The following is a 72,089-nucleotide window of genomic DNA, read 5'->3' on the forward strand; positions in this document are numbered from 1 at the left end:
CAGTACGCACACTGCTAGAACTTTTTCTACTGGATGGTTTACTTGACCCTCGTGAGGAAATGTTTGAAACACTATCATTTGGTTGAATGTCATCTTGACAAGCATTGCCATCGACACCGGAACATGAAACTTGACTTCCAGTACTCAACCATTTTTGAACATCATCTCTAAACCCATTGTAAATTAACATCTTTCCATTGAACCATCTTTGTTGCTTTTCCTTTTCGGCATTGGGCAAAATAACCATCACAGAATTGTGCATTTCTCTTGCTTCATCACACAGTCTTATGAATTTCCCAAAGGAACATTGCACTTCCTTTTCATACTCTCGGTTAAGCATAAAATCTTTTATAATAGCCATCAAGTTGTTTGCTTTATTGACTTTAGTCTTTCTTGTTTTCTGCAATGCTTCCAATTTTTCTAGTAATGCCTTTGGAGTAAGTTTGATACACCGTTTTTCTTTCACAGACTCCATCTCAATCTTTTCAACCAGCACACTTGTCTCTGTTTGTTTACCAGCAACCGTAAAATCTTCAACACCATTATTCACACTCATTTTCACCAAGTGTTAAGTTCATTTCCCTTGTAACTATAACTTAAGCAACCAAAGCATTGGATTTACTCTATTAAAGGTGTACACACAAGAGTCCTTCATAGGTAGCGCTACACATACCTTGAATCCATTAGCTCGCTTCGTCACAACTGGTCCTTGAATCATACGTCCAATTAATCCAAAACCACATCGGAATCCGTAGAAAGTTCAAAAAAGTTCCAAAGCGATGCGTGATAATCCACAAAGAAGCAATTTTTGACAAATGTAGCGACGAATAACCATCTTGTCACTCAGAGGTGTTTGTAGGGATATCTGACGCGTGGCTCCAAAACAAACGCACTTCGGTCAAGTACTGCATTTACACTCTTTATTGGGTTTCAGCTCGGATGCTCAAACAGATTGCCATCACCAGTTAGTATGTCCTCTTTTGTTCTTGACACGGTCAAAAATGGTTTGCTTCCCTCATTCATTACACCTGGTGTCTCTTACTCATTGGCTACCTTTATACCAAATGAAACCCATACTCCACCCAGTGTTCACCAGTGAAACTACAATAGACATTAAGTGAGCATAATGGCTCTTACATATATATTAAAAATATAAATTGTGACAAGACAGGCTGTCGGTCTGTGTGTTCGTGTTGGTGGGTATTTCTCACCGATTTCAGTGCAGTCACATTGTTACGTCAGTAGGAAGCGGCAATGGACTGTTACGAGTGAGTCAGTCAGCAGACTATTCAACCACTTCAGTCAAAAAGGCTGCTTTATTCAGGAACAAACAGTGCTATGGTTATCAATATGTCAATCACTGATATTTCAAGAGTGAATCCCGCATTTATACGCGGATGTTATTCCTGAAAATTTGCAGCGTGTATGTGGCCGTTGGTCCTTAGACCGCTCCCTTTATAATCACTAAAAAGCTGTCACTCATCTTCATCGCGATCTCTAGCACCCCGTAGAACCAGGTCCCAGATCCCCCCCTAATATCCGAAGTGCAATTTTTGTTTTGGGTTACGCATGTTAGACGCTTTATTCAAATTCCTAACCTTAATTTTTGAGCTATAGCCTAGTAGAAGCAATTATTGCCTTATCAAGCAACACTAATAAACAGAAAAGTGGTAAGCATAATTTGTATTCATAATTTTATATGATCTGTGAACAGTTCATGTTGTTTTGACTGAACCAAAACGAATGTTTGACATACAGTGATGAGTCAAAGTACATTGCTTCTTAATCGAGATAAGGTGTTGACTACTTTGTAAACAGTCATACAAGGCAGACTTGTGAGTCGTTATTAGAACATCATGACTAAAAACCATGAATCACAGTTCGGTTTCTCAGATGTCAAGCCTCAAGCAATGCTCAATAATGAAACTTCTAATGAAGATCAATGCCTGATGCTGCATATTGTACATTTTAAAACCTCCAATATTACATTCCTTCTTTTTCGTAATAAATTATTGAGGTTAATTCTATCATAAATGTAAGAAGCAGCCCATGGTTATTAGAATTTTATGATTATTTCTTGAAGAGTATAAACAGAAACAATAATGTCTCCATGATGTAAGTTCAGTAGCTGAATTGTATTTTGCAAAGAGTGGGATAAAATCTGGGTTTTGTTTAATTTAAACTAGGGCATAAATAAAAGATTCTTCAATATTTCTTGCTCACTCATCAAACAGGTGACACTGACCATGCAAACTCGTTTGTACAAAAGGTCAGAATTCCTTGCTTCTGTTGAAGATGCAATTTTTTTGAAAAATGTGAAATCATGTTGGATAACACGGACGTTTGGTTTTGCACAAACTTGTGGAACCAGTATCAGCTCAAATGCATGCTATCATTACAGCAAAAAGTGGATATAAAGTGGAAATACAAAGACATTTATAATTGTTTAATTAAACGCTTCCACTGCATTTGCCAAAATAAGTTGTAGGACATGACATTTTCACTTCTCACAGTGTCATAAACATTAGATTTTCTTGAATGGGACACTGAGGTATTGCTAAGCCCCAAGAGGCCCATGTCGAGGGAAATGGAAGTCAGTTTTGCAACTAAGGTTCAACGAGGGACAGGACAGCTGGTTGTGGGAACTGAACAGTCAAGTCCATGGGAAAGGGGAGGATTTTGAGTGTCTCCATTGTTCCTGTTGCTTATTGGAATCTTGCTAGCGAACAATTATGCTAACAGCCTGTGCACAGCCTGACTGAATGAGTAAGAGAGGGTGGCAGGCGTCACTCCTTCCAGTCACTCAGGAACAATTGGGCTGTTTGTTCTCAGGACCAAACTAGCACCTTTCCAGCACCAAACAATCAGTCTCCTACCTGGTTAGACACAAACAATCCAGTCATCACATCCTTTCCCTCAAACCTACTGGATGGACGGGAATGGAAGTACTACAAATACAGTAGGGCCTGATGGCTCAACGTTGCGTACACACAAAATGGACATTGAAATGTGCGTAAGCAATTTCCCACGAACATATCATGGTTTATAAAAAATAAACTTGGAAATAAAAATAAAATATGTGTGCACCATCCGGACACTCGTGCGTACACACTCTTTTCTGGTGTGTGTGAATTGGCGATTCCAGCTGGACAAATAATGAACTGAACAGACTGATTATAAACCCAAATCCAGGTGTGCAAAGCTTGTTGCATCATACCCAAAAATACTTGAGGCTGTAATCGCAGCCAAAGGTGCTTCAACTAAGTACTGAGATAAGGGTATGAATACTTATAGCAATGTGACTTTCAGTTTTTTATCAAAGTTATCAAAAATTAATTTTGACTTGCCAATCCTTATCTTTCTAAATATATAGTTTCTAGTGAAACACACAATGGAAGTAAATGGGGCCAAACCACAAAATTAAAATACTCACTGTTTTAAAAGTATAGCCATAAGATATAAACAATATTCATGTTAACATGATTTTAGTGTATTCAAATCCCTTACTAAACTTTTCTAAATAAAGTTTCTGCCAATATTACAACTTCATTGCCATGACGATGTAATGTCAACAAACTGTAAAACAGATTTTAACAACTTTTTAGTTCAAATAATACAAGAGTTTTAACAGAATTATTGCAAGTGCTTTTATAAAATTATAAGCTTCACATTTATGTCATTAAACCCTCTAAATATTGGCCCTATTCACTTTCATTGTGTCTCACGGTAACTTTGATTTTTGCTATTTTTAAAGAAAACAAATCGAAAGAGTCTACATTATTATTATTTGTTTTTGTGTGTGTATGCATGATAATCAACATTATACACATGCTTTCAATTGAGCTTACCTTGTTTTGAACACAGAATATTTATTTATGACCAATTTGATGGCAATGTTTCACTTTCAACTGCAGCAAACATAAACTTTTAGAGAAACCGGTTTTAGCCAGGCAAGTCGATGGTGGTTGGTTTCTGCATTTATGCACTTTGTTGATATAAATCTAATGAAGTTTTCCTAGCTTTTTGGCAGCAGTGAAGCAAAACTTACTGGAAAAATGTAAAGGTTACATCTATTATGTTTGCTCTGGGGATTTTTGAAATCTTGCTCTTTACTGGTTTCTATTAATTAAGCTGCATGCTGCAGGAGGGAAAATTTTGTGGCACAGACATGCAGAAAATATTGCATTCAAAGGTCATAGAAATAAACACACACACACACACACACACACACACTAATGTGTTTTATGACTAGAATTAACTATTTCACCTGCTAAACAGAGCATCATGAGTAAATTGTGTCATTAAACACATTAATTCCATGTGATTACATTATATTTCAGTTCAGTGATACACTGCAGTGGCAAACCAAAGTATTCAGACTGACATTCAAGGTGAAAAACAAAGCAATTTTCAACAACCCTCCCTAACACTTTAGCACAAAAGAGATTTTTTGCAATTATCAGCTACTTCTAGCTGTGATGATGCGTTAGAAACCAGGGGCCGGTTGCACCAGATGTGCGTAAATTCAAATTTAGAATAGTTGAGTAATTGGGCACTAACTCACAATTTACACACTACTAAATATTTGAGCGTTCTACCATTAAACTTACGTAGGACGTAACCCTACGTATAAACAAAACATTTACGGCAGCTTTAGCCCGTGAATAACGAATAGATGTAATGATCATGGCAGCCAGATTAGAGTACATTGATGAGATTATCATTGATAATGAACCGCAAATTCGTCGACGAGTTTTACGAGACGATCGTCCTTTGGATATTTATGATGATGTGAACATATGCTCGTTTGAGGTTTAAAAGAGAGAGAGAATAATGCGGATAACTGATTTGATATCGACTTATATCCAACATGAAACAGACCGAAACGGCGCACTCTCTCCAAGCCTCCAAGCGTATTGGAGTTGCGTATTTTGCCACTGAATCAATGCAAAATGTTATAGGCGACAGCATACATATTTCTTTTGTCCATGTGTAGGCTATGAAAGACATTTTAAATTAAACGTGTTAATGTAACTTTTTAGATTTCACATCTTTGTTTGACAGTTCACACAAGACAGCAGCTTGAAATGATGCGCGCGGTTCCGGTTTACAAATTTGAAGGCTGCTGATTGGATTACAAAAAATATATGTCATTCTGTGCGACTACGCATCACTTTATGGAGAGTTTGACCTACTAGTTAAGTTCTGCCTAAAAAAAAAAAAAAAAAAAATAGTGAAGTTCTGCCTTAAGAACAGGTGGTGCAACCGAATTAAGCACTGACTTAGTTATAAACTAACTAGTAGTTACTAAGCCCTTAGTATGAGAATTTACGCATAGCTGGTGCAACCTTACCCAGTCACTACATGTGTAGACAGATGCCATATTGTTTTGAAATATAGGCTAAATCTTTCTGTCAACACAACTGAAGTCAGTTATAATATGAAAAGATAAACACGGAGGCAAAATGAGGCATCCAACATTCCTACCTATTCACTGTGTTTATTATTACTAATAAGCAGATTACACTAATAACGAGGGACCTTTTCTGATGTCCTGAACACTGTTAATCTCTTTATCAATACAGTTCAAACTTCTTAAACATTTACAAGTCCCACTCACACTCAAGTATTGCCTTGCATAGATGGACTTTTATTCAAATACACACAAACTTAACAAATGAGGTCTTACTTTCAGCTTCAGTCTCATGAGCATTAATCATGAAGCACAAATGGAAATCTTATCAAAGCTTTCTAAGTTAGGGCCTGGGCAATGTAGTCATGCGTCTGTGGGCCTGGGCAATGTAGTCATGTGTCTGTGTGCCTAGGGGCACAAGATGCATATTAAGAAGTCTCAAAGAATGAACGTTTGAAAAATTCTCTCAGCAGTCAAGTTCCACTAGCTGGTGTGGTGAATATTACAATACAAAAAGTCTCCATGTAATTAGGCAGAATGATGTGGTATATGCTTGGACATGAAATCCCACAAATTCAGTTTGATCTTACGCTTCCCAAGTTCCCATCTCTGGGAACATGTTGTAAGACAAGGTGAGACCAACGTTGGTTTGAGTAGGCCAGATCACACATCGTCACATGGGATCTTGTAGAACTTCACAACACCTGTTAAAACTTAACTCTTTTCTGATCGGTTTTTATCCAGTACTGCCCTTGGGGAGAATTCCAGCTTGTCCTTCAGGCTGAGGACCTGTGTGCCATCTCGACCTGCCAGTTCCTCTAATTTTCTATCCTCTCGTAGTTCTGCAATACCCCGCTCTTCTCCTGGGGCATTAGGAGTGCCCCTGATAAACCACTCAAGGTGGTATCCAACAGCTCCCACCACAAAGGCCACTGGGAAGGTCACATAGGGTGCATAGGTGCGCATGGCAGTGTAGATCACTGGCCACATTGCTGCAAACTCAGAAGTACAACTGAAAAAAAAGAAAAAGATCGGGGGAAATTATATATATATTTTTATTAGGTTAATATCACTTTGGAAAGCTGAGAAATATTATCATTGCTCAGTTATTACCAGTGCCACATTTACGTCAAAAACACTTTAAAGCTTCCACATAATCAATATAACAGAAATATAATTTCAATAGGGTATAAAATGTGACAACAGCGGGTCTACAAGGAAATACATTTGACATCATGTTAACGTGTTTCACTAAACCAGTTTATGTAACTTCACGAAATCATTGAGGAGTCATGTAGCCTAACTGTTACAAGGGTATCGTCGTCAAAGTATAAACTGTGAACTGGCATGATAAAACAATGTTCCTGATATTTCTCAAAAACCACAATGACAAAAACGCTGACGACTTAATGTGTATTAGTTCTAACATTGTCTACATTTATTCACGCTAGTGTTTATAATATATCATAGACCAACCTCTTTCTCTAGGCAATTCCACTTCCTACCTCCTTGCGTCATTCCGTACAGAAAACTGACTGGCTAAATCTCAACGTCAGAATGACGTTGACAAATTTCATTCGTTTGGATGTTTTTTTTTTTTTTTTTTTTTACGAGACAGGCTATCCATTTAAAGCAATGCTCAAGTGTCCACAAGAAATCCTTACCTTAATCTTAAACATATTGAATCGGGTGCATTCAGGTCTATTTAATCAAAACTGTCAATAAACTGTACAGGTCATATGTTGCCCCACAGTCATTTTTATATATATATATATATATATATATATATATATATATATATATATATGTATATATATATATATATATATATATATATATGTACATACATGTACATGCATACAGGGTTGGGAGTAACGGAATACATGTAACGAGATGATGTATAAATATAAAATACAAGTAACTGTATTCCACTACAGTTACAATTTAAATAATTGGTAATTAGCATACAGATACATTCAAAAATTATTTTGATTACTGAAGAGATTACTTTGCATTTTCTTGTCATTTGTTTCATTTAATATTTAGCCCTTTCAGATGGAAAACAAATACATCCAAAGTGCATTTAAGCAGCGGTGAATCACTTTCTTATGATGTGTTACATTCATACGAGCAGACAGAGAAGTAAGTTTGAAGTAAGTTTGGAGCAGAAGAAATAGAAATAAACCTTGTGTAAATTGTCAGCTTTACGCTAAGCTAAAATGCTATTTCTAGCTATTTTACATGCACTGTTACCAGACACAATCATATTTTTTTATCAAGAAAATTCATTTTGGATCATAATTTATTTTTTTCCTAGTAAGACCTTTGATATGAGGGCAAAAATCATATTCTTGATAATATTTTTGTGTTTTCCAGTAAAAATATCTAAAAATCTTTAAAACGACACTGCATCAGATATTTAGGTTTTTCAGAGAATGTATTTTTAACATGTGTATTTTGTCTTACTGTACTGGCAGAGTTTTTTACAGAAATACTCAAACCAGATTTAAGTATCGCATGAATGAGTAAGTGTCCTGCTATTCCTAATAAAGTGCTCAGTGAGTGTATATACAGTGGGTACGGAAATTTTCACTCTTTGTTATATTGCAGCCATTTGCTAAAATCATTTAAGTTCATTTTTTTTCCTCATTATTGTACACACAGCACCCATATTGACAGAAAAACACAGAATTGTTGACATTTTTGCACATTTATTAAAAAAGAAAAACTGAAATATCACATGATCCTAAGTATTCAGACTCTTTGCTGTGACACTCATATATTTAACTCAGGTGCTGTCCATTTCTTCTGATCATCCTTGAGATGGTTCTACACCTTCAATTGAGTCCAGCTGTGTTTGATTATACTGATTGGACTTGATTAGGAAAGCCACACACCTGTCTATAAGACCTTACAGCTCACAGTGCATGTCAGAGCAAATGAGAATCATGAGGTCAAAGGAACTGCCTGAAGAGCTCAGAGACAGAATTGTGGCAAGGCACAGATCTGGCCAAGGTTACAAAACAATTTCTGCTGCCCTTAAGGTTCATAAGAGCACAGTGGCCTCCATAATCCTTAAATGGAAGACGTTTGGGACAACCAGAACCCTTCCTAGAGCTGGCCGTCCGGCCAAACTGAGCTATCGGGGGAGAAGAGCCCAAAGATCACTGTGGCTGAGCTCCAGAGATGCAGTTGGGAGATGGGAGAAAGTTGTAGTAAGTCAACCATCACTGCAGCCATCCACCAGTCGGGGCTTTATGGCAGAGTGGCCCGACGGAAGCCTCTCCTCGGTGCAAGACACATGAAAGCCTGCATGGAGTTTGCTAATAAAACACCTGAAGGACTCCAAGATGGTGATAAATAAGATTCTCTGGTCTGATGAGACCAAGATAGAACTTTTTGGCCTTAATTCTAAGCGGTATGTGTGGAGAAAACCAGGCACTGCTCATCACCTGTCCAATACAGTCTCAACAGTGAAGCATGGTGGTGGCAGCATCGTGCTGTGGGGGTGTTTTTCAGCTGCAGGGACAGGACGACTGGTTGCAATCGAGGGAAAGATGAATGCGGCCAAGTACAGGGATGTCCTGGATGAAAACCTTCTCCAGAGTGCTCTGGACCTCAGACTGGGCCGAAGGTTCACCTTCCAACAAGATAATGACCCTAAGCACACCGCTAAAATAACGGAGTGGCTTCACAACAACTCCGTGACTGTTCTTGAATGGCCCAGCCAGAGCCCTGACTTAAACCCAATTGAGCATCTCTGGAGAGACCTGAAAATGGCTGTCCACCAACGTTTACCATCCAACCTGACAGAACTGGAGAGGATCTGCAAGGAGGAATGGCAGAGGATACCCAAATCCAGATGTGAAAAACTTGTTGCATCTTTCCCAAAAAGACTCATGGCTGTATTAGATCAAAAGGGTGCTTCTACTAAATACTGATCACATGGTCCTAAGTATTCAGACCCTTTGTTATTTCAGTTTTTCTTTTTTTAATAAATGTGCAAAAATGTCAACAATTCGTGTTTTTCTGTCAATATGGGGTGCTGTGTGTACAATGAGGAAAAAAAAATGAACTTAAATGATTTTAGCAAATGGCTGCAATATAACAGAGTGAAAAATGTAAGGGGGTCTGAATACTTTCCGTACCCACTGTATGTGTGTGTACTTAAATGTCACAATGAACAAAAAGAAGGACCAACAAATCAGCTTAATTTTCTTTATGTAAAATATAATTAAAAAAAATTTGCATCATGAGATTCATCCAGTTGATTTGCCAGCATGATCAGCATCAAAGTATACATTTATTCCACTAAGACATTGTATCTTAAAAAGAAACATTTTAAAAAATGAGAATTTTGTAAATGGTTTAAAATGAAACAAATAAAACAAATTAGTTTCTTTTAAATAAGGTTGTTTAATTGTAAACAAATCGGCAATAGTAATAAATCAATATTCACCTATTATTTTATTTGAAATAAAAAAGTTAGCGAAAGCATACATATTATCATACAAACTTAAGTATAAAGCAATAGCTTTGGGGAAAAAACGGCTAAATAATAATTTGCATTACAAATATTCCAAATTTCTACTCATATTCAAAAAGTAAAGAATTGTTCATTTGTAAATATTTGTCATACTCATATGAAATAGTAAATAGTGCTTCCTACATGGCTAATATCATGTACCATTGATATTTTTTGGCATTAGTTTAGTCTTGGATATTATACTGTGTGTCAATCTAAAGCAGACAAGCATATCATAGATCGTCTTTAGTGATAGGCTACATGCTATATTTTTGGCATACTGGCAATGCTTAATGAATACAGAGGCTTTGCAGCTCAATGTGGTGAAATCAAGGTAACCTGCAGTGGAAGGATTACTGAAAGGGTTAATTGGCATGTCACATGTTTTCCATCAACAGGCAATGAGGTCCTCCTCCTTGATTACTCAAACAGTACTTTACATCAGTCTAGTAACGGCACAAGACAGAAAATCTTCGTAACTCATCCGCACATTTCCAGTCATGGCGGTGTCTTTCTCGCGGAATGCTTGGGTCATGCTCTGGAGCTGAGTGCACACCTGAATGAAGCTGTCCAGTTGGAGTACACCATTTACACCACTGCGGGCAGAGAAACGATTCACCAGCTCCTGAATGAACTGTGGGCTCAGTCTGTAGCCCATCTGAGATAATGCTGGAGGATGAGAAACAGAGATAAATAAAAACATAAAATGCACATAATATTTACATGAATTGGAGAATACTTCCACATCCTGTGAGATTTGTGAAGCCTACTATTACTAACCACTGGACTGGTTGGATAGAATTATTTTAGTAGTGCATTCGACAATGTAAATCAAATGTGTTTAATTTAAAAGCTCCAATCATATTCCATCAGTGGTCCATAAATCTGTGTTGGGGGAAATAATTAATTATTTAGCTCTTGACATGCTTTTTATGCATGAAACAAGTCGGCAACAAAGAGTATATGAGTAGGGGTAATTAGCAATGCTAGAAGGACTTCTCTCTAATGAAGTCTCCAAAGTTCCCTAAATGCCCTATTTTCTCTCCATAGAGCCCATTAAACCATTCTACCATTGTTTTTGTATCCTCACGGTTCCCATGTTTTCTCCACTCTGTCCCTCACCCATAATCATCCATGCACTTTCACAACTTGATGATAGCTACAACTATCACGGCAGATGAAAAATTGCTCTAGCAGTCATGAATGGCCTTGTTCATACAAAATCAGTGAATATAAAAGAGACTGCAAGATGATGGGAAACCATTATTGGGGTTATTTTAAAAGCAATTTCTCATGATGCCTCAACAATGAAATCCCCCTTACAAATAATGCTGCGTTCAGCTGCACAGGATTAATAGATGGAACATCAGTTTACAGCAGAGAATACAGGACCAACAGCTGTCTTTTCCTTTCAAATGTTCAACAGTTAATGCTACTTGTGTATGTGTGTGATTCAGATCTAAATTATAGATATATTCCTGGAAATTTGACAAATCCGAGCAGTTGTGGTGGTTCTTTTGCCCTTTGTGCTTCTTGGAACTGTAATCCATAGGCTGATAACAATGTAATCTTGTTGCAAATGCCACAAATAAGTATTATGCTTTTTCAAATCACTTAATGCACATTGAAATACCAACTTTAACAGTTTAGAGGACAGAATTAGTGGAAACGTCTTGTGTTTAGGGTAATGTTTAGGTATAAACATTAACCAAGCTTTGTTATAGCACATCATAGTAAGAGAAAACTATGCTTATAAACTATGATTATTGTCATTGCAGTGTTATCATGCTGCCTTTATTCAACTAACTGCAAAAACTTTATCTTGGGTCCTATTCCATGATCTCAAATTCAATCACCCTGGTGCATCTCATTGCTGTTAATTGAACCGGATCGGTCCCGGTCGAACTGCTGGAACAATGCCCTCCACTGCTGCAGAAAGGTCCAGAGTGCAGAGAAACCAAATACGTCTATACGTCCGGTTTTAGTCTTGTCAAACATATCTGGAAATAATGACAAAGCACAAACTCCTTTAGTCCTTTAGCACTAGAGATGTTTTCAAATGACCATTTTTAGTCTTTTAATTGACATTGCAGTGTTCTGAATTTACATTTTTGGCAATTTAGTAATCCATTAAACAATTGGACTCATTTTAGGATATAATGAACTTGCAATTATGTTAACAAAAGTTACTCACTGAGCATCATAATGCAGGTTTCGTCATTGAAGGTAGAGTTGTTGGAATTGATGAGGGATTGCTTCAACTCCTTCTGGTTAATGTAACCACTACGATCCGTGTCCACAGATGAGAACCACTGATAAGCCTCAGGGTTCACCCCAGGAGGAATGTTACCTACAACATGAAAACAACCATGTTAGGGTCCATTCAGACTAAAAGCATTTTGCACTAAAAAATCTAGATGAATCGCAACAAATAAAAACGCAGGTGTATCGATGCACATTTTTAAAAGTGGAAGTTATTTTTAACTTGACACGGCACCTAAATAAAAGTTGGTGCTCCTGCATGAGCCGTGGTGAAATGCTAAAAACGTCTGTCTGGTTTAGCGCATGTTTACATGACAATGAATTCTGTGAGTCATGACTAATTAGGACTCAAAGGCCCCAATTTACTAAGATCTCAAATAATGATTGATAATTTGCTTGTGCAATCTGCACTGCCTGACCACAAAAAAGATGCATGCTCTAATATTTTTTTGGACCTTAGCTTTTAGCTTTAATTACGGTGTGCATTCGTTGTGTCATTGTTTCGACAAACTTATGCAACACCACAACATTTATTTCTGTCAAGAGTTGCATTCAATTTTGGATGAGATCTTGAATTGATGACGGGAGAGTCAAACCACTCCGTAAAGTCTTCTCCAGCACATTCCAAACACTTTCAATGGGGTTAAGGTCAGGACTCTGTGGTGGCCAATTCACGTGTGAAAATTATTTATCATGCTTCCTGAACCAATCTTTCAGAATTTGAGTCTGATGAATCTTGGCAATCCTGCAATATGCCCATGCCATCAGGGAAGAAAAAAAACACTGATGGGATAACCTGGTCTTTTGGTACATTCAGGTAGTCAGCTGACTTAATTTTATTGCCGCATAATGTTGCTGAGCCTAGACCTGACCAATTGAAGCAACCCCAGATCATATCACTTGTACATTGGGCACTATGCATGATGGGTGAAAAGCTTCATGCACATCCCTTCTTACCTTGATGCGCCTATCTCTTTGAAATGCAGAAAATCTGGACTCATCAGACCACATGACCTTTTTCCATTGCTCCACAGTCCAATCTTTATGCTCCCAAGCAAATTGAAGTTGTTTTCTCCAATTAGCCTCACTAACAAGTGGCTTTCTTGTGGCCACACAGCTGTTTAGTCCAAATCCTGTAATTTCTCGTCGCATTGTGCATGTGGAAATGCTCTTACTTTCACTATTAAACAGAACAGTGAGTTCTACTGTGAATTTTTACCATGTGACTTCAAGCCTTATAGTGACCTCCAATCACGATCATTCAAGATTTTTTTCCGACCACATTCCTTCCATGAAGCTGACGGTTCACCACTATCTATCCAGGTTTGATAATACACTGGACAGTTCTTAACCCAATTCCAGTAAAATCTCATAAGTTGTTTTTTGCTTGATGCAGGCCAATAATTTGCTCCTTTTGAAACACAGTAACTTCTGTCCCACAACCACGGGATACGTCTTCTGACATGGTTGCTAAAGAAATGAGAAGCTACACACTGCATCAGTTAAAAGAATTATTGTCAGCTGAAACATATTATCCAATCATAGGCTCTCAAGTGTCTGCTTATTTAAATCCAAACAGCAACTATTTTTTGGCCAGGCAGTGCATGAAATTGTGTGTGTGCATTGTGGACGTTTTGCGGGTGATTTACTAAGAAAAATAACGCAAATAACTACATGTGAAAATATGTTGTACACACCATCAAAAAGGAGGCTTTTGTGTGTGGTACTTGCACCAAAATGCTATTACAGTACAGCACTCACCAAATAGCATTTTATTTTTATTCAATATGGCATTTAGAAGTTTATTTATAGGACTGTATATTATCATAAAATCCTTGCTATTTTACAAGTGTAAGAGTAGTTGATGAGAATGTGCGACACTCTTCACTTGAAATCTTCATAATTCACAAAGAAATGATGTACACGTTAAGCCATTGCACCAATGAGTTATACTTGAATTAAATCTGAATATCAAACCGCTATTATCTTGACCATGGCAAAGTTAACTGCGCATGAGAGGGACACAGGAAGCTGCATGGTGCAGAACTTGCACTCCCTGTTCGTTTCACTGGATCAAGAGGAAACCTGTTTGGCATAAAGATTCTTATCGGCCTGCCTACTGGAAAGAACCAACATTTAAAAGATTTCAGCAGTTAAAAACAATGTTTAGAACATTCAATTATGACAAACTTTGGGCATAAATTATTAGTAGGCTTATGATGTTATCAGTTATGATATTGAGTTTAAAAAATAATTAAATGAAAATGTAATTAATTTAATTTCACATTTATGCCTGTCAATAAAGGGTGTTCTATATACTGTATTATCTGTTCTCAAATTCTCCTTTTTGTCGCAATGACAGCATGATGCAGAGAGCAAATCAGATTAATTCCTGCCTTTCATTTGTATTAATTTGCTCTTGTAGTTTCCGATTCTGATATGACTTTCAGGCTTTATAAATCACTTTGCGGGTGCAATTTGCATCATTTGCATCTAGACCAGACTGAAAGACTGTCAGAATCAAAGACTGTCCAATGAACAGTACTTATCTCTCCCCAGGGATACAGTGACCAACAAACTGGATGACATATACTTGTCTCTCTTGGGACCCAGATGACACATCAGTGACAACTTAGTGCCTTGTAGTGTTTTCCATTAATTTTTGCCAGACTATCATTGAAGTGTGAAATCTAATTTTGAGTTATACTGCACACCTTAATTATGTGATTATCTAATCAGCCAATCATGTGGCAGTCTTAATTTCAGGGAAACATACAGAAATTGCCAAGACGTGCTATTTTGCGCATCTGAAAGACTTAAGACTACGTTAGTTGTTCCACACAGACATTTTTTGGAGTACTATTAAATGTGCCCAAGCTTTTATACACACAAAGCTTTAGTAACCTCGTGGCCAACGTGTAATCAGGAATAAAACTACACTAATCAAACACTTAATTAGAAACACTATGGTCCTAATAAAGTGTCAGTTGTGGTCTTCTGCTGTTGTACCCCATCCGCCTCAAGGTTTGACGTGTTGTGCATTCTGAGATGCTATTCTGCTCACTACAATTGTACAGAGTGGTTATCCGAGTTACCGTAGCATTTCTGTCAGCTTGAAGCAGTCTGACCATAATCCGTTGACGTCTATAATCAACAAGGCGTTTCCATCTACTGATCTGACGCTCACTGGATGCTTTTTTGTTTTTGGCACCATTCTGAGTAAAATCTAGAGACTCGTGCATGAAAATCCCAGGACAGCAGCAGTTACAGAAATACTCAAACCAGCCCATCTGGCAACAACAATCATGCCACGGTCAAAATAACCGAGATCCCATTTTTTTCCCCCATTCTGATGGTTGATGTGAGCATTAACTGAAACTCCTGACCCATATATGATTTTATGAATTGCACTTCTGCCACATGATTGGCTGATTAGATGACCGAATTAATAAGGTGTAGGGGCCTACAGGAGATCCTTATAAATTGCTCTGTGAGAGTATAACTCAAAATTAGATTTCACACTTCAATGATAGTCTGGGAAAAATTAATGGAAAACACTACAAGGCACAAAGTTGTTACTGATGTGTTATATTGTTTCCGAGAGGGACAAGTATATGCCGTCCAATTTGTTGGTCACTGTATCCTTGGGAGAGATAAGTACTGTTCATTGGACAGTCTTTGATTCTGACAGTCTTTCCCACAAGACATTACAGCATTGTCACCAACATAAATGCAGATGGACACAAACACACGTACCACTTCACTCAGAATTATCACTTATCACTTTAATTCTCCTGTGAGCACATTCTGTACTAGATCAGTACAAGCTGCTTCTGCCATTCTGCAATGTATCAGCATCAGTCATTCAGTGATGGGTTTACGACACAGCTGCAGTGCAGGAGGATCAAGGACCTTGAATGCAGAGCCTTCATAAATTCCTATCTTTCGTTTTTTTTTTTAATCCTTGGCCACTGTACGCCTGATGGAACAGCAGCAGCTCTTGCTGTCTCACCTGCCAACACTGTCTGCCACACAGGCATCATCAGTCAGTCAAGCCTGGAGCAACTGTCTGCCACTCTTGAGACCATGTGAAAATATTCACCTGCCGAACCAGTATCTTTTAGGGTGCATTTGCATATGTGGATCTGATGTATGAAGTTGTGGATTAATTAGGATAAAAATTAATATATACCAAACCATAGCCTTAAGGAGCAGAACATTAGTATCAGATGTGATCAAATTTATTTTGCTTAAATAAATGATCAAGTCTGAAAATCATTCAAGTGTACAGTCTATTCAGCAAAAAAGGGGAGAACAGAACATAATGTTTACAGTGGCTCTAAAAAGATTTTGGACACTAAAACAGACACAAATTTATAAGATTCATTGCATTAAATATCCAACTGAATGGCATCTTTATACAAACTTCATTTTAGCCATTTTTGCAATAATTGATAACCAACTGGTCCCAAAATAACATAGAGGATGTATGAAGGCACTTTCCTTCAGGTTAACAGAGGTGCTTGGGCCTTCTTAAAAATAAATGCCACTTGGTTTTATACTGTACTTTCTTATGCAATGGTTTAAGTGATCAAATACTTCACAATTCCACTCTGAGGTCACAGAATATGCATATAAAGAGCCAGTTCATATATTTATATATTCTACAAGATGATTGACTTAAATGGTAAATGGTCTGCAGCTTATATAGTGCTTTTTTTTTAACCTCAGAGGTTAACAAAGCGCTTTACACTGTGTCCCAATCACCCATTCACACACACATTCATACACCAATGGCAGCCGAGCTGCGATTAAAGACGCTAACCTGCCATTGAGAGCAACTTCAGGTTCAGTGTCTTGCCCAAGGACACTTCAGCATGTGGAGTCGTGTGGGCCGGGAATCAAACTGCCAACCCTGCGATTAGCAGCCGACCCGCTCTACCACCTGAGCCACAGCCGCCCCTAATATATTTGAATGTCTCTAACCTGCGGGAGCCTGCTGACTATATGGTCCGCCCTTGGGCTGTCCATAACCTCCGTAAGGGCCACCTGGAGCATGGCCACCACCATAAGGCGCTCCAGGGGCACCTCCTTGACCAGGTTGACCATAAGAACCGTAGGGAGCTCCAGGTGCAGCCCCTCCACCATAATGTGGCCCTGGAGGGGCACCTCCATAAGGTGAACCACCATAGTGTCCCCCAGTTGGACCACCTCCATAGGGCATCCCTGGAGATGTGTAGTGTTGGGGACCAGCTGGTCGATAACCCTTTAAATAAAAAATAAAGAAAGAAGTAAACATATTACAATAACTCATTTTTTATTTTGCCTATCGAGAATCATCAGTGCACCTTAAGCAGTATTTAAAGTGATAGTTCACCCCAAACAAGAAATTCTGTCATCATTTACTCACCCTTAAATTCCAAACCCTTTGACTTTCTGTCTTCTGAGATTTTAGGCAAAATGACAATCTCAGTCACAATTCACTTACATTGTATGGAAAACAACATGCAATGAAAGTGAACTGTGACAGAAGCTAACATTCTGCCTGACAAATCGTTTGTGTTCCACGGAAGAAAACAAAAGAAAACAACAAAGATATCTTAAGAGTTTGAGTAAATTATGATAGAATTTAAATTTTTGGATAAATCTTTCCTTTAAGCCTTGATTCATTCCAGACATAAAAAAGGCAACCGGCAGTTTATTATAATGTTATTATAATATGTGCTATTACCCATCACATTCACCGATACAATACATGAACATCCATTTTAAATGAAAACGGTTCTGAAAGTTTCTTTTTACTGACTGAAAGATTATATTTATTCATTATGATTGTATAGCTTATTGGTGGCAATAATACAGTAGTTACCATGATAAGGAGGATGGATAGGTTTAATATACAAGGTAATTTTGCAATCAGATATACGTTTGAGCAGCACGCGATCAACATACATGAGAACAGCATTAATGTATTTCACATAAGAGAAGCTACAGGGCTAACTGTCTAGCCTAAAATATGGTCGTTTCTACAAAGTTAACACGAGCAGAATCAGAACGTAATTAACGTATGCATAATGTTTATCAACACTAAAGTTCAGGCATGAAGACAATTACGAAAAAATAAGGAACAATAAAACAAACATATAAAAGTAAAATAGCTAAACCCGGAAGACAGACTTTACCTGTCCGTACTGATAACTCATTCCTCGATGAATCTTGGCAAATGGAGTGGTTTGGTTGTGTTTAACAAGGCCCGCCTCCTACCGCTGATTGGTGCATTTTGACGTTTGTCAAAGGCGCACCCTTATGTATTTCACATGATTGGTTAAAACAATGGAAAATCTCTGACAGTAGAAACTGAGTCACAATGTGTACTTATACTGTTGTGGAAAAAAGTTAGTAAAACTAACTCGTCATTGATTCTAGTTATGAGTAACCATATATATATGGAGGAGGATTTATGTGACGTTTTGTAATGAATTATCAAAAGCAATCAAGTTAGCTAGCATTAGTTTATGAAACAGAAATAAGAATCACTAGCAGATCACAGGTTTCAAACTTTGGTCCGGGGACCCTCAGGGGGTCTCAAGATGATGGTATCAAGTACAATTTCAGAGAAAAGAGTGCAATTTTATTTATCTTATTAAGTAAAACTTTTAACATTTGACACAATTAGTTTCATTTTGCTTTCTAAAGATTGATAAAAAATCATGAGGTTAGTAATATTCAATTGAGCCATATTTTTAACAGTAATAGAAACAAATCTACATATAGCTTTGTGAAAAATATTTCTAAAAATAAGAAATATGTTAATCTTCTTCCTTGCAACATGCATACATTTGAGTATTGATTACTTGTATGGTTTTAGTTTCTCCTCAACAGGTTTAGCTTTGGAACAATATGCATTGTGAAAAGTGCTAAAGAAAAAACGAATCTGAATTTCATTGAAAATGTTTCTCTTCAGGTTTTTACATCTAACATTACTGTGAAAAATCATTTATTTTTGTCTTTAGTGCAATAACAATAAACAAACCAATTATTTAATTTGAAAAAAAAATGTGAAAATCAGAATTTATATTTTGGAAGGGGGTCCTCCACAAGACAATCATTAAAACTGGGGGCAATGACGCCAAAAAGTTTGAAAACCTCCAGCATAGAACACATAATGTTTGATGTTATGCTGCTATAATATAATATAATATAATATAATATAATATAATATAATATTATATTATATTATATTATATTATATTATATTATATTATATTATATTATAATGTGTGGCCCTCACGATGGACTGGCGACCTGTCCAGGGTGTCCCCCGCCTTTCGCCCAATGTTAGCTGGGATAGGCTCCAGCCCCCCGTGACCCTGTACACAGGATAAGCGGTTGACGATGGATGGATGGATGGATATTATATTATATTATATTATATTATATTATATTATATCAAGCCATAACTGAAGTCAAGCTAACATGAAATGGGACACAAAATAGTTTGTACTTTTTTTTTAAGTATGTACAAAATAAAACCAAAACGTGTGTATACATAGGATATTTGAAAGCTGTAAAGTCACTCATAGGTCTTTGTGCAAATCATTGAATTTCTTAAGTGTTCCGTAGCTGCAGATCAGTGTTTCATGGACAGCTTCAGACCATTAATAAGTGTGGAAACTTAATCATCTATTAGGGCAGGGACAGGATGCTTATTGATATCTCCTCCCAACTTGTTATCTGAGGGGTTTTACCATCTGTACACTAGGGGACAGTGTGCTCCTTCAGTTAGCAAGACTAAAGAATACCACCCATGACTTGTAATTTGAATGGTTTGTGAAGAAAAATGTGGGTTCCCACAGTCTTGGAATTTTATTTTATGTATTCATTTATGTTTTTCTCCCCTTTTCTCCCCAATTTGGAATGCCCAATTCCCAATGTGCTCTAAGTCCTTGTGGTGCTGTAGTGACTCGCCTCAATCCGGGTGGCTGAGGACGAATCTCAGTTGTCTCCACGTCTGAGAGCGTCAATCTGTGCATCTTATCACATGGTTTGTTGAGTGCATAACTGTAGAGACCAAACATGTGTGGAGGCTTCACGCTATTCTCCGCGGCATCCACACACAACACACCATGCACCCCACTGAGAAAGTGACCACAAAGAGGTTAACCCAACATGACTCTACCCACCCTAGTAACCAGGCCAATTGGTTGCTAAGGAAGCCTGACTGGAGTCACTCAACTCGCCCTGAATTTGATCTTGTGCATCTTTGCTTGCTGAGCTACCCAGGCCCCAGTCTTGGAAAACCTTGAAATATCAGGGAATTTTTAAAAAGTATTATTTCAGGTATGTCTTGAAAATTAACAGTCTTAAAAGTCAAGGTATTGTCATGTACATTTCTATATATTAAATGCAAGACTTTACAATAAGGTTTCATTTATTAACATTAGTGAACTACATTTGTTAGTTAATGTAAATATAAATGAACAATACTTTCAAATCATTTGTTAATCTTGCTTAATGTTAATTTCAATATTTACTTTTAATTTAAAATTAAAAGTTGTACAGTACATGTTGACATAAGTTCATGTACTGACATGAACTAACAATCAACAATTATTTTTTTATTAATATTTTTTTAATCAAATAGCATTAACCAAGACAAACAAATGCTGTTTAAAAATATTGTTCATTGTTAGTTTGTGATAACTTATGCATAATTTAACGTTAACAAATATAACCTTATTGTAAATTTCTACCAAATAGTTATCTAAAACACAAAATTGGCTATATATTGCTCTTCTGTTGAAATTTCCTTGCAGGCCATAGTGCATGTAAGTGAATCATTCTTTGGAATCAGTTCATTTTAATGTTCACAAATTGATTTGGAAAATCAGATTTGAATCCATATTTCCGTAATCACAAGTGACTGGAAAGGTCATGGGAAAGTAATGGAAATTCATTATTCAAAACCTTGTCACAGATCGTGAAATAGTCATAGTAAAGTTATTTTTCACATGAAGTCTTCTCCTTGAAAGCTATTCTAAAGGCAGTATTGCTTGGTATGGTGGATTACTGTGGATTATCATCTTTATTTTCCAATATTCAATGTGTTTTAGTACTGTTTATTATGCTTGATAGTTCCACAATCAGTGTTCAGGCCTGCTATGAAGCCTTCACTTCTGCAGCTTTTGCCTTTTGAAAGTTGTTGAGGTTCTGGGTGGAAGAGGCTGTTGGATCTACCCTCGTATAAGCTGAATTGACATTTTTCAGTTCATGCTGCTTGAGCAAGCACTTGTGAATTTTCTTTGAAATTAGGTAGATCATCTCACAAAAGCACATGAAGATGCACACAGCAGAGGAGACCACCATAAAGATGGTGAAGATTTTCTTCTCTGTAGGACGGGAGATGAAGCAATCCACTATATTTGGACAAGGATCCTGATTGCATTTGGTAACCCTTGGCATGTCAAAGCCATAAATTATGTACAAAATATAGAGGAAGCCAGCATCGAAGCCTGCTTTGAACACTAGGCTAATTATATATGTATACCACAGGCCTCCTCGCTTCCTCCCTGGGTTGGCATACAGGTGTGAGCCTTGGTGGGAAGTGGTGAACCTCTCATCCTTCATTTCACGATACTTGACGTGAGCCACCACCATAAGGGATGGACAAGTGACAAAAATTATCTGGAGAGCCCATAGACGGATGTGGGAGATGGGGAAATATTGGTCGTAGCAGACATTAGTACAACCTGGCTGGGCTGTATTGCAGATGAAATCTTTGTTTTCATCACCCCAGACTTGCTGCACAGCCACCACAAACACCAGGATACGGAAGACGAAGACCACAGATAACCAGACACGTCCAAACACGGTGGAGTATTTGCTTACCCCACCAAGCAGGGCTTGTAGGTACACCCAGTTCATCTTTAGCACCACAAATCGGGGTCTTACATCAGGGTTGAAGTCCTACAAATAAATAAATAAATACATTTGTTTGGCAGAACACAAACAAAGGTTTTTCAAAGAATATATCAGCTTTGTCACATTTTGGGTGAGAACTGACCAAAATGTATCTCCTTTTTCACTGTACATCTTGACAGCAGTCTTCTTAGCATTTATAAGTTCAAGCTTGATTACAATTCCTACAGGGGGGTAAAGTAACGAATTTTACTTTTTTAAGTAGTTTAAAAATGGTATAATTTTACTTTATCTTGAGTATATTTTAAGTGCTGTAACTACTTTTACTGCGTTATTTTCCCATCTTCTGTGTTCGCTACATCCCTGTCCTGATTTTTATTTTTATATATCAATATGATTGGCAAGGGAGAGTCTCGTGACTACTGTCAAATCAAATCACATGTAAAAAACATGAACGGCAGCTGCAGATTTGGCACCATCTGTTATGGATGCGTCAAGCAAAGTTTACAGCTGAACATCTCGGCCGCACCTGGAAGGGCTTTTCGCAGTGAGTCCAATTGCTTGATCGTGTGAGTTTAACTTGCTCAAGCCAGATATCAGCATTAATTCCGCCTCTAATCTGAAGAAACATATTGAGGTAAATTTCATATTTTTGCTTACTAGGTTCTGTGTGTCTATAAAGTAGCCTGTAATTTAACTATCTATTACTGAGATTATTGAGCGGCTGTGAGAGATTAATTAAATGTTATCAATATGGCTGGTCAATAAATTATCTAATTGTTTATCGGACAAAAAAAAGAGAGAGATGTCCTCGATCAAACTTTTGAGTAGTTTTCTATATTTAGCCTATGTTTTCAATATAGAACAGGGGTGTTCATTACATCAATCATGAGAGAAAGAGCACCACTGGTTGGTTGATCTAGATGAAATATAAGAGTTTGACTTTGTATTTCCTGACAACTTAAAATATTTGTTATATGTAAGTCAACATTATATTTTTTACCTTTCCAATATTAGAATATTAGACAAATATTACATAAACATTACAAATATTTGTATAGTAATTTCAAACAGTGAAGATGCCTTCAATGAAAGAGCTTTAAGAAATTAACCATAAACCTGTGACATGGCAAGAATTCAGAATTTCCCTGCTGTAAATAACCACAACATACTGTACGTTTCTTTTTCACTCATACCTTTTACTAAGAAGCTTCAGAATGACCTTTTCTTTAACTTGAAGGAGCAGGAAGTTTGACAGCTGCACATAACAATGGGTAATGCTTTTGTTATTTGGAGACTTCTTATTTTTTTTGTATAATTTGAATTGCTTCAGGCACAATCCAAATGCCTCTAAAAGCAGCAGAGAGATGCCTATCCATTGTTGAAGTCTTTCATTTTCTATTCTGTTCTGTTTCTCAGAGCCCAATAACAAACTGTGTTTTCAAGAAAAAGTTGGAGTTGAAATCTGTACCTTACTTATCTAGCCTTAAAATATTTATTAGAATTTGTCGCTTCCAATTGTTCTGCATTTAGCATCCACATAGTGCATATGTTGAATGTGTCCTTGTTAGTTTACCACAACATTGATCATCAATGTTTTCATCATTGTTTTATTGTCATTGTTGTCAATATATTGACAATAAATTAAATTCAATAAAAATAATTCACATAGATAGGGTACCTTATTATTATATTGACGCATAACCTTATCACAAAGACAATGTGTCACTCAGACGCCAGCCCATTAGTCTTAAATAAAAAATAAGAAATAATATAAATTAGTGCTGCATGATTAATCATATCGCAATCGCAATGTCAGCCTGTGCGATTATATGACGGTAAAAGTGCAAATGTGGACGTGACAGCCCATTCTCTCTGAGAGCTGTTTGCCCATTTTCTACACCGCTAATAAAAAGATGACCAGTCAGTCTCAGTTTAGGGAGTGGCACATGTGGCTATGTCATGTGAGTTTCCGGTGAGCAGCGTGGAAATCAGGTGAAGATGGATGCCGAGCAGACCGACACTGAACTGGTGGCCAGTAAAAATAACACAGAAACACAGATCACAGCTTGGCGATATGTCTTTATTTCATCAATAATTAAAGTTAATATAATACGGGAGCGTGGCATGTAAATAAGCTCAAATTCCAAAACTCACACCCAATTGTTCCATATTTGTTCATAATTGTTCTATATATATATATATATATATATATATATATATATATATATATATACATACATACATACACATACACATACACATACACAACATCAACAGTTATAGTGGTTTGATTGAGTGAACCACACTTTTATATCCAGTTTCCTTTTCAAAAGAGTTTATACAAAGTACATGTTACATCCTGCTTAAATGTCCATGTTTGTTTGGACAATCTTATTTTCGTGAAAATTCGTATGTTCTTATTTATTCTATTTTATTTAGGTGTAATATTGAGAAAATAACAAGTTTGCAATAATGCAAAGATATTATTTAATTTTGTAAAAATATTTAAATTTGAAAACACTGTTCATTTATAGTTGTTGTTGTTGCTAGTTTGTATGTTTGAGTTAAAAAAAAATACACATTTCAGCATTATCAGTAATCTATTTGTGCATTTTCCTTGATAACCAAGCAAGTTGATTCATCATACCATTTGTTTATTATATCGCAATCGCATATCGCAATATTAACCTCAATAATTGCAACATTACTTTTTTCCCAAATCGTGCAGCCCTAATATAAACATATATATAATTTTTATTTAAGACTGCTTTTTATATTTTAAATAATTTTATAGATATTTATAAAGTTTGCTCTTCATTTTGTGTGTGCAATGCAAGATACTACTATTCCTACTATTTAGGCATTTAGCTCATGGTCTTATCCAGAGTAACTTACAAAAAGAGCTTTAGCTTTACTTAAGAGACTGCCGTGGTCAACCAATACCAAGCAATTAATTACATTCATCAGCTGGGAAAACAAATGGTAAAGATACATACTAACTTACTTTTACAATTAATCTATGAAATAATTGAGGGGAGTTATAATAGCTATAATAGCAACAATTATTGAATACAAATCTCCTTATTGGAGCTGATAAAAGCACAAGTCCTTACCTTGTGGGGTTTCATAAATTGTATGAAGTTTTGACTGATTCCTGGAATTAAAAAGAAAAGCTCTTCCTTTGACAATCAAGACTAACTTGATTGGTGAAAGGCTACGCCCTTTCACATAGGAGGCAGGACTGAGTTACAGTATGAGCACCTGAGTTATGTACTGTAGTGAAATCAAAATATTAACTCTAATCGAATGTCATTTTCTTTTTACCTTCCCTCCCCTGTGTGCTTTGCTTCTGTATACACACTGAACATAAGGTTTGTCTAACACTTAAAAAAAGTTTACTCAAGACTGAAAGAACTCCAATGTACAGTAGTTCATAGTAGTTAATTTTGCTTGTTTATAGATGTTTGTTTGTGTGTGTGTGTGTGTGTGTGTGTGTGTGTGTTTATAGGCATGTGTGTGGTAATGTGTTTATTTGTGCACACAGTGATGAGTCATTCATAGCATACAGTAAGAATATTTAGTTTTACTAAAAGAAAAACACATCATCTTATGTTCCTGAAATAAATACTATCCTAAATAAATACAAAATTTGAAGCAACTTACAAATAAGGAATTCAGCAAAAGTGATTGCTAATAGAATTAGAAGTTAGAGGATTGTGAGAGACAGTGGTGAAAGAATAGATTTGTTATTTTAATAAAGAAGACAGTTAGTGCATTAGTAGGATTTGGTCAAGTGCTGAAGGAAGAAATTCTTCTTTAGATGTGATATAAAAAATATAAAATACAAATATAAAAAAATATATCTTTATACACTACCGGTCAAAAGTTCTGAAACACTTGACTGAAATGTTTCTCATGATCTGAAGGCGTATGTTTAAATTCTGCCAGCATATTAATTTATTTCATTATAAATCTATAATAAAGAAAAGCAGCCAATATGTTCCCAGCATAGATGGGAACTCCTTCAATACTGTTTAAAAAGCATCCCAGTGTGATACCACAAGAAGTTGTTTGAGAAAATGTCAAGAGTACATTTCTGCAAATTCTAGGTAAAGAGTGACCACTTTAAAGATGCTAAAATATAACACAGTTTTGATTTATTTTGGATTATGTTTAGTCAAAACATAATTCCCATAGTTCCATTTATGTAGTTCCATAGTTTTGATGACTTTACTATTGTTCTAAAATGTGGGGAAAAAAACTAAAAATTATAATAAAGAATGAGTAAGTGTTTCAAAACCTTTCACCGGTAGTGTATGTGAATTTTTATATTATCATAAAATGCATTCTGTGTGACACAAGGAGCTGTATAGCAATAATAAAAAAATACAAATAATTATAATAAAAAAAAGCAAGAGAAAGTGAAAGCAATCTAAACTTAAATTTCAGAACAAAAGATGTCAAACTGAAAGTGTTTATTGAGAAACTGAGAACCAGGTTTATTTATAAACCATACAGATCTGGTTTAAAACAACATTCCATCAAAGGGTAGATCACTACTGTCTTTGTCCTTGTATGTTGTCACGTGACGAGAGAGCACACTCAGTAGCTGGACATGAATGATTAAGCAATTGTAACCGTTACCCTGTCTTGTCTCACTGTTGCCCTTTGTTTGTAATTTTGTCACTTTTGTTATTCCTTAGTTTGCACTTTTGTCACCCTTGTACCTCCATAGTCTTCCTGTCAGCCCTCGTGTTCACTGTTCATTGTTTTCACCTGCCCTCGTTAAGTTTGCCATTTGCTTCTGTTTGTCATCTTGTTTGGTGTTCTGTTTGTTCATTGGCCCCTTAGTTCTATGTTCATGTGTATATATACCCTGGTTTTTGGTTCAGTCCCTGTCTTTCGTTGACTGTGAACGTGGTTGTATGTTGGTGATGTTCGTTCCCATGCCTGTGTTCCCAGTTCCAGTGTTCTCGTGTTTTGTTTTCATTTTTGCCTATCGTGGTAGTTTTGTTTGTTTCCATTCGTTTAAATAAAGCTAACTGCACTTGGATCCTCAACCTTTGTCAGCCTCAGTCCTCAATCGTTACAGCAATGTCACACTGAATCCTACTGAATATCAGCATGGTTGTGATTTGGCCAAAAATATTTCTGTCAGTGCTTATATTTGATGCATGTAAAGCAGTCAATGGAAAGGAGGCGAGAACCAGCTTGACAATATAAATAATAGTTTTAATGATAAACTTAACAGACAAACATGACGGACATGTCCGTAAACAATCTCTCTCCTGCACAATCCTCCTTTATCCCTCTCGGAGGCTTGATTAGCCTGATAAGGGACCGGGTGTGTATGATCACGACCCGGCCCCACTCTGCCACAATGCAATAGCATGAATAGCTATGATAAAATAGAGTGTGATACAATAGGTTAATATCGTGTAGCTTATTTCATTCACATATGGACAGGTATTTTGTCTGTTTTTGCTAAATGCTTAGTGCTGTGTATTGCTGAGCAATGCACAGACTGACAGTCTATCTGGAACCCTGAGAACACAGACAAGCTGAGTGATACAAACAGTGAAACAGCCCTTGCTGATATGCTAAATCTCAGCACTTGAATTCTCCTTGTCCAATCAGATTGCAGGATGGAACTTACTTTTATAAGTGGAGTGGCTTACACTTGAAAAGAGCTGCTTAACTCACAATTAATATATATATATATATATATATATATATATATATATATATATATATATATATATATATATATATATATATATATATATATATATATATAGCTCCTCAGCACTTGAGACCTTATGGTATAGCAAAGTGTCAACTAGTTGTACATGGATGCAGGTCATCCGGATATGTTAGTTTTCTGTATCACGAATACAATGGTTTTGAAAATCCTACCCATTTGACATACTGCTTTTTGCATACTACATAGCAATTGTGTAGCCAGGAAATTCCTTTTGGTTGGGCCAATTTTTCAAACTGGGCTGGTTTTGACATCACAACAACATTCCGCAGTCAGTATGGCCAATTTATACCAGACCAGTTTCCCTAGATTGTCAAATTGTATCTACATAAATATTAGTCAAAAACTGTCTCCATACACAGTTAAAATGTTGACATAATCTAACTAAAGAGATTGAAATCTGCTTCTGTGCCACCGGCACAGAGAAAGACTGGCTATGCATTTATCTTTACATTCACAGATCACACATACCTTTAATGAGGCAGCTGTCTTTGGTTTCAGATACTTCAGGAACACTATATAGATTCAACTGCATGTTCTTTTGTATGGTCCTTTTTTTTTCATGTGCCTATTAAATCATTTGACAGTTTTTTTTTATTGTTTGTGTCTGTGTTCAACTACGTTACACAAGCACAATATGCCTTGTGTTTTATGCTGATTTTAATGCAGCATATTGCATTTGACGTTGTGTGACTGGAAGAGTCAGTGTTTAGATGGATCGATCAGACGTCTGCATATTTTCACTTTTCTTAGTGTAAAGGGTAAAATGGCACATTCATCTATTTAAATGAATACCAGACGCTAAGATTACATTGATTTGTAGTCCTTACCAGGAATATACAGTAATGTCTGTTGTTTTTTAATGTCTGTTGCTGACTTACTATTGATAGTTTTCATTGCATAATTAATGAGATACATCTGTGCAGGTTTTGGGGATGTTTTGGGGGTGTTATTAATTAACATTTGAAAACGTTTGGGAGTTATAGTTATGTATGTGTTAAGTTCCATTTAATGTTAATTGTGTCATTTTATGGTATGACATGAGTTTATTTTATTATTCTATCAGGAGCAATAAAGTAATGCTTTAATGTGGCTAGTAAGTCAGTCAATTCCAATGCAAGACTAGTTTTCATGTGTGCACTAGAAGCGTGCATAATTTCATGTCAATCGAAGTTCATTTGAGGTGTACACAAATAGTGTGTGTGTGTGTGTGTGTGTGTGTGTGTGTGTGTGTGTGTGGGGGGTGGTGTCCTGAAGTATCAATAATTCTAATACTGATGTTGAATCGAGAGGATCAATACTCACATAGAAATATCAATACAATTTTTTTTTTACTTTACAAGGAATTGTTCATTAGATTCATAGTGAGAAACAAAAGAAAAAAGGACTATCCACCCATTTTCTGAACGCTAAAGTGTTCAACGTTTCATAACGATGCTTGTTTTCATTGTGTGGTCTCCTAAAATCCAGTTAAAGCTGGTAGCTTTGTTTTGGAACATGGCAGTTAGTTCAAGCTGCTCTTGAGCTGATCCAAGCTAGTCATGAGCTGGTCCACCTTGAGCTGGAATGACCAGCTGGTAGCTGGTCCAAGATGGTCTCCCAGCTTGGACCAGCTACTGAGCAGCTTAGACCAGTGCATAATGAGCTTAGACCAGCTAGAAACCAGCTACCATGTTCAAAACACAGCTACCAGCTTAAGCTTTGCGCATCCATACCTGTAAATCGATAAGAGCAAGAGGAGAGAAAAGGATAAAGAGGGGGAAAAAAATAAATAAATAAAAAGATTAGGAAGAAAAAAGGAAGAAAGAGTAATAAAGTGAGGGAAAGAACCAGGAAAAATACTTTAGAATTCACTTCAAAGACTGCATCACAATGGACATAGGGACAAAGTAGCTGAGGGAGCAGTGGACTGAAGCACAATTTGTTTCCTTAGGCTGGTGGTGCCATGGCTACAGCACAGTGTGTCTGTATGTGCTGTGGGTGAATATTAACAAATATTTGTCATGTTGCTTCTTCAAGCCTCTCCCTGATTAATTGGATACAACGTTCACCTCTGTGCTGTCAAAAGTAGTTTGTTTTCATATATAATACTCCTTGCCTATCGGTAAGATTTTGCATACAGATATATTGCATGTCTGTGCTTACGTAACATTTACAAACTAGCTTGGCCTAATCTCCTTCCCACTTTATTCCTGTCCCAAATCTGCCCCCATATCCCTTATCAGCCTAACAGCTAGATACAGATTGATCATTTTAATTAATTAATTTTATTTTATTTTCAGTATTCTCACTAAATTTTCATTAGGGAAATACAGTAAGGAAAAAAAAAAATAATTATATTAAATTAGTATAAATAGAAGGCAGCAGGACAAATATAGTAATAAAAGTTAAGTAGAACTATATATATATATATATATATATATATATATATATATATATATATATATATATATATATATATATATGTATGTATATGTGTGTGTAATATGTGTGTAATATAATACTATACACTTTAATTCAAATCATTGTATTTATTTATTTTGCCATTACGGTAATGAGAAAGTTGTCCTTAAAATGGATTTAAATGAAAAAAATAAATAAATCATAATGTCATTTCTCATTTCTTATTTTATTTTGTGGTTTAATATGACCTGGACATGCTGACCATTTTTTTGAGATTCACCCTAACAGCAAAATTAGGATTCAGAGAGCATACAGATAATAAGTAGTCTACCTTCAGCATGGGGATCATGGAACTGGTGAAAGTGGGATAATTTCACTGAAGCACCACTAGAGAGGGCTAAAGCTCCATTATCCTTCCATCAACATTTTCTCAGAAGCCAGCAGGTTATCCTTGAAGCTATGGAAAAGAGCTTTACAGCTCATCCTCATGCTGAGAAGATAAACTACACCGCTAGAGTCTAAATAAGTATATATTTGTGAATCAGTTTTTAATTAAACTGTCAACTGATCATAATTATTAATAACACTTACCACATCTAATGAACTAAACCTTAAACTACAGGTAGATGAGGTCCTATTCCAAGTATTTCATTAGCACTTCTCGGTACTGTTGTGACTTTTAGGCTATACTTCCTGCCGAATTGCCATTGCCAGTAACAGATTCACTTCTTCCAGCGCCAACCCATATCTCAGAATAGCATTACTCAAACCAGCCCATCTGGCACCAGCAATCATCCATCCAATTATCTAACCAGGCAATTTTGTGGCAGCATTGCAATGGGTCAGGAGCTTCAGTTAATGTTCACATCAACCATCAGAATGGGGAAAAATTTGATCTCAGTGATTTGTACTGTGGCATGATTGTTGGTACCAGACGGGCTGGTTTGAGTATTTCTGTAACTGCTGATCTGCTGGTGTTTTCACACGCAACAGTCTCTATAATTTACTCAGAATGGTGCCAAAAATAAAAAACATCTAGTGAGTTCTGTGGATGGAAATGCCTTGTTGATGAGAGAGGTCAACAGGTTCAAAGTGAATATATATATATAAATGAGAGAGAGAGAGAGAGAGAGAGAGAGAGAGAGAGAGAGAGAGAGAGTGAGTGAGTGAGTGTGTGAGAGTGAGAAAGAGAGATGATGGAAATTGTACAACTCAGTCGTCCGTCCTTCTCTGTGTAACCTGTAAAGCTGGCACTTGCGTTTTAATGGCAAAAAAGTCAGAAAATACAATGAAGAAAACAAGTGAGGGGAGAAGTCTCTTTTACCAATTATCCACACCAAATATTATGTAAAAAGAATGAAACGTCAGTCAAGGTGAGTTTAATCTTGACTTTAGGTAGTAGGCTACACCAGGACACAGAAGGAGGACTGAAAAGTATGTAGTGTAGTACTGTTTTTTTAATGGTAGCTGATCTTTTCTGTTTTTATTTATGTTGTTGTACTTAATTTTATAGGCATCATCAATTTTTTTAATATTACGATATAAAAAATATATTAAACAGATTAAATTTAATTAATCACATTAAACATATTTCACCCATAACTGTAGAGAAAACAAAACTAAATTGAATGAAAAAAGTAGAAATAATGACTGGTTGTAATGACTAACACAGCTTTCACTTTCTTTAGTCGATGTTTGAGTGGAGGTGAAAAATCAACAAATAATTGAAGTGTCAACATAAAGCAATAAGAAGTATGTTGAAGGACAGTTTTGTCTTCATACGCCTAAAGCAAATGCATTCATTCTGAAACCACTTTGAAATTTGTTCAGCAGGATACTAATCATTTGTTTTTTGCATTTATATTTACAAATTGTTTTTTTTAGTTGTGAAGGTTAAAATAAGCTTAAAATATTGATGTTGAGTTTAAGGTTACAAATTTTAATTTAGATTAATGACCAGATTAATTTGGACTCGACCTGTTATGGACTCGGTCTTGAGTCTGACTCGGCCACTTTTGGACTTGGACTCAACTCGGACTCGACTAAGGTGGCCTCGAACCCAACACTAACAGATGCAGGAATCTAAAGGTAGCAAGAAAAGGTCAGAATCTAAAGACCAAGATGGACAAGAATATAATATAATATAATGGGGAGAGTGGGAGTCAGGGAGAAGGACTAGATCCCCATTCAAGGGAAAACTGGCAAACAGGCTGTGAGAGAGAGAGACCGTGACTTAGCAGTCAAGACTTGTGCTCTTCTGAACCAGGGGAAGGATTGGGTGGTATCAAGGGGGGAGAGGAAAGGAGAGCTGTCACAAAGTGTCTGAGTCAGACCTCAGATGAATTTAGATGTGTCCTGCTGAAGCAAAGCTTCGACTTGTCATACTGCACCTGGCAACTCAAATGCCAGCAACTTGAACTCCTACTCTTGAACTCCTATGACAAAGGGGTAATGTCTCTGCAGGCCTGTGTTGTGACAGATGTGTGGCTTACTTATCAGAAGGCATGGTCTGTGAGAGTGTGTCTGTTTTGCTTATAGCCTTCAGGACATAACTCGAAGTAAATAGAACACTGGTTATTTATGATAACAGCTAAACTTCAGTCAGTGGGGATTTTGATTTAATCTAAGATTGTGATGCTATAAAAAACATCATCTTGTGATTTTGATATTTTCATTAAAATGCTAACATGTGAAAATGTGAATGAGGCAAAAAGAAGTGTGTGCTGGGATGTTCATGACAGTATATTTACATGCACAGTTATAATTGAACTACAGTGGGATTTTGCATAGTCAAACTACAGTCTTCCTCTGCCTGTCAAAGTATACATGACACAATGCATAATCAAATATTTGAAGGAACGACTTCAGCAGAAGAAGTGCTGGTAATATACACTGCATGTCACCTCTGTCTTTCAGAGCATGCACACAACGTAGAGGCCACGTGTGGTCCGATTAATGTGATATGCTGAACAAAGCCAAGCTACAATCACATAATCTAGGTCTGTTAGCCCGACTTCATTAAAATTGGACTGATAAGATTTGTATTGTATTAGCATTGGTATTTGTAACATGGCATGCTACATCGGAGCTCCTTTGCCGTTGTCATATCACTAAAAGCTCATCTTGTTTTCTGTTGTCTGCACATGTAAGAATCAACTTGTATTCAATGTACAGTATAAAGGCAGCTATAAATGGTTTAATATATGAAAGGAAGACATGTCCAAAGCGTTGATCAATAAATAAGCTTACATTTAAGTTGTGCAGTTAGATATTTTTGCTTTGTATATTTATGCCATTACCTGCACCTCAAAATTTAAGGTGTGCATTTACATATGTGTCTCTTTAAAAGAAGACATGCCAAATAACAATTCCATATGCAATCAGATGTAAGAAAGAAGAACAATTGTGACTGCAAATATTATGATGACTCATCAACATTGTTACATTTTGAATACTGGTCATTCTGTCAATGTAAGTCAATAAGGGATCTTTGAACTTTAACAATACATTTATTACAAAGCTTGTTTACAAAAAATAAAAAGAGATAAGGTCTCTTCTACAAAACAAAGTTTAAATGGAGTATGTGTGGGCTGAATTTAATTTGAAGCAGTACAGTACATTTGAAGCAGTTGCTCAATTCTTAGGCTTAAGGGTTAAAAACCAGAATGTTTGAGAATAATTAATACAGTGCTACCTTTGCAAGAAGTTTAATTGTAGGCAGCTAAAAAATAAAAAATAAACAAACAAAAAAGAACCATTCCAATTGTGAGTATTTTTTTTTCAAAAGTGAGGGGAAGCAGTGTTGCAGGACACCTAAAACTCTACTTAATGATACTGTTGTTTAAAAACAGACCATTATCCCATGTAAAGTGCTCTTTTCCTGTCTAAAAGTGTATCAAAGTTTTATTTCACGAACAAGACCAGTATTCATCTGAGGTGGCCTGTTATTGCCGTGTTATTTTTTTGTGTAATTCCTATAGGCCTAGCTCTTATGCTGCATTCCATTCAAAGTCGGATGTGGTATATTTCTACTTGATATCTCTGATCTCCGATTTTAAAGGCATTCCATTGCCAGATGCACGGAAGATGACGTGTAAGGAAACACTCCCCTTAGCTTAGCAGGTATTCGACTATCATCAGAGACATCTCCTATCAATCCAATTGATAAACAATGCTAAAACACTAGCATATGTGCTACAGGTGTACGATTATCAAAAGAGAGTAAAATGTACCATGCTTTGTACACCTGTCAATGCAAACGTTTGTTAAACAAGCTTTAATATCATGTAGGAACTTTGACTTATTGATCAATATTATTTAATTAATGAATTAATGTTTATCACTAAATCTGTACATCTTCCTGGGAGCCGACATGTTTGTGTGATGTCACGCACTTTGGTGAAATCAGAGTTGAAGATTTCTGCATGAGTTTCCAAGTTGCATTCCATTGTACTTTTTTTCTAGTAGGAAGATGGAAAATCGTACTTTCCAAATTTAACGGAATGCAGCATTATACCTCCATTTCTTCCCTTCCAAGTTTTGCTCTGGCCTCAGCCAGTCGATGCCAATCTGAGGCCCATCTTCTAATTGCTGTGGCATTCAGAATGACATGTTTAGCCAAGTCAGCTGATTAGAGAACTTAGTTCTTAGTATGCAGCCTTCTAGGTTGTAGCTGTCGAAGTGAGGATTCTAATGGATAGTGACAGAGGGGAGTTTGTAAGAGTGCACATTTTTTATGTTTTACTCTCTTCATATCAGCTGTCTGTGTTAAGGAATTTCTGTGTATTTTGAAGACATTTCTGTCCTTTGCACCAGATTGTTCCCTACCTGCTAACTTGTTATACAAATCAGCCTGTGGAAAATGCCTCAAATGGACCAAGGCTTTCAAATTTAGACCCACCTGAAGTGTTGGGGTTGTTGCTCATCTCTTTTTCTACGTGGCTTTTCAAGTTCTTGTGAACTGTCTTGAAGTGCACAGTTCTTTCCTGGGTTGATGTAATGGAAACAGGGAGTTGTGGTGGGATATATTAAAATAACTTTACGTGATTTGCAATTGTTCTTTCTATTGCTGTCTTTGCTGCTCAGAAGTAGGTGGTATTAGGGGGAAGGACATTCCCATTCTAGAGTGCTTTTGATTGGACAAAATGAGTGAGTGCATAGTAAGTCTGTAGAAGAGAGAGACTGTCAGATTTATATGCAAGAATCTGCTAAAAGTGAATTTTCTCAACATTTAGGATTACACTAGTGTATAGATGGCCTCAAAGCTAACAGACATGGACTAAAAACATAACTAAAAATTCATTAATGCATACTGGAAGCATACCAAATGTGCTGATTGACTAAATAGCTGCAGAATGATCCTCTTTGATGGGTTGGACCTATTGATTTCAGGATAAGACACATTCAAACACACACACACAACATGTGTGTAGGTTCATGAACATGCAAAGGAACACACTCCTGTGCTCATGCTATTAACTGGAATCTCAATTAATGGAAAACTCCAAGCTGATAAATGGGAAGTTAAGAGTCTGCTCCCGAACTACTAAGCCATGCTGGGATTTTGCAAACTGTAATTAAGTCGAGTGGATACAACATGAGGACCTAGTAAAGTAAATTAGTCTCATGTTCATGAAAAATATCATGAGGCTTAGGCCTCTTAGACAGCTCAATATGTCTGAAATGTAGTACGCCAGAGAGAGCAGGATCTAAGAGCGGCCTGTATTATAAGCAAAACACAAGAAACATGCCGGTAAATCACATTCAACAGCTTTACAAAGGCAAGGTCAAGTACCCCCAAGGTCAAGTCAGTTGGCAAACTAAGGTGAGGTCAAGGCAGCTTGGTGTTGTATATGAGGTGCAGAAGAACGAACAATTACTATGCTAAATTACTTGAATCCAGGAAAACCCAACCTTTTAATTCTGGAATTCCTCAAAGCCATAAAACTAAGAGACTACCAACGATGGTGCCTTTCAATGCACCAGGCACCAAACATTCAAGAAGACAAAAAAGCAATAAGCAGAAACTTCTTGGGGAATAACCTTAGGGCCTTTCTAGGCAATAAAACTATGAAACTATCTCAGGAATATTTAATAATCCTTTACACAAAGAGTTGTAAATCAACTTTGAGAAGGAAGGAGTTCACTATGTGACTCCGAAAAGTCACTTCTGATAGGCTCAGGTCACTTTTGGGGTACGACCAATCTACACTCAAGACTCTGTTACCAAGGAAGAATGCTCTGTTCTTCTTTTCTCTTGCTTCTTCACTTCCTCTGCAGCTCTGCATCCTCCGTGCCCTTGCCCTTGTTACTTGTAGCCTCACACCGGCATCCATCAAATTCTGTGCAATGTAGAAGTCCAGGAAGGCTCGTAGTAAAGCTCAGAGAAAGCCTTCTATTCTCTGCGCTATGACACACACGTGACTGGAGTCACGAGTCTCCCTTGCGGAAGGCCTCACTTCAAAGCCCCACATCATCATCCCAGCTACAGACATCCACTTATCAGAGGTCCAAAACATTGATGGATCAACCATAACTTTCTACAAAGAGCCAAAGAACCAAGCAACGCAAGGAAACATAAGCACATCTCCAGACTTTGCTGAAAGTACTGGTGTCTCTTTAATATATTTTTAGATACCCGATTGCAAATTGAGTTATAATGAATTAAGTATCAATGTACTACATGAAGCAGGAATGGAGCTGGATCCACCCGGTTCTGGTGACCTCAGGATAGGAGTCCCGAGGTTGAAACAGCGAAACAAATAAAATAATATTAGCATAGATGCCATTCAATTTATTGCAGAGTTATAGATCATGATCACTGTTTCTGGTTCCGGCAGACCTAAATAAAGCAGCCTAATTGTGAGTTGGAGGATAAATTAGGTGTATACCTGGCTAAATAGAAGTGTCTTTAGTCTAGACTTAAACTGAGGGAGTGTGTCTGCATCTCGAACAGTGTAAGGGAGACTATTCCATACTATAGGAGCCAAATATGAAAACGATCTACATCCTTTTGTGGATTTTGATATACTAGGATCTATTAACAGGCCAGAATTTTGCGATCAAAATGAACGTGATTGAATATAGTGTGGTAGAAGGTCACTTAAGTACTATGGAGCTAGACCATTCAAAGCTTTGTATATAGTTAACAGAATTGTAAATTTAATAAGAAATTTAATAGGTAGCCAATGTAACGATGATAAACTGGGGCTAATATGATCATATTTCTTGGTTCTCGTCAGCACTCTGGTGCATTTTGAACCAATTGAAGTTTATTTATTGATTTTACAGGACATCATCCCAGTAATGAATTACAATAATCTAGTCTTGACGTCATGAAGGCATGAATTCGTTTTTCGGCATCAGCAACAGAGAGCATATGTCGTAATTTAGCAATATTTCTGAGGTCTCAGCTTTGGTGGTCACTGAGGTTTCAGCTTCGGTGTAGCTGGTGGCCTCAGCTTCAAAGGTTCTGGGGGTCCCAACATCAGTGGTCCCTGAGGTTCTTGACAAGGCTACTGAGACCATCCCTCAGCTTTCTTATTTTACTGTTTTGGCCAAGGAGGCCATTCGTGAGTTTCCTGTCAAGACCAAGGAAGTCGTTCATGAGTTTCCTTTCATGGCTAAGAAGGGGATTCTCAAGTCTCCAGAGTCCTGTGTCAAGGTCAACGCCCATCCAGAGTCCCCTGTCAAGACGTCATTCCTCCAGAGCATTGTGAATTCCATGTACTAGCTGCTACATGGTCGGTTTTGCTTACCTACTGAAAAAAGAGACAACTATGTTCCACCTAAATTCCAAGTTGCCTTACCCCTGCCTGGATCTTTGCCTGAGTCCCCCTCCTTGACCTTGCCTGAGTCCCGCAGCTGCCTTGACCTAGCCTGAGTCCCCTAGCTGTCTTGACTTCGCCTTAGTCCCCTAGCTGTCTTGACCTCACCTGAGTCCCCTTGCTGCCTTGAACGTGCCTGAGTCCCCTAGCTGCCTTGACCTCGCCTTAGTCACCTAGCTGTCTTGACCTCACCTGAGTCCCCAGCTGACTTGATCTTGTCAATGTAAGGAAATTTGGTAGTATAACTGTACATGGTATGGATTAAAGTGACACCATTAAAATCGTAATACAACGTCTCGTTGTATCTGCTCACAATTTCTATTGTAAGGAATTAGCTTCAATAAGGGAAATATGATTAATTAACATATTGGTGTAATATTATTCTCATGGCTTAATTAAAATATTTTCACAAATATTTTAGATATGAGCTTTAAAGTAAGATCTTTTAAAATCATGTGACGAGATTACATTATGTGTAATTACATTTTCTATTTGAGTGGTGCTTTTGACCTGTGTGTGTTCCTCTCAGGATTTTTTTGCATTAGTTGATGTTTTGCAGTCACAAAGGTGATTGCAAAGTCCGGGAAAGGACAGGAAAGTGTATTGTCTTCGCACTCGACTTTATGCCAGTGTGCAATCAATGACGGGCCAGCAACAATTGAGTTACAATCATTCTGTGTTTTCTGGAATGGCTTTGATGTGGCGCACTCTTTGATGGGACATGGGAGAGCAATTGAATTAGCCTTACTCAGTGAGGGAAAGTGGCACCTTAGAGCTTTGCCATTCAATAAACTGCTCTCATTTACTTGCTGTGCCTTCTGTTTATCACTCTTCTAACCTGCCTTTTCATTTCACCTTTTGAGCTCACAGCTGCAGTCTTTGTATGGCAGTGGTGGAGGGAGGGAATAAGGAGAATAAAGGTGGTTACAGCCTCAGTCACATGGTTGAGATATAGTAGACTAGTTTATCACCACTTCGGTGCAAGTCATCATCATTTTTAATCATTGTCTCCGGGGAGCTACATCACATGCTTTATGGAACTCAGGTGTCATCCATGCTATCATATGGGTTATGCAGACCAAATTGTGTTGGTTCTTCTGCAATACATCATGCCTTGATACAACTATAAGGTCAGTTTTGAAGTGGTGGGGTCCAGAGTATTAAATGATAGCTGAAAGAAGGTATGAGTGTGATAATCCAGACAGTCATGGCTCACTAAACAAGATTTATGTGCAATACGATTTCATATTTGGCTCACTGTGTGAATGCATAAATAATTTCATAAATTGAAAGTCACCTTGTCAACATTACAATACAGCAGAGACAACCTATTTCAGCACTCCAGAAGTTTCATGATAAAATTATCATGAAGGCGATGAAACCTAAAGATAAATAAAAATTAAAAGTATCTTGTTAAGCACTCACTAAAACATTTTTTTTTACTTGTAAAAAGAGTCAAGGTTATTGGAATACTTTCTATAATTGAATACTGTGTTGGTCTTTCAACTTCAAAAAGTGACATATAATTCAGTTTGTTACTTGGTCTTTCCTTGTATTTTTTTAGGGCTGAAAGAAGGAACTGTTTGTATTTCCTGTAAGTACAGGAAACAGAAATAATTTGTTCACCTTCCGAGCCATTTCAATCTTGAATGAAATGATTTTGAGCATGCATGGTCAAAAAAATAAATAAATGAAAGAATCACTCTCTGAGGCCGCTCGTCGGACCAGGTGAATTAATCTTCTTTTTCTCATAATTTGTCTTTGGCTGTATTATCATAATTTCATAATTTGGGATATGATAGTTTGCTTGAGTAGACGTGCTTAGGGAATTAAGCTATTTAAATTTTTTATTTAACTCTGCTCAAATGTACTAAATGACTTAAATTTTGTTCATTTTGCTGATGAGATTCAAAGATCCAAGTCAGTAGAATGATCCGATCTTCCCATCACTATTATATTTTGTTTAATGTATAACCTTTGCAAACATGCTCTTCATGCACATGGATAACCAAGTTAGGACCATGCCGATTAAAATTAACAGGTTAAGACGTTACCTAGTTCAACTCTTAAAGTGTTACTTCACCCCTAAAATTTATCGACACGTGATCTTTCACGTGTCGTTGTCTAACAAAATGCGCCATGTACTGTAGTAGCGCCCTCCACAGAACATAAGTGGAATACCATACATACAGAACTACATATGACAGAAACCGTATGAGTTGTATGACATTATCACGGCACTCACACGCTGTGTAGAATCAGAACTGCCGATGTTCAATGTGTGAACCAATCACTTTTTTTTCTCACAGTGAATTGTTCTAAAGCAGCCTCAATTGGCTTGCAGTTTGGTCGGAATCAATTCACACTCAGGCTGAATCCTTTGAAGCGGTTTCTTACAAAGTAAAACAATAAGAAAACAATAACGGGATGCCTTAAAAGACAGAATTAAAACAGCAGTGGATCAATTAAGTGGATATTTCTTACAATCAAATTAATCATAACCTGAAAATGCATTTTATGCATTAATATTTTTTATGCATTGTTTTGGCAGGAATAGTTGCACAACAATTTAAATATCCATTCAACAGATTGAGGATTCAGCATTTAGTTAGCTTATTCAAGGTAAGTTGACCACACACACACACACACACTGTACAATACTGATTAATTTTACAAAACTGTACAGATTTAGATAGGTAGATAAACAGACACAGTCTCTATATTTTTTCTTTCCCCTTAGGTGACACTTCATGAGATGGGTGTGTAAATTGTTTTTGCTTTGAATCAAGGCTTGAACTGTAAAAGCACTTTAGGCTCAAACATTGGAATATTGGCCGCAGTCAATCGATCCCTTGTCTTCATGATGATTGTCTTTGCTCATTTAAAACATTTAATTTCCTTCGGAGCCATTTGTCCCGACACCACGCAGAATCTGTTGCATCTAGGGAAGTCCTTTCATTTAGTTGTCTACTATGCAGTACAACTTCCTTTTCTTCAGAGAGGCAATATTTTGAGCACATTAGCAGCCATCTGAGGAGGTATGAGGTAGTGATTTGTGTATTCAAAACTTCACCTTCAGGACAAACATTTATTCAAGGCACAGGAAACACAGTCAACACTCCCTTGAAGATTTTAAAACTGAAGTCTTGAAAATATATCCAATTTCATTATAATCCGATGGTCTCTGAGGATGACACCGAACCTTTGGTAGAAGCACCAGAGGATTTGTCTGAAGTTATAAAGGAGAAGGTTGGCCACCTTTTTCTAAAGTTGGAGAGTACTTTCAATGTGCCAAACAAGTGCATTGATCAAATTGTAGATGAGCTTCAGTTCATATCCTGCTCTGCATCTGGTCCAGTTTTGAAAGATGTTGTTGAGTCCACATTAAAGAGTCATAACTGTGATGTATATTCAGCAGTTACCTGTATCTCAGATTTGGTAAATAATCTGTGTGAATCACAGCCTATAAGTTCAGTTTTGGAAAGATGGGCCTTTTACCACATCATATAAGAGAACAGAATTTATAAAGACCAATAGAGTACATCTTGGATAAGAAAGACAGCAGAACATTCCAGTATGTTCCGATATTGCAGTCTTTGTTGCAAGTCATGAGGAATATTCAAGATGGTGTATACAGTACATTACTGTAAATAGCAAAGGATTGTGGGAAAATATATGGTCACTATTGTAATTTTACAGTAATTCTTCTGTACTGTAAATCTATTTACAGTATTGAACCTGCCTGCAAAAAACTGACCAATTACAAGGGAGATTTCTTTTCAAAAAAAATTTTTTGTCCTACTATTTGTTTAAAGTGGCGGATAAAGGACAACTGAGAATGACATTTTACAATGGTGATTCAACGAAAAGGTTAGTATATTGTTTGTATTATTATATTGTATATATTTTATTATATAAAACGGAGACATTTTCAAATGTATTGACTTGTAATATTAACAGCATACTAACGTGCGTCACTGGAGCAAAGAGACTTACGCTGAGTATTATAACAGTCACTTTTGTTTTTTGGCGCCACTTTTTCTAGCTGTTGGCTGGGAGTTGTCGGTGATTGCAGTCATAACGGCGATATCATCAACTGGTGAATACGTTAATATCAAATAAATTAGCTGAAGAAAACCTTAGTTAAACAGAGAAACACAACTTTTGTGTGTTTCTCTGCTGCTTTAACATTAGCTAATCTGGAGGAGTGTTTAATTTAACGTTAATAGCAAGCTAATGTGAAATACTAAAGAGTGTGACAAATTTGGCTCTGTTCTATTTGAGGATGCAATCCAAAATGATACTACCAGCCACCACTATCCAAAGATTAATAGAAGAATTCCAGGTGGTGCATGACAGCAACATGGAACATATTTTTTCAAAACTGAGAGATGATTTAACAAAGCTTAATGTGTCAGTAATTGATATTGATAACATCATAGCTGGTCTAAACAAGAGCAATCTTTTGAGGTTGTATAATGAATGAGTATTTAGGTCTGATGAAGCACGGAAGACATATTTCAAGAGAAACTTTAACTATGTGGCACCTAAACAAGTGTATCTTGGTACAAATGCCAAAGGAAAAGACTGCTTTTTGCAGTATGTTCCAGTGAGGGAGACCCTCAAAGCACTTTTGAGTCACGAGTCAGTCAAAGCACAGTACGCTGAAGTAAAGGCACACAGATCAGATGATCCACATTTACTGGAGGATGTAAGGGATGGCAGGAATTTTAAAGACAAGGATATTTTTCAGCAGTGTATGTCCTCAGTATCCATTATATTGTACCAGGATTCCTTTGAAGTGGTAAATCCTCTTGGCTCAGGGAGAAAAAAGCATAAGCAACTTGCTGTTTACATGTCCCTGTCAGAAATCTCTCCACATAATAGGTCCTCTATAGACACAATACAGCTTGTTATGCTTTGTAAGGAGGACGATTTGCAGTTTTTTGGGCAAGACAAAGTGTTTGGTCCTCTTGTAAGAGATTTGAGAGATCTTGAAGAGGCAGGGGTTGAGCTGGACAGTGGTCAAATATTAAAAGGAGCAGTGCTTGCAATAGCTGGAGATAACCTTGGGTCCCATATGATTGGTGGGTTCACAGAGAACTTCAGTAAAAGTAAATATTTCTGTCGCTACTGTGTTATACACAGAGACACTTTTCAAAATGCTCCAACAGAATTAGGCCTCCGATGCACAAAGCAAATTTACCAGAATTCTGTTAATGAGCTTTCCAGAAACCGTTTGGTTACGTATGTAACCTCCGTTCCCCGAGGGAGGGAATGACACGTTGTGTCGGAGAAGCGACACTAGGGGTCTCTCTTGAGCGCCGATATTCACCTCTGATCTATGAAAAAAGGCCAATGAGAGTTGGCAGCCAGTATTTGCATGTCCCGCCCCCCGACATACGGGTATTTAAGCGGCGCAAATACGGGAGTTCATTCAGGATTTTTCTGAGGAGCCGGAAATGGTCCGGCCACAACAGTGGCTTGGTTCAGTGACATGGCGGAGGAAAGACACAGCGTGTCGTTCCTCCCTCGGGAGCGGAGGTTACATACGTAACCAAGCGTTCCCCTTCTGTCGCTCTCTCCACGTTGTGTCGGAGAAGCGACACTAGGGGACCCATTCCAATCTTGCCATGTGCTGAACCGTGTACGTGAACTGCCGATACAGAGGCGGGCAGGGATTCATCCAGTGTAACTGCCTAAGGGAGACACGGGGGTCCGCTCGTAAGGGGACAGAACCGTGGAAATACACACAGGGGGCGTCCGCACAGGAGGCCTTCTACTTTACCTGTGGAGCACCTATACCAGTACAGGGTAGCCATCAGGGTACCCGCAGTGGCTTGGGTCGGTGAGTTCCTCCGCTGAACCGCGGACCCGGAGGGCTAGGGAGGAATCGACCAGGGGCCCGACTTCGGAGTGGGAGCCCTGGGAAGAAGGCGCACTACTTTACCTTGACGTCAGGAAAAGGGTGCTGGACGCAAGCGATCCACCCGGCCGGTCGGTCTCACGTGTTACCGAGTTCTCACGGGCTCGGACCTGAGAAAACATGAGGCGCTAACCGACTCAGCGGAGGTTGTAAAACCTCGCGAAGGTGTTGGGTGTTGCCCAACCCGCGGCTCTACAGATGTCTGCTAGGGAGGTGCCCTTGGCCAGTGCCCATGAGGACGCTAACACCCCTTGTTGAGTGAGCTCGGACCCGTACGGGTAGGGGCGCGGCCTGGGTGTGATAAGCCAGTGTGATGGCATCGACAACCCAGTGGGCGAGCCTCTGTTTGGAGACGGCATTCCCTTTCTGCCGTCCCCAAAGCAGACAAAGAGCTACTCAGAGCGTCTGGTGTTCTGTGTGCGGTCCAGGTAAATGTGCAGGGCGCGCACTGGACACAGCAACGAAAGGGCTGGGTCTGCCTCCTCCGGGGCAGCGCTTGCAGGTTCACTACCTGATCTCGAATGGTGTGGTAGGAACCTTGGGCACATAGCCCGGTCGCGGTCTTAGGATCACAGAGCGTATCTGCCGGACCGAACTCCAGGCAAGTGTACGCTGACAGAGAGCGCTTGCAGGTCCCCGACCCTCTTAATGGAGGCTGAGCAGCGTCTTAAGAGAGAGGGCCCTGAGTCCAACTGATTCGAGCGGCTCGAAGGGAGGTCTCTGGAGTCCTGCCAAGACTACCGAGAGATCCCAGGAGGGAACTAGGCCTGGCCGGGAGGGATTCAACCTCCGAGCCTCTCAGGAACCTGAGGATCAGGTCGGTGCTTACCCAAAGACTTGCCATCTACAGGATCGTGGTGGTGGCGATAGCGGCAACATACACCTTGAGGGTGGATGGGGACAGCCTCCTGTCCAGCCTCTCCTGTAGGAACAGAAGCACTGACCTAATCGCGCATCTCTGTGGGTCTTCGGCTCGGGAAGAACACCAATTTGCGAACAAGCGCTACTTTAGGGCGTAAAGGTGCCTGGTAGAGGGAGCTCTGGCTTGGTTGATGGTATTCACAATGGTCGCCGGTAAGCCGGCTAGCTCTTCCGCGTCCTGTCCAGGGACCAGACGTGGAGGTTCCAGAGGTCTGGGCGCGGGTGCCAGAGCGTGCCCCGTCCCTGAGAGAGGAGGTCCTTTCTCAGGGGAATTCGCCAGGGAGGAGCTGTCGCGAGGAGCCTGAGTTCCGAGAACCAAGTCCGAGTGGGCCAGTAGGGGGCCACCAACGTGACTTGCTCCTCGTCCTCCCTGACCTTGCACAGCACCGGTGCAAGAAGGCTCACTGGGGGAAATGCGTACTTGCGCAGCCCCGAGGGCCAGCTGTGTGCCAGCGCGTCTGTCCCGAGGGGAGCCTCTGTGTCTCAGAGGGGAGCCTCTGCGTACCAGAGCGGGCAGTGGGAGGTTTCCTGGGCGGCGAACAGGTCTACCTGGGCCTTGCCAAACCGTTCCCAAATCAGCTGGACCGACTGGGGGTGAAGCCTCCACTCCCCGCCGGGCAGGCGATGTCATGATAGCGCGTCCGCTACGACGTTGAGCTTGCCGGGGATGTGAGTGGCATGCAGCGACTTGAGTCGCTGCTGGCTCCATAGGAGGAGACGGCGGGCGAGTTGTGACATGTGGCGGGAGCGTACGCCGCCTTGGCGATTTATGTACGCCACCACCGTTGTGCTGTCCGATCTCACGAGGACATGTTTGTCCTGAACTAATGGGAGGAACTTCCTGAGAGCAAGAAGGATGGTCAGCAACTCCAGGCAATTGATGTGCCAACGCAGCGGGGTGAAGATGCGAGGGGACAGAGACAGGCCGAAGGGGAGGACTTTGTACTGAAATGCCTGGCCGTCGAATGCGAACCGTAGGAAGGGTCGGTGTCGTGGCAGAATTGAGACGTGGAAGTACGCGTCCTTCAGGTCCACCGCTGCGAACCAATCTAGATGCTGAACGCCAGCCAGAATATTTCTCTGCGTAAGCATTTTGAGCGGGAGTTTTAACAAGGCCCAATTGAAAACTTCGCAAGTCCAGGATTGGTCAGTAAGCCGCCGCCTTTCTTGGGTACAATGAAGTAAGGGCTGTAGAACCCCTTCCTCATTTCGGTTGGAGGGACGGGCTCTACACGCCCTTGGCTAAGAGGGTCGCGATTTCGTGTGCAGGGAACTGGCGTGCTCGCCGTGTACTCGCGGAAATCGGACGCCCCTGAAGGAGGCGGAGCCGGGCAAACTGAATTGCATAACCGAGTCGAATGGTCCGGTGCAGCCAGCGTGATGCGTTGGGAAGCGAAAGCCATGCTTCCCAGCTCTGCGCTAGGGGCACCAAAGGGACGAGTATTTTGGACGTACCCGGCGGGGCCTCGCAGCGGGGCGGAACAGGCAATGCAGCGTCGGGCGGCTTCGTTGCGGCCTGAGGCTGAGGTGCTGAGAATAGACTCAAAGCACTTACCTTGCTCTGCGCGCCCGGCAGGGGGCGAGTTCTTGACTGAGGAGGAGGTCTGATGTTGGCGTCCTCTGGACTCGTCTGAACCGGCCGGCCGGGGGACAGTCGTGGGCAGGCGGAAGGCGGGATCGCCGCGTCCGGTGTACCGGGACTGTTGTGATCTGAAAGCACATTGCCGTGAAAATGGCATTTGCGGGCCAGGTGACCCAGAGGCAAAGGAAATAGCTCTTTTATTGAGAATGTGGGTACCACAGCCCCCGTCAAAAAAAACAAAGGATTCTCCTCCCGGCCCTCCACCGGGGGACGGAGTGGTCTTACCACCTCCGGAGCTAACGTCTTCGGCTCTGGGTCGGCTGTCTCAGGAACGCTTGGGAGCCTTCCGGGTCCTGGAGGGGGTTCGTGAGACAGGGGGCGTGCGCCGCCTGCGGAGTGCTCGACGCTGGGGCTGAGAGCTGGGCCCGGGTTGAGGCAGAGCAGGAGCTGGTTTCCTCGCAGGGTGGCCATCGTCTGTCCGAGTGCCTGCGCTGTGGCCTTCGTCGCTCTCAGGGCGAGGTCGGTCGCTGAGCGCAGTTCCTGCAGCACATCAGGATCAGGTCCACCCCCGTGCATGTTTCTGAGAGCTTTGGCCTGGTGGACTTGCAGGAGGGCCATCGCATGCAGAGGCGGAGGCAGCGCGTCCAGCCGTAGTGTAGGCCTTGGCGTTAAGCGAGGATGTTGTCCTACAGGGCTTGGACGGGAGTACGGGGCGACCCCGCCAGGAGGTAGGGCTACCGGGGCATAGATGGTGCGCAACTGCCCTATCAACCTGGGGAATCGCGAGGCCGCGAACGGCGCGCTGCCCCCAGGAACCAATCATCCAACCGAGAAGGCTGTGGGGAGGATGGAGGGTTCCAGTCCAACCCCACGCTCAAGGCGGCCCGGGCAAGCATGTCCGGACATCTGGCGTCGGCCTCAGCCTGGGCCTGCTGGCCCGTAGGCGGCAGTCCAGGGAGTCCTCGGCATCAGACACCGCACTCTCCGATGCAGCGGTGAGCTCATCTGCTCGAACTTCGGGAGGATAGACAGCCGGGCGTGAGGCGAGCCGCTATCGCTGCGGCGTGGGCCGGAGACCAGCGGCGTGTCGGGAGCGGGAGGTTCGGCGGGGGCTACCGGCGAAACTGCACACGCTGCCGCCCCAAATGCGCCCCAGCGCCAACCGCACCGTCCTTAATCCCGTGGGAAGAAGGAGCAATGCGAGGTGCAGCTGGGGTGGCTTGCTTTCTGTTGAAAGTGAGCGCGACCGTAACGTGGTCATGGTCATGTTCTCGCAGTGAGAACATGAACCATCCCAAGCGGCGCTCGGTGTGATCGCGGCCCAAACACACGAGACAGCGCCTGTGGCCGTCTGAAGCAGAGAGAACTCTACCGCATCCAGGAGCGACACAGGGGCGGAAAGGCATCTTGAAAAGACGGCGTCCTTAAAAGGACGTTCAACGCCGCTGTGTTTGCTCTTTTAGAGAAAATTACTCTTTTAGTAAAAACTCTTTTAATACACAGTGTGTGTGTATGCGTGTCTGCGCTGTCGAGCGCTCAGGGGCAACAATGCACGCCGTGCACTGAGAAGGAGAAAGCCGCTGTTGTGCGCCGTCAAGATCCAACAGCATGCAGATCGTCAGAGGAAAACAGGAGCGTTTAAGTGGCGTGTAACTTCGCAGCAAACTGCAGACAGACCATCGGCTCCGAAGAAATTTTCCTGAATGAACTCCCGTATTTGCGCCGCTTATATACCCGTATGTCCGGGGGCGGGACATGCAAATACTGGCTGCCAACTCTCATTGGCCTTTTTTCATAGATCAGAGGTGAATATCGGCGCTCAAGAGAGACCCCTAGTGTCGCTTCTTCGACACAACGTGGAGAGAGCGACAGAAGGGGAACCTCAGTTAGCTGTTGTTCATGGCATAAAATTTGACTCTGTGTTTAATAACTTGAAGCACTTCCATGTATGTGACCCAGGACTCCCGCCATGTTTGGGACATGACCTTTTTGAAGGTGTTGTTTCAACAGATCTTTCTCTCTACATCAAGCATCTTGTCACTGTGGGAAAGCATTTCACTTATAGCCAACTGAACAGGAACATATCTAATTTTAAGTATGCTGGGACTGATGTCAACAATAAACCATGTGAAATGCGAGCGGACTGTCAAAAGTTGGGGGGTAATGCAGCTCAGAACTGGTGTTTGCTCCGCTTACTCCCACTGCTATTAGGTGATCGCATTAAAAATCCACTGGAGGATGAGGTTTGGCAGTTGTGCCTACAGATACGAGAGACAGTTAATTTGGTGACAGCCCCCAAAATACATGCTAACCAGGTAGCATATTTGAGAGTTCTCATTGAGGAGTACATTGAGTCTAGAGCTTCACTGTTTCCAGCTACACCACTAAAACCAAAGCACCATTTCTTACTGCATTATCCAGAACTGATACTTCATTTTGGTCCACTAATTCGTCTGTGGACTCTGCGTTTTGAAAGCAAGCACACATTTTTCAAGCAGTGTGCAAGGAAGCTGCATAACTTCAAAAACCTGAACAGTACTCTGGCAGAGAGACACCAGCTTCTGCAAGCATATCTTCAGGCTGGCTGTCTCTTCACAGCCTTCAAATGCAGCAAGCCAATGAATTTGATAGCCACTTATACAGCCTTGGCATCCAGGAAGCTGTTAGGTTGAGAGGTATTCATGAGTGCACGTTAGTGACACCAGCTGTTACTTACAAGGGCACCAAATACAAGAAATCTATGGTTGTAGTTGTGGAGGACAGTGACATGGGATACATCTTTGGAAAAATTGCATTGATATTGATAAATTCATCAGATGTTCATTTCGTCATTGAAAAACACCAATCAGTGCCCTTAGTTGACCTTGGTGTACACTGTCTCCTTGACTCCGGTATTTCTTATGATTGTGTCAGTGTCGAGGACCTGGTTGACTACTACCCACTGTCTCTGTACAAAAGATGTGATGTTAATCTTGTACCTTTGCATCATTCTGTCTGTCTAAGGTAAATTAAAAGATATGGACTCAGTGAAGGAGGTAATCTGGAAGGCGCTACCCATGCTTCAGGAAATGGATCATAACAATCTCATAGCACATTTGACTGGTACTAGTGTGCTGACGGACAGCGATCTCCAGTTTGTTACCTTAGAAGACATAAAAGATATTATTCCACTTATTGCTGGCCGAAGACTCATACACTATCTCAAGAACAGAGGTAAGAAATAATAGTGGTGTTCAAACACTTGTTAATGCATTTATATTGGAAACTGAACAGTGGTGTAATATTTTTTTTTTTTAAGATAAAAATAATCCAAAACCCTTTTTTTGTTAACTGGAAAAGACTGATAGCCAATTTTTTTTTACCTGAACGGTCAGAATCATTAATGTTACCGATAGTTACTCATACATTCTCTCAGCATGTTTCATTTTTTCTCTCTGTTATAGTAAATTTAGCATATGGAGTGTTGACTTTAATGCTGTTTCTTGTGGAAGTTGTAAGGTTTGATCTGAAACCTTGGTGTGAAAAAACAGGTCCGCTCCTGGTGGTTCTGTTTGTCTATATAGTGTATATTTGTATATAGATTGTTTGCGACCTTGATACATACAGTACCTTACATTTTAATATTCAGTTTGAAAAGGTAATTTTAGGAGTTTGAGGACTGGAGCAAATCTGATAAGACTGTATCAGAAATAAAAGTTTGGAAAAAAGGTGAACATTAGTGCTGAGATGGACTGCAAAGTTGGGGATAATTCACTGTGTTATCTCATACAAGTTGCCTAGTCACATGATCCATTGATAATAGAAATATATTGAGCAAGGTAGCTTTAAGCACACTTCATAAACCTGTATAATGTGTAGCAAGGCATTCACATATTCCTGTGGACAGTATAGTGCCAAATTTTGTGAAGATATGTAGTGGAAATTGGATAGTTTTTCAGTTTTGGGTTTCTAATGATTACATATAGTGGCTGCCTAAAATGTGCCAAAACAATTCATGCAATAATACAGTAAAGATTTTTTAATTCCTTACACAGGCCATGAAGACCTTACATCTTGCCTGCCAGACAACTCTCCAGCAGGCTCTTCATCTTCAGGCCTACCAAGCCATGTACCTATTCAATTCTCTGACTGGGTCTCATCATATGAAGTCCCGTGGGAGAAAATGCCACCAAATTTGCGACAATGCATCGCACAAGGCCAGAGACCCAGGAAGCAGGAACATTTAGCTATGGTGAGAACTATTGTAGACTCAATTAGAGAAATATGCTTGAACCCTACTAGAAGCCAGTGTTCCGAAATCGCAAGAAGAATAACTGAAAAGTACCCAAAAACTTTTGCGGATTTAACAATGGAAGGAGAGCTGATTGGCTGTGGCTATGGATCCTTGTTAAATCAGATAAAAACAAGGGTTGAACATGTCAGTCGTGACAACACACTGGTGAGAGTTAGAAAAACAAAACGTCATATTGGTGACTGCGAGTCTACACCCAACAGCGAGTCTACACCCAACAGCGAGTCTACACCCAACAGCGAGACCACCGCATCCAAATGTTCAAAAACAGATAGCTATGGCTGCATTAATTGGCACCCACTTAGCCTACCGGAAAATGAGATTCCAGAATCAGTTGAGGAAAAAAGAAAGGAAATGGTTATGTTATTTTCTCAAGAGGGACCCCGAGCCGCAGAGCGTGGCCAGGTGGAAGAATTGATGAAAATCACATATGCTTCTCATCGCTATGCCATCAATATCAACCCCCCACCAAGCATCGATGAACTCAAAGAACAGTGGCCATTTCTGTTCATGAAGAGATTTTTGTGTGCTCACTTCAACACTCTGACTGGGATTGATGTTAACACCAGACTCATAGAATCTCTTAGCATAAAGGGAAAGAAGGTGTTAAATTTTTTTGAAAGTCAAATTCCAAGGTGGAAAAAGGATGTCAGGACAGTCCTAAAAGACATAGACAGTGCTGGTAGAGGAGACATCGACTATGGTGTTGCATCTATGATTACCACAATGGCATTCTTCAAAGAGAGGGAGGAGTCAATCTTTCTTCTGGCTGATGTAAGAATTAATGTTAATTTGAACAGCTGTTTCTAGAGAATATTGATTGTAATTAGGGTCATAGTTTGACATTTCAAACACTATTCCTGTTTTTGTATACATGTGTCATGCATTTGAGGGTCCATTTTATTTTCATCTTTCAAAAATGAAACTTCACAGGTAATAAGCCTGTAGAATTTAACTGTAAATAGCAAGAGAGGCAGACATACTTGAGCGAAGTTGTATCACATGATATAACACATAGTGACATATAAGCAAACCTTTATAGAAGAGCCTATTAGAAAGTATTGTGAAGAAAGACACAAGTATATTCTCTATATATTTAATGAATTTCTTCCTACTTTTTGTTAATTGCTGCACTTAGGTAACTGCAACTCCAGCTGATGTAGAGCGAAGCTTCTCTGTTCCCAGCACCCCAAGGCTGATTGCACTTGGTAAGGCTATGAAAATTGTTTGATTCATTGACACTATGGCTGAGATTATGATCAGATGGTGGGTCTGTACAACACCAGCTTTAAGCTCTTACACATAGGATGAACATAGCCTGAAACACTAAAAAGCTTCTGTGATGGTGTTTGTTACAGGAGATTCTGTTCTCCTAGCAAAAAAATGGATGCTAACTATGGAGGGCAGAGTCATCATCCAGCCGCAGGAGCTAACAGATTTTTCTTCTGCATTAGCTGTCCTGTTTGGCTGCTACTATGTCTTCAATGTGCAGTACCAGGAAGAGGCGGCCAGTACACTGGAGTTTATTCAGAGGTTTGTACATCATTAAATAATTCAAAAGTAGTATAACACCAATTGTTAAATGACAGTGTGACTACAAATTGTGCAGAATTTATATTCCTAATTAGGGTTAGGGTCAATCCACTTTTTTATATTCATTTTATTGATAAAATATAATATAAATTCCTGTTTAAGCACATTGAGAATAATGAAAAAACCTTCAGTCAAATTCCTTTGATGTGAAGTGTATTGGTTGGAAAATGGACAGTGATTTTGTTGTAATGCCAACCTGTCTAGGTTGAAAAAGGGCAGCTCAGTGGTAAGCATTGTTGCCTCAAAGTAAGAACATCCTGCGTATGCATGTGCTGGCGAGCTAGGGCCTTTCTTTGAGGTCCTCCCATTGCTATACTTTTTTTCCCCACATATACAGTATGTAAGGTTAATAAGTGAGTCTCTAAATATTTTGTATATTTTTTTAAATGCAAATTTTTTTCCAAATGAGGGTTGCAGCATAAGGTAACCCAAAATATATTTTGTTGTAATGGATGGAGCTTCAGTGATTTCAATGCCATGGATTATCAACTAATTATGCACTTTACCTGTAGGTATTCAGTACATATTGCTTTTATTGACCCCAAAGTGCAAACATTACAGAGTTATGACAGTTGGAGAAACACTGGTTTGAGAAATAATGTATTTTCTCTTGTGCTTGCAGGTTCATTCTGAGAATCAACCCTGATGGCACCAAATGCCAATCAAAGTCGCACATTAGCAAAAAATCTGGAAAGAGGGTGCAAAGAAAAAGCATCACCCTGAATCTCCCAGTGGCATCTCTCATCAGAGAGATTGTTGAATTTGATTGGCAAAATTACTAAAAATGTATCAACATTTTATTATGGCTTGTTTCACTTTAAAAATGTGTAAGTTGTAGCCCTGTAACATTACAGATACCCAGGAGAGGAATTTTAAGGACTTGTTTTGTAAATGTTCAACAATGACAATAAATGTTCAATTATGTGCATGAGTAATTGTGTTTTTTTGAGGGGGTTGGAGCTGTACCATAATTAGATTTTCTTACAGGTACAAAATTATTTTACATTTGAGGAAAAAAAATTACAAATGAAATCTTAATTAAATAACATTTAAATTATAAATTAAATTTTATTTAAAGATAAAAAATTTAATTATACTGTAAATGAACTTACAGTAATATTACTGTGATTGGGAATACAGTAAATATTCTGTAACTTAAAATACAGTAAATATACTGTAAATGAACTTACAGTAATATTACTGTGATTGGGAATACAGTAAATATGCTGTAACTTAAAATACAGTAAATATGCTGTAAATTAACTTACAGTAATATTACTGTGATTGGAAATACAGTAATCATACTGTAAATAGTTTTACAGTAACAAGTTACTGTAAAGTAACAAGTTACAAGTTTTACAGTAACAAGTTACTGTAAAAATTACAGCAAACTTTTTACAGTGTAGTTATTGAAAGAAAATCTGGATGTGCATCTCAATACCAGTTTTTTCATGATGGATCAAACTTTCGGGAAAATTAGTTTTTCTCAATAGATGATGAGAGATTAAGTCGTATTCTGTACATTGATGACTTCGAAGTGTGTAATCCCTTTGGAACATCCCACAAAATACACAAAGTAACTGCTGTCTATTGGGTGCTAAGAAACAGTTCAGCACATTCAAGATCAATATTGACATCTATTTATTTAGCCATTTTTTGCAAGGCAGATGAAACAAAGCGATTTGAATTTCAGAAAATTTTAGAGCCACTGTTAACAGATCTTCAAAGCTTGGAGAAAGATGGTATCAAAGATGGTATCAAAGGCACAGTGGTGAGTGTGGTGGCTGATAATTGGGAGCTCATTCTGTGGCAGGATTTGTTTAAAGCTTCACAAGATTATATGACTGCCGGTTTTGTCTTTAAGAGCGATCAGAATTTCAGACTAAAGAAGATCTAGACATTTTCAGCAGAGAGATAAAGAGCAGCATAACTTGCATGTTCAGACAGCTTTGTCAAGTCCTACTCGCACTCCTTGCTATGGTGTGAAAAAGCTGTGTACACTTTCTGAAAAGCTACTTAATTTTGATGTAACATCTGGTTACCCTCCAGATGTTTTACATGACCTTCTTGAGGGTGTTGTTCCAGTACAACTGGCATTGTAATTGCATGCCTTCATCAAAAAGAAATATTTTTATTTTCTGGATCTCAATAACTGCATTTGCCAGTTCCCTTAGAAGTGGAGTGACAGAACAGATCGTCAACATTGATTCCTGCCAATTTCACTACAAGAAGATCTTTAGGAGGGAATGCACATGAAAATTGGTGCCTATTGCATCTTTTGCCTCTCATAATAGGTTTAAAAGTACCTAAGGATGATGCAGTATGGCAGATGTTAATGACCTTAAAAGACATAGTGGAACTTGTTACATCTCCAGTTCATACAGAGGAGAGCATTTGCTTCCTTGACAGCAAGATATCTGAGTAACGACACAGATTTCTAGAAGCTTTTCCTCTTGAACAGCTCCTTCGGGAATTTGGTTCTTTGGCGGCTTTATGGACAATGAGATTTGAAGCCAATGATTTTCTTCTTCAAAAAAATTGTCAGACAAACAGGCTGTTTCAGGAACATACTACTTTCTCTTCGCAAATAAAAACCAACTCATGATTGCATTGCATCTCCATGAAGCAAATGTGATCAAGCTATCACTCTTTCACAAAAACATCACAGATCTTTTTAGATGTACTCAAGGAGGGCATAAAAGAGTTAATGCAGTGCAGCTATACAGAGGTCACGGTGGTACATGTTGCAAATAACGTGTGATTTTTGGGCACCAACTATCCTCTGTTCAATGAATCTCAGGTAAACCTTAGTTCTCTTTGTCCAGTCCATTTATAATAATGTGTAGATCTTTATGCAAGTATGGCTGCAAGATTATTAGAAAGTGATTTCTTCAAGTATATGTTTATTTCATTAGTGTAGTGTACATGGTTGACAAAAAAGTAAAATGTAATTATTTAAAAATAAAAATAATATTAAAAATAAAGTCTGCAACCAAATTTAAAGGTGCACATCATTTGATTGTCACTGTAATACATAACATTTTGTTATAATATTTGTCTTAGGTCAAGGATGAGTTCAGGAGGGTGAGTAAAACTAAAAAATAATGCAACAACCATATAATCAAGCATAGTTTCCCATATATATATATTTTGTTAATATAAAAGGTTGATAGTTCAATCAATCTCTACAGTATTTTGGAGGAAGTTAATCTGACACTTTGTAGAAGTTAGCCAAATCTGACAAATGATAACATGGAAATATTTTGTGTTATGTCCTCGTCCTTAGCGAACATGAAAATAATAATAATAGTAATAATAATAATAATAATGTCCAATGTAAAATCTGGATCCTGAAGCAATAACCAGTTGGGATCCAGTGCACTAGTGGATTATGGAGGTAACTTTGTGGGATGAGACACTGTGCTGGACTTTAGTGGCTAGTTAGAGTTTGGGAAAGACAGCAAAGTCCTGTGGAAGTAATAAAGATCAATTGGAGTCTGGATGGTGGGAGACTGTGATCCAGGAAATGTCTCACAGTCTCAGGCCAAGGCATTATTGATCCCACCTGCACTGACAGAATCAGATAAAAGGGCTTTCTGGCTTCAGCCACCAGGATTATATGAAAATGCAGAGAAAGGGTGTTAAGCGCTGAATCAAAGAATTGTATTCCCTCTCTTCAATAAGAACCCTATGAAAAGCTAATAAAAGGCACTTCAGGACAGAGATTTGTTATGTGTGTGTGTATATATATATATATATATATATATATATATATATATATATATATATACACACACACACACATACTGGTTGACAAATGTTTGGAATAATGTACAGCTCTTGCTGTTTCAGAAGAAGACTTTAATTCACCAAAGTGGCATTCAACTGATCATAAAGTATAGTCAGGACAAAAACCCAGCACCATCACTATTATCAAATGTAGACAGACCCCATTTCCAGCAGCCATCACTCCAACACCTTATCATTAATTAATCATGATAAATTGCTAGTTTGGTACTAGAAAATCACTTGCCGTTATATCAAACACAGCTGAAAAATATTTGGTTCGTTAAATGAAGCTTAACATAGTCATTGTTTTAGAGTTGCCACAGTATGCAATAGACTGGCATGTCTTAAGGCCAAAAATGGCAAAAAGGAAGCAGCTTTCTCTAGAAACTTGTCGGTCAATCATTGTTTTGAGGAATAAAGGCTCTACAATGCTTGAAATTGCCAAAAAAAAAACTGAAGATTTCATACAAAAGGTGTACACTACAGTCTTCAAATATTAAGGACAACTGGCTCTAACAAAGACAGAAAGAGATGTGGCAGACCAGATGTACAACTAGACAAGAGTATAGTACATCAGAGTCTCTAGTTTGAGAAATATATTCCTCACATGTGCACTAACAGCTTCATTGAATTCTACCCGCTCAACACCAGTTTCATGTACAACAGTAAAGAGAAGACTCAGGGGTGCAGGGCTTATTGGAAGAATTGCAAAGAAAAAGCCACTTTTGAAACAGAAAATCAAAAAGAAACTGTTAGATTGGGCAAAAATTCAGACAATGGACAACAGATAATTGGAAAAGAGTATTATGGATTTTAACCCCATTGAGCTTTTGTGGGATCAGCTAGACTGTAAGGTGCATGAGAAGTGCCCGACAAGACATCCACATCTATGGCAAGTGCTACAGGAAGTGTGGGGTTAAATGTCACCTGAGTATCTGGAAAAACTTACAGCTCGAATGCCAAGGATCAGCATGTGGAGGATTTTTTTACGAGAAATCTTTGAAGTAGTGTAAGAAGTTCAGATTTTTTCCCCCCAAATTGTAATAGCAATTTTTCATGTTATTAATGTTCTGACTCTACTTTGTGATCAGTTGAATGCCACTTTGGTGAATACAAGTACCAATATCATATATATATATATATATATATATATATATATATATATATATATATATATATATATATATATATATATATGGGTATTGAGATGGGTATTGAGATGGGTATTTATATATATAAAAATATAATACAGGTAGTGAATTGTTAAAAGTTGACAAAATTGCATTTTAGCAGATATACACATTTACATTTTTCTCGTCTGTTAAAACAGTACAAACATTTTGTTTACTTATCTTTTACTACACAGAGTCCTTCAAGATGTCCTGCCCAAACTTCCAGTTTCTATGGGAAAATATGTCAACACAGGACAGGACAGAAAATTGGGGCAAGTAAGATGTAATCATTACATTATTTAGCAAATGGTCTGCACACTGGAGTACTTTAAGATCAGATTTAAAAAGCCCTTTGAACAGGATTAATTAATTGACAAGCCCTCCCTTGATGCTGTGAGTTGATCTCTTTTGAGACTTTATTCATTTATTCTTTTTCTTTTTTACATTTAACACTCAGGACCCACTGATTGTTGATCTCACTCATGAGGTTTCTAGCCACGGATGAGTGAAGCTTGTCTTAAAAGCCTGGAAAGTGCTGCTTACCATGCAGATGGATTAGTTGAGACAGAAGCCTGTGGTCTGGATTTTCAGGTGGCTTCTTTATGGCTTGAATGACCATTGGGGTGAGAATGGCACATTCCTTAAGGCTACTTGAACTTCCACGGTGATCATTTTGACCGTTTTAAAATTTTGCAATGTAATAACTTTGTTGAAATAAAACCCATATAACCAGAGGACCATGACTTTTCTTAAATGTGTGTATATTTTATTCTAACTTTGTTATTTTTATTAAAATTTCAAAACAAAAAAGAGTTCTGAGTATTTCTACCTTGAATGGCCATAACGGTCATTTTGACTGCACGCATTTCAGCGTTTGCTATGTAAAGGAACAAAGGGCGCTGTTAACCACGGAGGTGCTGAGAAGTGACAATGAAAAGCTCAGTCTATCAGTGCAAAAGAAGGAAAGCACTGTCCACACAGCTGCTGCCATCACAGGTGGCCAAAAGGCTAAACAAGAGACAGTCACATACTACAACAGAACCAAGTTCTGAGTAGATGTGCTAGATCAAATGGCGAGGAAATACTATGTGAAAACACCCACATGTAGATGGCCAGTGGCTGTGTTTTATAATATCCTTGACCTGGATGCGATAAATGCTTCCACCCTGTTCAAGAAATGCACAAATGAGAGAATGTCACGGAGGAACTTCATAATGCGACTGGCAAATGAACTTCGCTACGGCCTTATGAGAGCAAAAGCCACACAGCTGACGGTGCGAGGACCAAGGCAGGAGCAGCTGATGATGGAGAGGGGAAGGCAGTGCCAAGTGTGGAGAAACTGCAAGAAAAACAAAACTAAGGACACTTGTGACAAATGTCAAAAGGTAGTGTGTGGGTGCTGCACATGGAAGGTAGCAGTCAGTGAATGATGTGCAGTGTTTGCCCCCAAAACAACCAGATGCCTTGTTCAAGTGAGCCCACTTTTAGGAGAATTAATTTATAATGATTTTACAGCATATTTCATTATAGATTTACTGCATGATATTATTGGTCACTGTAAAACAAATATTGCTTTCTAAATCAGTTAGTTTTCCCACAGTTTAGCGAATGTTCATATTCTTTATTAACCGTTTTGGCCATTTTGGGTTTGGCCTATATGTGTTTCCTACATGTCTTTTTACTAAGGTTTTTACTATGCATTGAAATACACATTGGCAATGTTTTTATAAGCTATTGTATCCTAAGATTTGTTTTTATTTTACAAAGAAAATAATAGAATATAAATAATAAAATTTGTATCTGTAATTAGCTACAATAGCAGGTTCTGTGGGTGTCGATGAACTAATACATTTTCACATTCATTAGAATAAAAATTTCGTGTCCTGGTGTTTATTATTAATATAACAGATTCATTTATTCATGGATTTCGATTCCAGTGGTGGCTGCAAAGGATTGTTTCCGATTCGTGTTGAACAAACATTTCCAAGGCTCCAGAGCGTTGTAAAGTCCAAAAGTCAACATGTTTTGAAAAAAAATAGATGTAATAATTTCCAAAATTCACAACATGTTTTTATCTAACGAAATATTCTGCGTTTAGACTTTCAAAAACATTTTCACTGTGGTGAAAAAACTTGCTGGACACAAAGCGAGGCACGCAACTTCTGGGGCAGTCTAGCAGCTAGGCGAGGAGGCTATTGCCATATGGTAATTATTTATGTTACGTATGGTAGTCAAATAAAAGAAAGCCTCCATCGCCATTTCAAGTCAAGTCAAGTCAAGTCAAGTGGTTTTTATTGTCGTTTCAACCATATACAATTAGTACAGTACACAGCAAAACGAGACAACGTTCCTCCAGGACCATGGTGCTACATAAAAACAACAAAGGACCAACATAGGACCACATGAGACTACACAATGAAATAAAATACCTATATAAACTACCTATATATACCTATATAAAGTGCACGTGCAAACATGTGCAAAAAGTACAGGACAGTACAACAAATTACTGACAATGAACAGGACAATAGACAGTGCAGCGCCGACCAGTACTCAGTAGTGCAAAAAGATGACAGTTTCTAAAAATGTAAACATAACATACTATGAGATAATGTTCTATGCACATAGCAGTTATTGAGGTAGCAGACAGTTATAAAGTGACAGTAATTAAAGTGCAACTCAGGACACGTGTGTGTCAAACCAGTCTCTGAGTACTGAGAAGTCTGATGGCTTGGGGAAGAAGCTGTTACACAGTCTGGCCGTGAGGGCCCGAATGCTTCGGTACCTCTTGCCAGACGGGAGGAGGGTAAAGAGTTTGTGTGAGGGGTGTGTGGGGTCGTCCACAATGCTGGTTGCTTTGCAGATACAGTGTTTTTTGTAAATGTCTTTGATGGAGGGAAGAGAGACCCCAATGATCTTCTCAGCTGTCCTCACTATCCTCTGCAGGGCTTTGCGGTCCGAAACGGTGCAAGTCCCAAACCAGGCAGTGATGCAGCTGCTCAGGATGCTCTCAATAGTCCCTCTATAGAATGTAGTGAGGATGGGGGTTGGGAGATGTGCTTTCCTCAGCCTTCGAAGAAAGTAGAGACGCTGCTGGGCTTTCTTGGTGATAGAGCTGGTGTTGAGGGACCAGGTGAGGTTCTCCGCCAGGTGAACACCAAGGAATTTGGTGCTCTTGACGATCTCCACAGAGGAGCCGTCGATGTTCAGCGGAGTGTGTTCACCTTGTGCTCTCTTAAAGTCAACAACCATCTCTTTTGTTTTGTCGACATTCAGGGACAGGTTGTTGGCTCTACACCAGTTCGTCAGCCGCTGCACCTCCTCTCTGTATGCTGACTCGTTGTTCTTGCTGATGAGACCCACCACGGTCGTGTCATCGGCGAACTTGATGATGTGATTCGAGCTGTGCATTGCTGCACAGTCGTGAGTCAGCAGAGTGAACAGCAGTGGACTGAGCACACAGCCCTGGGGAGCCCCAGTGCTCAGTGTGGTGGTGGTGGAGATGCTGTTCCCGATCCGGACTGACTGAGGTCTCCCAGTCAGGAAGTCCAGGATCCAGTTGCAGAGGGAGGTGTCCAGGCCCAGCAGGTTCAGCTTTCCAATCAGGTGCTGGGGAATGATTGTGTTGAATGCTGAGCTGAAATCTATGAACAGCATTCGAACGTATGAGTCCTTATTGTCTAGGTGGGTGAGGGCCAGATGGAGGGTTGTGGTGATGGCATCGTCCGTTGAACGGTTTGAACGATACGCAAACTGCAGTGGGTCTAGTGAGGGGGCAGCTGGGTCTTAATCTGCCTCATGACGAGCCTCTCGAAGCACTTCATGATGATGGGTGTAAGTGCGATGGGACGGTAGTCGTTGAGGCAGGACACTGAAGACTTCTTTGGCATGGGGATGATGGTGGTGGCCTTGAAGCACGTTGGAACAACGGCGCTGCTCAGAGAGATGTTGAAGATGTCGGTAAGAACATCTGCTAGCTGGTCTGCACATCCTCTGAGCACTCTGCCAGGAATGTTGTCTGGTCCAGCAGTCTTCCGTGGGTTGACTCTACGTAGAGTTTTCCTCACATCTGCCGTGGTAAGACAGAGCACCTGGTCGTTGGGAGGAGGGGTGGACTTCCTCGCCATCACGTCGTTCTGCACTTCAAACCGAGCGTAGAAGTCGTTCAGCGCATCTGGAAGGGAGGCATCTTTGTCACAGGCAACTGATGTTGTCCTGTAGTTGGTGATGGCCTGGATGCCCTGCCACATGCGCCGCGTGTCACCGCTGTCCTGGAAGTGACTGTGGATTCTCTGGGCGTGTGCGCGCTTTGCCTCTCTGATTGCCCGTGACAGTTTGGCCCTAGCTGTTCTTAGGGCTGCCTTATCGCCTGCTCTGAAGGCGGAGTCTCGGGACCTCAGCAGCGTGCGCACCTCCGCAGTCATCCACGGCTTCTGGTTGGAGCGTGTGGTGATGGTCTTGGAGAAAGTGACATCATCAATGCACTTGCTGATGTAGCTGGTCGCTGATGTAGCTGGTCTCTGATGCTGTGTATTCCTCCAAGTTGGTAGAATCGCCATATGTTGCAGCCTCCCTGAACATGTGCCAGTCAGTACACTCAAAACAGTCCTGAAGAGCAGAGATGGCTCCCGCTGGCCAGGTTTTCACCTGTTTCTGAAGCGGTTTTGTGCGTCTGACGAGCGGTCTGTATGCTGGAATTAACATAACAGAGATGTGGTCTGAGTAGCCGAGGTGGGGGCGGGGCTCCGCCCGGTACGCGCCTGGGATGTTTGTGTAAACAAGATCAAGCGCGTTCACCCCTCTCATTGCAAAGTCCACATACTGATGGAATTTAGGGAGCACTGTCTTGAGATTTGCATGGTTGAAATCTCCGGCGACAATAAACAGTCCGTCGGGGTGAGCGTTCTGCAGTTCGCTCATAGCCCCATACAGTTCACAGAGCGCTTCCTTAGCATTAGCGCTGGGGGGAATGTAAACTCCGGTTATGCAAACAGTGGTGAATTCCCGTGGTAGATAAAAAGGTCTGCATCTAACAGTCACAAGCTCCAACAGCGATGAACAGTAACTAGAGACTAGCATAGAGTTCTTGCACCATTCCGTGTTGATGTAAACACACAAGCCACCACCGCGAGTCTTACCGCAGAGAGCTGTATTTCTGTCGGCACGAAACGAGGCGAGCCCGTCTAGCTGAATGGCGGCATCCGGAACTCTGTCGCTGAGCCACGTCTCCATGAAAACAAAGACGCAGCAGTCTCTAAACTCATGCTGCGTAGCCTGCTGGAGTCGGATATAGTCCAGTTTATTGTCCAGGGAGCAAACATTTGAGAGCAGGATAGACGGGAGAGCCGGCCGGCTAGGGTTTGTTTTTAGCCTAGCATGGACCCCCGCCCTCTTTCGCGCTTCGCTCTCGCACACCGCTTACGACGTCCTCTCCCCCGGCCACCGGCATCAGGCGACGCCGAGGGCTGGAGGCCTGGTCTCCGCAGCAAGCCGAGTACGCGTAGCGCCTCCTGCAGGTCATCATGCAGCTTGGTTTTTGCATGAGTCTTATATTTCAGTAGTGTCTGGCGATGGTAGACACGAACACCGGTGGCTCCGATGTCCATGTGTTGCAAAAGTCTGGCTTTTTTAACAAAAATAGCACCATTGTGGATTCGGAGTGGCCGCTGCGTGCTACGGCGCCGCCATCTTGGAGCACTCTAGCAGGAATGCTCACTTCTATGGAATGAGATCTACTTTTTCATCATGTTATTGCAACAAGATCTACCATGTACAATAAAGGCTGTACATTATCACTGTAGTGACATTTTTCGATTCTCAATACCAGCTTCAAAACCACAACAATTAACACTAATATGTTAAATATAGAAGAATGGTTTGAAGTTCTTAATTATTCAAGACAAGTAAACAGTCAGTAATAAAATAACAATAAAAAATGGCAATGAATAAATGGATTACAAATAATATAACAAAAAAAAAAAATACAAATTAAGACAATTCAGTGCTTTTTAAACGGCTTTAATTAAAAAAATGTAACAGGAGTAGGCTATCAAGTATACAAGCAAATATTCAGAATGGAATGCAACATAAAACTACTACTGGTCTTAACTGTATGATTATAATGCATTAATACTTTTTAAAAGTTACCCAATGGCGAGGTCACGTGATGCCATGCGAGGAGTGGACATGTGGGCGACGAGCTCTGTGCACTTTGCTAGTCTTTTAATTATTTTCGTGATATAATCCGGTGAGATTCGATACTCCTAGTTACATATTTTTTCGGTGCGGTAAACATGGCAAAGAAGTAAAAATCCTCAGGTTTTGGAGACATTAAAAGACACTTACTTGTTCAAGCTGAAACCTCTGATGGGCCTGTAGACCGGGGACTCGATTTGGAGGGCATGGCGGGAGAGATTCAGCGTCAACAGTCCAACATGTCTGTGATGCTAACGAAGGTTGTTGCTGACATGGAGGATCTTGCTGTAATATGTTGTTCGATTACGGCGATGGAAACAAAATTCTCATGGAAAGCATTTTGTAAAAACTGGAAGATCTCGAAAATAGGAGCCGAAGAAATAATGTATGAATTGTTGGAATTTCTAAGCTGGAAAAAGGCAAAAATATGGTGACATTCCTAGACGAGCTCTTCCCAAGTCTGCTCGACATAGGCCATAAGCTGGAAATTGAGCAAGCTCACAGAGTCCCGGCTCACAGAAACAAGCCCTGATCAATTCTAGCCAAATTTTTTAGATCATCCGATAAAGGTCTCATGTCACGTGAGGCGAGGAGCAAAGGAAAGCTTTCTTGGAAGAATCACAATATTTTCTTGTTCCAGGATTTTGCGAATTCTCAAGAGAGAATGCGATTGGTTCAAGGATTGTAAGAAACTCTTGCATCAACGGAAGATTGCTTTTACACTGATGTTTCCGGCCAAACTGAGAATAGATACAAGTGTAGCCCAGTGAGTCTAAAGACACTAATTTACTGTTTGAAAGTAATATGTTTATTTACATTATAATGTGTGTATTTTATTTATTATGTGCCTTTACAGTGTTTTCATGCGTATAAATATAGTTATATATTTATGTATAATATTGTTTAATGTCTTATTGACGTACTCACGTCTCACGCAATTGGAAAAAGGAGGGCGTGGCTGAGAGAGAGAGGAGAAAGCAGAAACGAGTCGGAGAACAAGAGGATTGTAGAGGCTGAATAAAAGGATTTTCACACGATAATCCTGTATATACCGAGTGAATCAGTCATTAGTATTTGTATTTTGCTAATAAGGACTTTATTTAGCAAGTATTGGTGATATTTGTCATAGATTTCACTCAGCACGTTCACTCCATGCGCTCGTGTGGTGATAAGCACGAGCGACGAGCCGGATCACATTCATCGTAGAGGAGGCGAATCAGATAGCGCTCGGGCGACCAGGAAACCCGGAGTTCCTCTGGCAGGTAGACGTCAAAACAGATAGCGCTCGGGGTGACCGGAAAAGCCTCGAGTTCCTCTGTTGCATCAGGGAGAGAAAGACAGAGCTCGTGCAAGTCGAAGCCACGACATCATCATATCACGGGACACGTCGCGTTCTGGAAAACACCAGGCCTGCAACGTTGGGTGGGTGTGTGTGTGTGTGAGAGCGTGAATGTGGGCCCACTTAAGTGAGTTTTGTTATTGAATTTAAGTTGCTGAATATTTCATTTGGTTTAATACAACTGGAGGATTGTGTTATTGAGTTATACATACATACAAACTCAGGGTGTTTAACACTTGTGAAGATAAGTGTTTGGTTTATTTTTTGAAATTGTAAATCCTTTAACAGGATGTAATTTGACATTTTATTTTATTTCAAAAGAGTGTATTTTCACATTTTATTACTTTTCACATTTTCTTAATTCATTGAGTTATTCAAATATATAAAAAGACTCATAAAGACCAGTATTGGATTCAATAGTCTTTATTGCTGCTGAAGGGAATGGCAAATACATGTGATTATTATAGGTAATCATAACTGTGAAACAAATATTTACCCAGGCCCCAGCTTTAACATAGCAGGTATTATCACTGGGGTTACATAAATTGGAGGCACTGCTGGGATCCATTTCCTTATTACTGCAGCAGCATTAGTAATTGAGAAAAAGAAAATCAGGTTTGAAGTTTTCTAGTAAAAAGTAACAGTTTAGCTCTAGCTATGGCTTGTTTGCAGACCCCTTTCTCAGTCCCTGACTTGAAAAGTTGGTGTCGAGGTGAAGGCATTGATCCAGATTATGCCATCATTGTGAGTAGAATTCCAGAAGAGACAGATGTTTCTAAAATTGAAGACACTATGCATTCTATCAAAGCCCTTGGAAGAGTCAGGGTAAGAGGACGGATGTATAGCCAGGAATCTCAGTCTCTGATAGTGCTATGTGAATGTCGTGAGAAGGTGCATGGAAAGAGACTCCCTCTTGATGTATTGCCTGTGGATGGATCAGATCCATGGATCCTGAGTGCTGACAGAATGGAGAGTAATGTTTTAGATGGTGAAAGGGAAAGTTTTGTAGCACCTGATGAATCAGAGCTAAGAGAAGAACATCAAGAGTCAAGTTTACCTAACTTGTTAAATGCTTCTACGCCTGAGTCTATCATCAGGGCGGTGGGTGAATTGCTTGCTAAAACCACCAAAATCTCAAGTGATAGCAGTTCCTTCAGACGGCTGAGGACATTTTCGGGTATCACTCCCATTCCAGCTGGAGAAGATAATTTAGAGAATTGGATGGAACAAGCAATGCTCATGGTTGAGGAAAGTGATCGTTCGAAAAAGAAAAGAAGTTAAGGATTATGGAGAGTTTGCGTGGACCTGCCTTGGAGATTATCCAAGCGGTAAGGTTTACCAATGCTGAAGCATCTCCAAAAGAGTACTTAACAGCCATAGAGAGTGCTTTTGGAAGCTCAGAGTCTGGTGAAGATCTGTATTTCAAGTTCAGAGCAGTACGGCAACGCCAAGGAGAATGCTTGTCGAATTTTCTGAGAAGACTTGAGAAAATCTTGATCAGAGTTGTACAAAGAGGAGGGTTACCTGCCCAGTCTGCTGGAAAAGCACGTCTGGAGCAACTCCTCAGAGGAGCAACCCAGTCTGACATCATGCTGCTTCAGTTACGGCTAAGGGAACGAAAGAGTAACCCACCTGATTTCCTAGATCTGCTACATGAGATTCGGAAGAGGAGGTACGAGAAACTGAAAGACGAAAGTCTAATCCAACAGTTCGTCAAGTGCAAGTTGGAAGCGAGAGTATCAAAGATCCATTCTTTCAAGAGCTTGCAACTGATATCAAAGACTTACAAACTATGGTGGCAGAGTTAACCGTTAAGTCAAAGGATGACGCGATTTCTGAAAAGAAACCGAAAAGCCAGCCAGCATTAGAGTTTATGGATGAAAGTTGTGAAGTACAAGCTCTGAAGAAAGAAGTGAGAAAACTCAGACAGCAAGTGAAAGTGATGGCTGTACAACCAACATCTAACGTGGAGAAAGACACTTGTTCAGAGAGAAACCAAGCATGTCCAGTGAAGTTCACCCGATCAAAAGTATCCGGATCTTCAAAAAGCTCAGAAGATTACTTCTGCTACAGGTGTGGAGGTGACGGACACATTGCTTCGAAGTGCAAAGCTCCTGTAAATGAGAAGAAAGTGATTCAGAAGCTCATTCAATCTCTGCGAAAAGCTAAAGGAATACAGAGGAATGAAGAGGCTCCCGAAGAGGAACATAACTGTTCTGTGAAGAGAAGCGCGGTTCAAGTCAAACCAACCATCAGTATCCCTGAAGGACTAGTGGGACCATCTTCCGTTATTCCTGTGAAGGTAAATGGAACACCTTGTCAAGCTTTGCTTGACAGTGGATCTGTGGTAACCATAATCTTTGAAGAATGGTATAACCAATACCTAGCTGATACTCCAATTCACCCCATTTCTGGACTAGCTGTTTGGGGCTTGAGTGATTCCAGTTTCCCATATCGTGGCTATGTGGAAGTAGAGCTGCAATTTCCTGAGAAGTTAACAGGAGTGCAACAATCCATCAGTGTATTGGCTTTAGTGTGTCCAGAGCCTCATGGACCCAAACAGGTTCCATTACTCATCGGTACCAATGCCAGTATGTTCCAACGTTTAGCCCAGCTTTGTAAAGAGTCTGCTGGAGTAGACATTGTTCGCACAATGCCAGTAAATCTTCAGAAGTCAAAGACGTTCAAAATGGAAGCCAGAGAACAGATAAATGCAGAAGATGCTGTGGCTGAAATTCAATGGTCAGGTCCAGGTCCACTCAGTATTCCACCAAGGAGTGAGTGTCAAGTTACATGCAAAGTCAAGGTGATGCAATCCATTGACAAGAGCATCTTAGTTGTTGATCAACCGTCAACTTCTAGTAGTCCTGCTGAGATTCTAGTAAAGCCTACTATCATTCCTTCATCAGCGATCCAAGTGAACCGATTTCCTGTGCTACTGAGAAATGTATCACAGAAAGAAGTTTGTATTCCTGTTGGTTCAGTGGTGGCGCACGGATATACCACTGAAGTTGCTACTACTGTAGAAAAAGACCATTCAGCAAAATCATCACCTGTAGATCCATGCTTGTTTAATTTTGGAGATTCGCCGATTCCAAAATATTGGAAGGATAGGCTATCCCAAAAACTGGCAGAAAGAACTAATGTCTTTTCACACCATGAATGGGATGTGGGATCTGCTAAAGGAGTGGAACATCATATTCGCTTGAGTGACAACACCCCCTTTCGAGAGAGATCCCGTAGGCTTGCACCTGCTGACATTGATGACATACGCCGTCATCTTCATGAGTTGTTGGCCGCTGGGATCATCAAAGAGTCAAGGAGTTCATATGCTTCCCCCATTGTTGTGGCCCGGAAGAAGAACGGAACAGTGCGTATGTGTATTGACTATAGAACCCTAAACACAAGAACCATCCCAGATCAATACACAGTGCCGAGGATTGACGAAGCTTTAGATTGTCTTACTGGCAGCAGATGGTTCTCCGTTTTAGACCTACGGAGCGGGTATTATCAGATCCAGATGGCTGATGAAGACAAGGACAAGACCGCTTTCATATGCCCGCTTGGGTTCTATCAGTTTGAGAGGATGCCGCAAGGAATCTCTGGAGCCCCTGCTACGTTCCAGAGATTAATGGAGAAGGCCGTAGGGGACATGAATCTGCTGGAAGTACTTGTGTACTTGGACGATCTCATAGTGTTCGGCAAAACACTAGAGGAACATGAAGAACGTCTGCTAAAAGTCCTAGATAGACTTGAAGAAAGTGGATTAAAAGTTTCACTTGACAAGTGTCAGTTCTGTCAACCTCGGGTAAAATATGTGGGACATATAATTTCTGAGAAGGGTATTGCCACTGATCCAGCAAAGGTTGAAGCTGTGACCAATTGGAAGCAACCCACTGATTTGAAATCCCTCAGATCATTCCTGGGATTCTGTGGGTACTACAGGCGCTTCATAGCTGAATTACTCCGCTATAGTCAGACCCCTTACTGAGCTTACCAAGGGATATCCGCCTACTCAGCATGACAAGAGAGCAGTAAAGAACAAAGGGATGTACTACAAGGAGTCTGAAGCTTTTGGGGGCAGGTGGAAGGAAGAATGTACGGAGGCATTCCAGAAGATCATCCATTGTCTTACTAACGCCCCTGTGTTGGCATTTGCTGATTCAACCAGGCCCTACATTCTGCATGTAGACGCCAGCCTGAATGGTTTGGGAGCAGTTTTAAACCAGGAGTGCCCAGAAGGCTTAAGGCCAGTAGCATTTGCCAGCCGCAAGTTGAAGGCATCTGAACAGCGTTACCCTGTCCACCAACTTGAGTTTTTAGCACTCAAGTGGGCAGTGGTAGACAAGTTTCATGACTACTTGTATGGTGCACGATTTACAGTAAGAACAGACAACAACCCACTTACTTACATACTTACCACTGCAAAGCTCAATGCAGCTGGTCACCGTGGTTGGCTGCGCTATCCACATACAACTTCAACATACAGTATAAACCTGGTAAAAGCAACATTGATGCTGATGCACTGTCGCGTAACTTTTCTCCCACTACAGAAGAACTAGATTGGCATGAAATATCACCTTCTGGTATCCAGGCCCTGTGCAAAACAATGAACACTCAAAAGTGTGTAGAGCAGTTGGGGGTGTCCCCTGAAGTCATACCTGAATGCTATGCATTTCCCACCAGACTAGACGTTGGTTCCCTTGAGCATTTGAGTTCCCATGACTTAATAAAAGCTCAGGAAGAAGACCCTGCTATTTCTCCAGTGAGACATGCTGTGACAAAAGGGCAGTTGTTTTCATTATCCAGGGACAAAGATCCTGAAGTACACCTACTACAGAAAGAGGGATCCAAACTTGTAGTAAGAAGAGGACTATTATTTAGGGTGGTACAGAGACAACAACATGAAGAGTGTTTTCAGCTTGTTTTACCACAGAAGTATCGGTCCATGGTCTTACAGTCCCTGCATGATGAAACTGGACATCTAGGAGTAGATAAGACCACTGCTTTAATAAAAGATCGTTTCTATTGGCCAAAGATGTCAAATGAAATTGACCAATATGTAAAGAACTGCGGAAAGTGTATTCTTCAGCAAGACACAACCCCAAAGAGCCGCACCATTGAAGCAGATCACCAGCAATGGTCCCATGGATCTTGTTTGTATCGATTTCTTGTCCCTGGAGCCTGATTCAAAAGGAGTGTTCAACATCCTTGTAGTCACTGATCACTACACTAGGTACGCTCAAGCTTTTCCGACGAAAGACCAAAAAGCTCTCACGGTTGCCAAAGTGTTATGTGAAAGGTATTTTGTTCATTACGGATTACCAGCACGTATACATTCGGATCAGGGGCGTGACTTTGAAAGCAAGTTAATCCATGAGTTGCTGAAGATGTTGGGGATTCAGAAGTCAAGAACGACTCCATATCATCCTCAGGGGATCCGCAGCCAGAACGATTCAACAGAACGTTGCTGTCGATGCTTGGGACTCTTGACAAGTCTCAGAAGCAAAAGTGGAGTCAGCATGTCAGTCAACTAGTACATGCTTATAATTGTACAAGAAACGACGCAACTGGATATTCCCCTATGTCCTCATGTTTGGACGAGAAGCAAGACTCCCAATTGATCTCTGTTTCTCTGTCTCATCTGAAGGTGAAGCAGACAATTACCAGCAATATGTATCTAAGCTAAGAACAGATCTAAAAGGGCCTACCAAGTAGCTTCAGATGCTGCAGACAAAAGCCACCAGAAGAACAAAAGACTCCATGATAAAAGAGTTCGAGATCAAATACTTGAAGAAGGAGATCGAGTTCTAATGAGAAATCTAGGAGTTGCAGGAAAGAACAAACTGGGAAACAAATGGAGTTCCTTACCATATGTGGTTGTCAGTAAGATGCCAAACTTACCTGTCTACCGTGTAAAACCTGAGAAAGGTAAGGGAACTGTCAAGACATTGCATAGAAATCATCTTCTGCCTATCGGATACCTGGTGAGAATGCCAAAGGAGACCGAGGAAAATAAAGTACCTCAGAGACCAGCGACAAGGTCCCAGGCTCTTCAACGACCTCCTCTCCATGAAGCAGGAACAGCCGATGTACCTGTGGAAGGAAGTTATGAAGAGGATGAGTTATCTTCAGATTGCGAGGATGTGGATGTAGCATACATACCTCTAGAAACCATGGAAGAACTTCGAAGACTACCAGAATCCCAGAATCTGAGATCTGTTCTACAGGAAAGAAGAGTGTCTGTTCCTGTAGAGAGTGAACCATCCAGGAGCTGTGACAACAGTGAGAGGAAAGTAATACACTCGGTTGAAAATTCTGAGCCCAAGAGGATGGGTGATATTCTGGAAAGGGAAAGACATGATAATGAGACAATGCAAGAAGTTGAAAGACCTAACTCTCCAGTGGTAGAAGGGATAACTTACCTTTTCCTGAAGAACCTGACGGTGAAATGAATCTCAATGGTCTGGAGCCTGCTAGAGAAATTAGGTCTAAAAGAGAAATAAAGCCTGTAGTTAAACTCAGTTATGATGAGTTAGGTAAATCTACAAACCGCCCGATATATACCATTACCCATGGTATGCCAGTCCACTGCAGTTTTGTTTCAGAGGGTAGGAGAAGTAATTGTAACACTGTTTGGTGCCACCCTCTGGCTACTTGCCGTAAATGCAGTAGAGTACCTGAAAGAAAAATAATTAAACACCTGTAAAGACCCAAAAGTTTGATGGGACCTCAAACATTTAGAAGGGGGAGGGTGTAGCCCAGTGAGTCTAAAGACACTAATTTACTGTTTGAAAGTAATATGTTTATTTACATTATAATGTGTGTATTTTATTTATTATGTGCCTTTACAGTGTTTTCATGCGTATAAATATAGTTATATATTTATGTATAATATTGTTTAATGTCTTATTGACGTACTCACGTCTCACGCAATTGGAAAAAGGAGGGGCGTGGCTGAGAGAGAGAGGAGAAAGCAGAAACGAGTCGGAGAACAAGAGGATTGTAGAGGCTGAATAAAAGGATTTTTCACACGATAATCCTGTATATACCGAGTGAATCAGTCATTAGTATTTGTATTTTGCTAATAAGGACTTTATTTAGCAAGTATTGGTGATATTTGTCATAGATTTCACTCAGCACGTTCACTCCATGCGCTCGAGTGGTGAT

At 39.8% G+C, this 72,089-nt stretch overlaps 4 protein-coding genes across 6 annotated transcripts; 1 reads left to right on the forward strand and 3 right to left on the reverse strand.

Annotated features, from left to right (window-relative positions):
• Positions 1-4,293: 4,293 nt before the first annotated feature.
• On the reverse strand, positions 4,294-6,936 carry LOC127620400 (small integral membrane protein 12-like). Its single transcript, XM_052093628.1, has 2 exons — positions 6,890-6,936; positions 4,294-6,425 (listed from the first exon to the last, which is right to left on the reverse strand). The coding sequence occupies exon 2, from the start codon at positions 6,401-6,403 to the stop codon at positions 6,128-6,130; it is 276 nt and encodes a 91-aa protein (XP_051949588.1). The 5' UTR covers positions 6,404-6,425; positions 6,890-6,936; the 3' UTR covers positions 4,294-6,127.
• A 2,692-nt stretch (positions 6,937-9,628) lies between these two features.
• On the reverse strand, positions 9,629-18,433 carry LOC127620397 (peflin-like). 2 transcript variants are annotated; one of them, XM_052093623.1, is made up of 5 exons: positions 18,383-18,433; positions 17,187-17,466; positions 12,133-12,288; positions 11,795-11,938; positions 9,629-10,607 (listed from the first exon to the last, which is right to left on the reverse strand). In XM_052093623.1, the coding sequence occupies exons 1-5, from the start codon at positions 18,401-18,403 to the stop codon at positions 10,375-10,377; spliced, it is 834 nt and encodes a 277-aa protein (XP_051949583.1). In that variant the 5' UTR covers positions 18,404-18,433; the 3' UTR covers positions 9,629-10,374. The 2 variants fall into 2 exon arrangements, with proteins under 2 accessions (XP_051949583.1, XP_051949584.1); XM_052093624.1 differs by lacking the exon at positions 18,383-18,433 and adding an exon at positions 17,611-17,760.
• A 2,444-nt stretch (positions 18,434-20,877) lies between these two features.
• Positions 20,878-25,263, reverse strand: gjb9b (gap junction protein beta 9b). 2 transcript variants are annotated; one of them, XM_052093625.1, is made up of 2 exons: positions 25,235-25,263; positions 20,878-22,166 (listed from the first exon to the last, which is right to left on the reverse strand). In XM_052093625.1, the coding sequence occupies exons 1-2, from the start codon at positions 25,247-25,249 to the stop codon at positions 21,360-21,362; spliced, it is 822 nt and encodes a 273-aa protein (XP_051949585.1). In that variant the 5' UTR covers positions 25,250-25,263; the 3' UTR covers positions 20,878-21,359. The 2 variants fall into 2 exon arrangements, with proteins under 2 accessions (XP_051949585.1, XP_051949586.1); XM_052093626.1 differs by lacking the exon at positions 25,235-25,263 and adding an exon at positions 22,264-22,344.
• Positions 25,264-50,822: 25,559 nt separating this feature from the next.
• LOC127619501 (uncharacterized) lies at positions 50,823-53,206 on the forward strand. The gene is made up of 4 exons (XM_052092339.1): positions 50,823-51,605; positions 51,970-52,039; positions 52,190-52,364; positions 53,047-53,206. Exons 1-4 carry the CDS (start codon positions 50,889-50,891, stop codon positions 53,204-53,206), a joined length of 1,122 nt encoding a protein of 373 aa, XP_051948299.1. The 5' UTR covers positions 50,823-50,888.
• The last annotated feature ends 18,883 nt before the right edge of the window (positions 53,207-72,089 follow it).

This window comes from Xyrauchen texanus, chromosome 26 (genome assembly GCF_025860055.1).
Source record: "Xyrauchen texanus isolate HMW12.3.18 chromosome 26, RBS_HiC_50CHRs, whole genome shotgun sequence".
Classification (NCBI taxonomy): domain Eukaryota; kingdom Metazoa; phylum Chordata; class Actinopteri; order Cypriniformes; family Catostomidae; genus Xyrauchen; species Xyrauchen texanus.

What these genes read in the sequence shown, in the direction of transcription:
- LOC127620397 (XM_052093623.1), bottom strand. Translation starts at nt 18,403, where the DNA reads ATGAGTTATCAGTACGGACAG. An exon ending in TAGTCAGCAGGCTCCCGCAG is followed by an intron (nt 12,289 to 17,186) that starts GTTAGAGACATT and finishes TTCATGTTGTAG; the next exon opens with GTAACATTCCTCCTGGGGTG. An exon ending in CAGCAATGAGATGCACCAGG is followed by an intron (nt 10,608 to 11,794) that starts GTGATTGAATTT and finishes CTCATCCTCCAG; the next exon opens with CATTATCTCAGATGGGCTAC.
- LOC127620400 (XM_052093628.1), bottom strand. Translation starts at nt 6,403, where the DNA reads ATGTGGCCAGTGATCTACACTGCCATGCGCACCTATGCACCCTATGTG.
- LOC127619501 (XM_052092339.1), top strand. Translation starts at nt 50,889, where the DNA reads ATGGAAGGAGAGCTGATTGGCTGTGGCTATGGATCCTTGTTAAATCAG. An exon ending in CAATCTTTCTTCTGGCTGAT is followed by an intron (nt 51,606 to 51,969) that starts GTAAGAATTAAT and finishes TGCTGCACTTAG; the next exon opens with GTAACTGCAACTCCAGCTGA. An exon ending in ACACTGGAGTTTATTCAGAG is followed by an intron (nt 52,365 to 53,046) that starts GTTTGTACATCA and finishes TTGTGCTTGCAG; the next exon opens with GTTCATTCTGAGAATCAACC.